Here is a 72,089-nt window from a genome sequence, read left to right as displayed (position 1 = left end):
TTATGGCATTACCTTATTTATGAGGGTGGAGTTCTCATGATTTAGTCCTTCCCAGAAGGCCTTACCTCTTATTATTACAGTGGGGATGAAGTTTCAACATGAATTTTGGAGGGAACATGCACTGCCCCCGATGAAAATCACAGAACCATAGACTTTCTGATTCAGAACAAATCTCAGTGTTCTTCTAGTCCAAGCTGATATGAAATATCGAACCAATAAGCTCTATTTCTCTTCCTTTTGCATTTTTAATGTGCCTCTAATAATTTGATCGTAGTTGACTTCTATATTAAATATGTTCACAGACTGATGAACATAAGTTACCTTCATTCATTTAATCAACAATCATTTTCTCAGTATTTATTATGTGCTAGGCATGGCTGTTAGCCAATAGGACACCAAGATAAATAAGATTTGGGGCCAATCTTCAATTAGGTGACTGTGTAATGGAGAAAGCAGGTGGCAAAATAGAAATATGGCAACATAATTTCTTAAAAGATGGGAGAGAAATGTTAGGTTCTCTGTGAGCACAAAGAAAGGGCACCTGGACAATTGGAAGTATCAAGAAATGCTTCCTGGAGGAGGAGCGCTTCCGATCTGGGTCTTGAAAGAGAAAAGGAAGAGGAGCAACTCACATGGAGAAGATGAATATAAAAACATTTCCTAAAAAGGGACTGAATCAGGAAAAAATAAGTGAGACAACAACATAGCATAATGTTTCCAGGAAATATCAAGTATTATCATTTTGCTGGGGAACATATTATTTTGTCAAGTTGTAGGAACAAAAAGGAGAAATCCAGAAGAATGTCTGGCCTTTATTTTGTTGTCTGGGTATGTAAGAATGACACCCGAGAGCTCTGAGCCTGAAATCAGGGCACGGATTCACATCCTGATCTTTCAGTTACACGCTGTGTGTCCCTGGGCAAGTCCCTTGACATTCACTGAATTCTATTTTCTCCAGCTGTAAATGAGGCGAAAAATACACAACTCCAGTGACCCTCTGGGGGTCTGGCCCACAGCATCTGGCCCACAGCAAGATGAATTGTGAAGTTTAAATGGGGTAACAGACACAGAAGTATTTTGGTCAGTACACAGTGCAGGGATGAGTATTTGAATCGTGTGTTAGGATGACAGGGACTGTCCTCGCTGAGATGTGCATATGCCAACTTCTAGTGACAATGACCGCAGCAGGGGAAATGCAGCTCCCTGAATGTGACCTAAATACACCATGCTGCTTAAACCCTGGCAACAAGAAAGACAATTCCCTCAGCATACAATATTCACAGCGAGATCGGGTAGGTTTTACTCACCTCACAGCCTTTGGTCTCCTCTTAATATCACAGCCGTTCAAAAACTATGTGGAAAAAAAGTTAACTCGGCCAGCGTGGTAAGCTGTCCTGGGCTGATTTGCCTGGTGGACTTGAATTGTTCAATCAATTAACTCCAGCTGAGAAGTTCTCGTTACAATGTCACCTTAAAGTTAAATAATATGGAGAGTCTTTGTCCTGAACGGTTGGTGTTTCTTGTTCCTTTTTAACCTTGATTCTGAGTTCTTGTAAGATTCTAACAACTATTTTGGTAAGATACTATGCCCTAATAACTCAGTCAGGCAATCAGGACTTGAATTATTATACCTACTGATTGCCAGACACTGGACCAGGAGCTTTATAGTCACTACTTTTTTTTTTTTTTTTTTTTTAGACGGAGTCTCGCTCTGTCGCCCAGGCTGGAGTGCAGTGGCCGGATCTCAGCTCACTGCAAGCTCCGCCTCCCGGCTTTACGCCATTCTCCTGCCTCAGCCTCCCAAGTAGCTGGGACTACAGGCGCCCGCCACCACGCCCGGCTAATTTTTTGTTATTTTTAGTAGAGACGGAGTTTCACTATGTTAGCCAGGATGGTCTCGATCTCCTGACCTTGTGATCCACCCGTCTCGGCCTCCCAAAGTGCTGGGATTGCAGGCTTGAGCCACCGTGCCCGGCCTATAGACACTACTTTTGAAAGAATCTTCATATAAAGATCTTAGGAAGTAGTTCTTACTGCCCACATTACAAGCTAAAACCAATGTGGCCCAGAGAGTTTGAGTAGTCTGCCCAGACACACCAGATCTCTAAAGGGGGGAATAAGGTTCAAAACCAGGTTAAGTAACTCATGTCCAGAGTTTTCTCCACTGTACCCAGAGTCTCCAAACTTCCAGGAGCACCAATAGATTTAATGAATTAATTGATGCAATCCCCTTGGATGTCATAAGAGATAACTTTTTACTTTTAAAGCTGTTCCTAGCTGGGTTACCGAAACTTCGCGCTGATAGGTAAGTGTCCCAAATGCATTGTCCCCAGTGCAAAAGGCTCCTCCCCTGGGGTGTGGCACACTCTCCTCTCAGCACTGCCAGGCTCCTGGGGTGGAGGACAGGCTGTATGCCCAGTCCGCTTCACTGCTGGAGCGGACCCTGGAGAAGCTGATAGGGAGGAGAGGGAAGGGGAGGAGGCATCCTTCCCAGGTTACCCCAGCTTGATCTTTTTGTTTTGGTTTTGCTGCTAGTTCTGAATCTTCAGCAACAGGCAGTGTTGAAGAGTGCATCTCTCTCCAGGGCTCTGACTGCCTCGCTGTCATTGTTTAGGTTTGGAGTCAGCCTCCATGTGTTCTAGAACATTGGATTATAAACTCATTTTGCCAGATCCAGACTAGGACACATTTTACATTTACATTTTAACCTACTGTCCACAAATGCAAACCAGTTATTTCTCTCTCTTTCTCTCTCTCACACACGCACACACACACACAATCTTCCACTGTACTCTAGTATTTTCTCTTTCACTCTCCTTTCTTCTATTGTATTTTATTTTATTTCATTGCTAAGGAAGTCTGGTCACAATTCAGAAAATTGATTTCATCACCCCCTGGATTAGGACCTGAAGTCTGGAAAACACTGCTCCAGAATAACTCAGAAACTCGTGAGTCTCTATGCATAGTTTACATGAATCTCTGTCCCCCTGAGGACACAGAGCCTGTGGAGGTTACTAGGGGCCTGCTTCTTGGTTCCCTTACACCCTGGCCAACTCAGTGTGATTTGCACACTAGGACCTGCTCGACTGTACATGTCATTACCCCCATTCGACTAAGAATCTTTGAGAACCTAGCCTGGACGTCATTGTGTTTATTATATTCCACATGTATAATATATAAATAATATATATTGTATATTCTATATATATAACTCACATATACCTCATATGTATGTCATCTTCATGTTTATTATATATAGTCTCATCATATATACTATATGTATCATATAGTATATATATCATATGTAGTATAGTATCATATATAGTATATATTATCATATATATGACAATATATGCATGTCATCTTCATGTATATTATATATAATCTCATCATATATAGTATATATATCATATACTATATATCATATGTAGCATAGTATCATATATAGTATATATTATCATATATGACAATATATACATGTATATATTTGTAAATATATAAAATGTGAATATAAAATATATATACAAGTATATATTGTGTTATATATGACATATACTATATATGTATGTATACTATATATGTACATGTATATATGTACATATGCAATATATAGTATATATTATCATATATGACAATATACAGTATATTGTGTATATATTTTTCATCGGTAATATGAAAGCATACATACATATTTATATACTATATATAATATACCCTACATATCACATATATTACATGTAATCATATAGCATATATGGTCATCATATGTATATATTTGTATAATATGTACAGTGCATCATCTACATGAGTACAACAGGAATATAGTACCCCTTCTCACTACTTTGTTTGTTTGTTTATACTTCTCCTTATCACAAACTCACACACTCCTTGACTTTCTTGCTTTATTTTTGTTTGTAGAAATAATCAGCATCTAATATTATGTATATTTGATTTACATTTTGCTTATTGGTTGTCTTTTTCCATAGAATGCAAGTTGTGAGAAACTTGAGGAAGTCGGAGGTTTTGCGTCTTCTATTCAGTACTCCACAGTGCCTGGCATATACTAGTCACTTAGTTACTGGCTAGGTGAACGAATGAAGCAAAAAGTCAGTGTTTTTCCAGAATGGCGACTACTGACTCTTAGGCATTCACTACGCACTGGGAACTTGAGATTCAACCCAAGAATCTCCAGATGACTCCATGGGGCTTGAGATTTCAGAGCATTCCTGCTGGAAGAATCACACCTGAGAACACGGTGAAGGTGCCCCTGTGGGTCTCAGCCAGCTCTGCTTTCTGGGGACAATGAAATTCATTAGGCACTAGTAGTGGTCATCTACGGCACATTCTTGACCCATGCTCTTTAGATAAATCAAGGCTAGAACAACATCATTGCTAATCATATGAATACCCTTCAACCAATATTCTCGTAATATTTGCCCAGTTGTTTTTAGATAAGTGCTATTTGAAAGAAGAACACAACAGTATTCATGAAAGTATTAGAATGAAACAGTGTAAGCATTCTTAACCTGCTTTTAAATGTAACTGGTCTAGAACAGAGGCCATAACTTTCTTATGATAAATTCTTCCTTCCTCTTTCCATTGCTCCCTCTTTTTATTTATCATCTCTTTTTTATGCATTATTGATCCATCACATATGTTGTGCATCTGAAGGAGAGCACAGTATAATGAGAGGGAAAAGCGAGCGCCTAGTGCAGTGTGCTGAGTGTTACAATGGAGGTAAATAAAAGGTTAAAAACTGAGCCTGCTGCTTAGAAAATGAAAGGCTCTGTGTAAATAGCAAATCATTTTAATTTAATGTCCAGTTTGGCTGGGCTTTGGAACCCTAGAGACAGCCTGGAAAACAGAAGGAGGGATGATTTCATAAGGTTTATCGCGTAAGGTAATGCGCATATCCAATGCAGCATTTAAGGTTGTAATCATTTCGAGAATAAAAACAAACATCTGCCTTCTTCTTCTTTAAGCAAAAGTATCCAGGTGTGGGATATGGCAGGTGATTCTGTAACTTTATTCTATTGACCAAATGCTTTGATCAATAGGTGGAAGATTGAAAAAAAATCAATAGACAAAAAGAGAATTTAAAACTCTGTTTATATAATCAATGGATTAGGGAAATTGATTTGAAAGATACAAGCAAAAGAAAAGGACTTAGACGTAAAGCAGGAAAAACTATTTCATATCTTTAAGGAAGAAAGATAAATGTGAATTGGGATGTTTGGTTTACAATAAATATAAATAAAACAATAAATATAAATAAATAAATATGGAAAAGGCAAAATTACAAGTAGAGCTCAGGTTTTTAAAAAGAAATGCTCTCAATAGATATGCAGGATATATGGTAAAAGCATGAATAGTTTAACTGCCATTTCTTATTTGCTGGTGGCTGACAGTCAACATCTGGCAGTGAAAAAGTCTCTGAGCTTCACTTTAGAAGATTATTTCAATCATGGTTCTTCAAAGCAACAGGAAACAACTCCCACTGATCCAAGCAGAAAGGGAATCTATTGACAGGGCTTTGGATTGATAGCTTGCATCCATTACTCAGCCAAGATAGCAACCTCATTTTTGCCTGGTTCCTCCAGTGTTTGGCCTCACTGCAAATTCGTTAGTCATATTATTGCTGTTTCTTGTGGAAACATTGCACTCCCGGGACCGAAATCTTGACACCAACAGAACCTAGAGCAACAGGGTGTGGCATCCACTTTTTTTGAATGTATCATTGAGTGTAATAATAAAGGTCCCGTTTCCATTTCCTAGAACCATGTGTGGGAGAAAGAGAATATTGTTTGTTTAGGAGAGACCCTCTCCAACCTCACAAGGTTTTCAACTTCAGTCATTCATTCAAACCCATGGAGTATGTCGTACTATAGTGAATAATACCATGAGCATTAACCCAGTGCTTTATATCTTTCACCATAGAGGAAATTATTTGGTTGAAGAAATGCTGTGTGATCTACTGGGATGGTGTTAAATCCTCCAGAAACCAGGAAAAGCAGCCATTACTACTTGCCATTTGAGCCAATAGAACTTTTAAAATATATATATGTGTATTGAAATCAGAAGGGAGAATTTATAGAAGAAGAGTAGGATAGCACAAAAAATAGTAGAAAATATTATAAGAATCTAAACATAGCCTACCTTTTTGTTTCAAGTGAATGTCAGCACACAAACACTGTAATAAAGAAAGGATAACTGTCACATGTCCTTTAGTCAAAGTGGGATGGTTCAGGTTCTTGCCACAAAATCAAGATTGAGGACATCTTTGCTGCTAATGAGCAACTCAGTGATGATAGTTTATTTCCATTTGAAAGCCTGTAGCATTAGATTTCATTCATAAAATCAATATCCCGATTATATAGCATTAAGTCTAAAGCTGTGCTACTAGCTATATATAGCTATTTACATTGAGATGACTTAAAACTCAATACAATTCAAAATTCAGTTGCTCAGTCACACTGGCCGCATTTGATGTCCTCAACAGCCTTATGTGGATACTTTATGGACAGTGCAGATAGAGAACATTCATCTCAGGGCAGAAGCACGGTGAAATTTCCCTCTTTTTAAGGCTAAATAATGTTCCATTGCACATATATACCACATTTTTCAAATCTGTTTGTCTTTCAATGGACATCTAGGCTGTTTTCTTATCTTGGCTATTGTGAATAAATATATGATGCCTAAATTATCCCTGGGGACATTATGTGAGCGATATGGTTTGTCTCTGGGTACTCACCCAAATCTTAAGTTGAATTGTACTCCTCATTGTTGGAGGAAGGACCTGGTGGGAGGTGATTGATCATGGGGGTGGATTTCCCTGTTGCTGTTCTCCTGATAATGAGTGAGTTCTCAAGAAGATCTAGTTGTTTGAAACTATGTAGCACTTTCCCCTTTACTCTCTCTCTCCTGCCAGCCATGTTAAGTGTCCCTGCTTCCCCTTCACCTCCCACTATGATTGTGAGTTTCCTAAGGCCTCTCCAGAAACAGAAGCCTGTCCCGCCTGCGGAACCATGAGCCACTTAAACTTCTTTCTTTATAAATTACCCAGTCTCAAGTATGTTTTGTTGCTTTTGTTGTTTTGTGTTGTTGTTTTTTGAAGCAAGGTCTCACTTTGTCACCCAGGCTAGAGTGCAGTTGCACAATCTTGGCTCACTGCTGCCTCAACCTCCTGGGGTTAGGTGATTCTCCTGCCTCAGCTTCCCAAGTGGCTGGGATTACAGGCACATACCACCATGCTAGGCTAATTGTTTTTCTTTGTATTTTTAATAAAGAAGGGATTTTTCTATGTTTCCCAGGCTGGACTTGAACTCTTGAGCTTGAGCAATCCACCTGCCTCAGCCTCCCAGAGTGCCAGGATTATAGGTGTGAGCCACTGCACCCAGCCTAAGGTTATGTCTTTACAGCCCCTGGCAACCACATTTCACTCTTTAATTCTATGAGTTTGACTATTTTAGAGGCCTCATATAGGTGAGATCATGCGGTATTTGTCTTTACGTGCCAGCTCATCTTTACTGTCCAGTATAATAAAGGTAATGTTTCTCTCTGGGACCAAGGATGGGTGTGCTTGTAACCCATTATAAAATATACGATTTCCCGAAGCTTGAGGCTCTGAAGCTAAGGCACAGATGCACTGCTAGGACAGTGCGCCCCTGGAATCCCCTGCAGCAAGGGGAACCAACACAGGCAGGAAGCCTACACTGCTTTCTATGCTTTGAGGAACAGTTTTTAAATCTCAGACATAGGAGTGTTATGTCTTCCACCAACAACCGTGAAGCTGTGCTGAGCCAACTCGGTAGCTTGCAAGTGTGGTAAAACCTTAGACTCTGTAACTTTGGACAACCACTTGTGGCAAAAAGGAACAATGCTGAATTACTGGCTAAGTTCAATGGAAGTTATCAGGAGACTACAAAAATGGAATCTCCAGTGTTATTTTCTTTCTTCTTGAAAGGTGGTATAGTTGTTTGGGAAATGGAGTAACAACAACATGTGAAAGATGACAATTTTTTTCATTGTATAATTCTTCTAGGCGATCACATTATTCTTCTGATTTCTTATCACTTGAGTTTTTTATTTTTGGGGGACATGGTGGGAAATAATTGATGAGTGATGAAATAACCATAGGATGGTAAAACACCAAAATGTTTCATAATGTAAAAAAAAAAAAAACCCTAAGATATAATACTGTATTTTAGGTTGATAAAAGGATTCAATGGACCCATATGGTAATTGCAAAGTAGAATGTGTGTATGTGTGTGTGTGTGTGTGTTTTTTTTCGTATCTGAAAAATGAGTAAAGTTTCTCTTTGTTCTTTTTAGGATCTTAGGCAAAAGTAAGACGTGAAGTAACAATTCTTACAAATGGCTATAACTGACTGAGAAAATTTCAGTGAACTTTGACAATGTACCAAATATTCAGGTATTTATGGATAGTGATTTTAAAAAGGCAAGTATGTGCTTATCCACATGAAGCATCTATTTAAGTTAAGACAAATCACTGCTCTTTCAGTAAGAAGGAGTTCAATGTTTGCTCATGGCTCACCTTTGCTCATGGCAAATTAGGCACCCCAAAGAGCAGTATTCAAGTCAGCTTTAGGGAAGGGATGTTCATGTTGCTCCACTCGTGACTACCTTCCATCAATGTATAGTCACCTTTTCCTTCAGCTGATTGGGCTATCACTGGGCAGCCGGAGAACTAGTTGCTTGATATTTACAAGGGAGATCATATTGTTCCCAAGTATACTGAAAGCCTCATCTACAATGGGAGATTTTGGTGACCATTTAAATAATACAAACTCTGTTCCCCCATGCAAGGGTAGGGCAGCCCTACAAAGAACGCCACTAGGGTAATTTTCAAAGATGTTGGTGCTACCAAACCAATGGCTTTCTCAAAACCTTGGCAGAGGAAATAGCGGGGGGCAGTCAGGTGGCAGGTGGGTAGGTTGCCTTTGATACATCTTTGCCAACAATCCTGCAACCCTATGTCTTTGGCTTGTCCTTCTTCATTTTCCTAAGAAATTTCTGGCTTCTCAGCTTTATTTTAATAGGGTGCAGTTATGTTGAAGTTTTGCAAAGCAACTAATCAAACAATTCAAACTACCTCTATTTGTCCTAGATAGTGCATTGAAACTGGAATTCTGATTATCGAAGCCATGTGATAAACACAGTCTGGTAGAAGATTATTTTCTTCTCCTTGGGCTAAGCTAGGGGAGAGCAAACTTTCTGTAAAGAGCTAGACACTAAACATTTTAGCTTTTCCAGGCCATGTGATCTCTGCTACAGTCACTCAGCTCTGCCACTGTAGTATGAGAGTAGCCGTAGACAATATATAAACAAATGGGCATGACTGTGTTCCAGTAAAACTTTGCTTACATAAATAGGCAGCTGGTCAGTTTTGGTCCATGGACAATATTTACTGGCCTATAGCCTAAGCTGCTAAGATAATATTCTGGCAAGTTTTCTTAGATTATTGCCAAAAGAAATTAGCAAGGAATTGCAATTATGTTAACTCTGAAGATTCTCTGCTACAGTTTGTACTTGTAGCCATCCTGTCCCGCAACATGTTCCAGTCTGACTGTTGCTAGAGATTTGTAGACCGTAAGTACTGGTGATGTTGGGATGTGAGACAAAGTGGCTTCCCCTTGTAAATGACCTTCCTTGGGTGAGGTTTCCCCAGAGTCTTTAATCTATGCAGGGATAGTCCCATTACATGAGTAGAATATGCTTTGGCTGGCCAAGAAAGTATTAGGAAAGGGGAAAGCTTGAAGCCATGCTGAATTTTTTATATTCTTTGTATGGCCGCATTCCAATCTTTGGCATCCATATTTTCCTAGTAGATGCCCCAACTTTCATGTAAGAGACCTGACATTAATATAAATTTAATGTATGGTGAACTAACCCTGTGCAGGATTAGAGCTATTTAGTTCTTAGTACACATATTCCTGCAGCAACATGGGACCAGCGATTCCTTCAATATGGTTACTAAAAGTCCCTGGTGCTCAGTCTGTGTCTTGACCTAAGGATTTACAAGTTTGAACGTTTCATTTTCTTTTCATAAGTGAGACTAACCAGCACCATTAAAAGAAGCCAGGCGGCCTTAGAGGACTTGAACTCCTCCTGTTCCCTAATATGTCTGTGGCAGTGACTGCTATTTCTCCTGAATCCTTGGCTGTAATGTCCCTTTCATTCTAGATGACTGCAATCAATAATTCCATTAGGTCCTTTTTAATGTGCTGCCAAAGTTTTCTCTTAATAACATTTGAACATTTATTACCTAACCAAAACAACCCAAAATATCAATTCCTGATTTCTATTATTTCTCTACATCTGTTATCAGTAAACATGCCTGGTATTAATTTCTGTATCTGGCAAAGTACTTGGTGACATCCAAGAGAAAATTGACAATGCGTGGTTTAACCAGACAGGAAATGTATTCAGTGTGTCCTCGGTGGTACATAGAAAGGCAAAGGAAGTCAGGGGAGCAAGGTTCAGGAAACGGACAGGAACGGAGGCCTCTAGGAGGGAGCTGAGACCATGGCTAAAAACTGCTGCTCCCATTCAGTGAGTACGCTATGGCACTGCAGTCAACCACAGACACAGGCGTGCTCTGTTGCCACCAACTTCTTCCAAACTGATTTTTTTAAAATAACAGGTCTATTGAGATATAATTGACCTAGCATAAACTTCACCCCTTTCAATTGTACAGTTCAGTCTGTAACATATCCACAGAGCTGAGCAGCCACTATGGCAATTAATTTTAGAATGTCTGTAACTCCCCAAGAATAAATCCAGTACCCAATAGCAGTCACTCCTCCTTCCTCCTGAATTCCCTCAGCCCAAGGCTACTACTAACCTACTTCCTGTCTCTATAGATTTGCCTATTTTGGACATTTTCTATAAATGGAATCACACCATAGGTGGGGCTTTTTGTGACTGACTTCATTCACTTAGCACAACGATTTCAAGATTCCTCCACGTTGTACTATGTATTGGTATTTTATCCTTTTTATATTGTGAAATAATATTCTATTGTACAAATATATCATATTTAATTTTACCATTTATCAGTTGATGGACATTTAGGTTATTTTCACTCCTGGACTATTATGAGGAATGTTGCTATAAGCATTTGTGTATATGTTTTTGTGTAGTTATATTTTTTTTAATTTCTAGGATGGATTTTGAAATGACTGTAATTCATTGCTGCATTATCACTATTAAAATTGTGTTTCTGCGTACTCGAATAGTTTATGCCAATGACTTTCCCATGGTAGTTGCACAGAAGGCTGAGAAAGCAACAATTTGGTATATCAATATCAGCATATCCAGTAGTGGAAAGGCCTGGCCTCCTACCAAAATTCAGAGTGGGGAATTGTACAAATACATAAAACAGATTCAGATGCTGAGCAGAAAGAAATGACCAGGCCTATTATAACCATCTAGGCTTGAATTTTATCTCTGCACTTAGCCATGTAACCTTTTAGAAATGCAGTTTCCTTACCTCTAAAACAGGGAGAATAACCGTTGCCTTTCTCACAGAGTTCTTAGAAATCTCAAGTGGTTTTTAAAGCTCCAATTTTCATTTGTAAACTCAGGCCATGACGCAACTCGTGTGTGCTCAGTGGATTCATTGCTGGCATTTTGAGCCGGTCATTCTTTGTGCATGTTGGGATTTAGCATAGCTGGCCCTACCTCCTCCCCCAGTTGACCCATTACTGTCATTATAATGGAAGAAAGAAAAGCCCTTGGGGATGATAGTACCCCTGCCCTCATTGCAAGCCTTGAAACATCCCCTTACTGTTTCCTAGATTTCATGTTTTTGTTCATTTGTTTGCTCTTCTTTTGTGACTGATTGATTGATTGACTTATCAAGTGATCTAGAACAGTTCCTCAACAGTAGTGCTGTTGCGATTGTGTACTGGGTAGTTCTTAGTTACAGGGGGCCATCCTGTGTATTGAAGATGTTTAGAAGCATCCCTGACCTTACCCCAGTAGATTGCCAGTAGGACTTCTTCCCAGTCCTGGCAATCAAAAAGGTTTCCAGATATTGCTAAATGTCCCCAGGAGGGGCAAAAATTATACCCCAGTTGAGAGCCTGTAATCTAGTAGACAAAATATGAATTTTAATTAATCATTATATATCTTCAAATAATATTAGAGCCATAAAATAGTATATTTCCATTTTCCCTTTTTGTGCTACTATTGTCATAGATTTTACTTCTACATATATTGTGAATACTTGAATACAATTGCTTTTGATTGTTTTCAATTTTAACAGTGAATTATCTTCTAAATGAATTAAAAATCAAAGGAGAAGCATCTTTTATATTTATCTGCCTAGTTTCCATTTCCAGTACTCTTCATTCCTCAGTTTAAACCCAAATTTTCACCTGCTATTTTATTTTCAGCCTTATGAAAGGTTTTTGTTTTTGTGTGTGTGTGTGTGTTTTTCGTAGTGCAGATATTCTGGTGTACAGTATCTCAGATTTGTTTTGCCTGGAAAGATTTTCAAAGGCTATGTTCACTAGATATAAAGTTCTAGGTTTACAGGATTATTTTTTTCTTCCAGTATCTTAAAGATGTCAACCCATCATCTTCTGGCTTGTATTATTCCTAATAAGAAGTCCGTGCTGATTCTTACTTTTGCATTCCTGTATTTAATAGGTCTCCTTTTTCCCCCTCTTACTGCTTTTAAGACATTATTATTTTTTTTTATCAGCTTGGTTATGATGTGCATTCATGTGGTTTTTCTTCGTTTATAATACTTGGATTCCTTGAGCATCTTGACTCTATGAGTTTATAGTTTTCATTAAATGTGAAAAATTTACAGCTCTTACATTAAAAAGAAATTCTGTCCTTTTTCCCACCCTTCCCATTCTGGGATTCAAAATACACATATGTTACTGCTTGAGGTTACTATACAGAACATTAGTGTTTTGTTAGTTTGCTTTTTAGCTTTTTTTCTCCTCCTGTATAATTAAATTCACTGATCTTTTATTTTGCGTTCCCAATGTGCTGTTAATTCTATTAGATAAGGTGTTTATTTAAAATATATTTTAGCTCCAGAAATGGCACTGTTTTTAAATTTGATCCTCATGTTCATACTTCTCTCTAAATTCTCATGTATATTTTTAACCCTTTCCCCATTTAGGAAAAAAACAGTGTAGCTCACTGCCAGCACTCGTTTAATTTTACATAAACACACTCTTTGAGGCTAAAGCAAATCTGACTGATTTTCAATGTGAAAATAAAATATAAAAACTGTTCTTGGAGTTATTTCTAAACAGTACTAACATCAGAATTGTCTGAATCATCAGAATTGTCTATTTCAGAAAAATCAGATTCATCAAATGAATTTTTGGCCCACAAATGGCCCATGTTCGAGAATGATGTTAGCATCATGCATAGGAATGCTGCATTTTCTGGGATTTGACATTTTCAGCGATCAAGCATTACTATATTTTGTAAATGGAAATACTACTACTAAAAACAGAATTCCATAAATAGAATGATGTCTTTTGTTTTCAAAGTTGATATACTAGAGTGATACCGGAATAAGAATCAAAGTGAGATATTTTGTGGCAAATTTATCTTGGGGTAAACTTGCCACATGCGCCACTGGCAGGTAGGTATTCTTGGGGCAAATGTGAAAAGGTTTAATAGCTACTTTAAAGTCCTCTCTGATAATTGCATCATCTCTGCTATTTTTAAATGTTCCTATTTACTGAAATTTTTCCTGGGAAATGATCATATTTACCAGCTTCTCTTCATGCTCAGTATTTTTGTATGGATTCTGGACATTGTCAATACTATGTTATGAATGTCTGGATTTTGTTCTCTTCCTTTGAAGAGCGTTGAATTCTGCTTTGATTGGCAGTTAAGTCTATGAAAATCATCTCGATCATTTCAAGTTTTGTATTTGTGCTTTGTAAGATCGCATCTAGACTAGCCTGGACTCTAGGTCAAACTTAGTCCTAATGTTAAACAATGATTCTGGCTAGATGTGGTGGCTCAGAGGTCACCTGGGCAGCCAAACCTTAAAAAGTCTCAGATGATTCTGACGTGGACCCCCAAATGATAACCTTCATAATAGGCAAAGATTTTAAGAGGAAAAATAAAACGTTACATAATTAGAAGTTTATACTTTGGGCCGGGTGCAGTGGTTCACACCTGTAATCCCAACATTTTGGGAGATCAACACAGGTGGATCACCTGAGGCCAAGAGTTCAAGACCAGCTTGGCCAACATAGTGAAACCCCATCTCTATGAAAAATACAAAAATATTAGCTGGGCTTGGTGGTGTACTGCTGCAGTACCAGCTCCTGTGGAGGCTGAGGCAGGAGAACCACTTGAGCCTGGGAGGTGGAGGTTGCAGTGAGCCGAGATTGTGCCACTGCACTGCAGCCTGGGCAACAGTGAGATTCTGTCTGAAAACAAACAAACAAACAAACAAGCAAACAAAAAAAACAAACAGTGATTTTGATGAGCTCACAGGTGGATGCCTTTCCATTCCATAAGTTGCACTTCTGGGGTCATATGGAGCTTGGCTGTATCTCAGCCTTGTGTAAACTCTGGAAATTGTTTACCTTATAAATCCCTAGTAGTTCTTTTCATGGCCTCATGGTTCACTCTGTTGCACACATAGCTAAGGCAGCTACAGACCCAAGGGATCCATATGAAGATTTTCTGAGCTCTGCCTTTACAGATGCTCCCTATCTCTCTACTCTTCTCCAAAATTTCTAGCTGTTGCAGCCACTCCAAATGCTGAGCTCTGACTTGTCAGTTCAGTTAGAATTATTATGGCACTCAAAAGACAAACACAGCCTTGTATAAAATTATATTCTTTCGTTCTCAATCTAATCCAAGGGTTGACAAGCTTTTCCTGTAAAAAGTAAGATGATAAATACCTAGTTCTTCCTTGGTTCTTCTTTCCTGAGCCATTGACCCGGAAGTGGCTCTAAACAAAAAGCTGGTATGAGGCTGCCTTACTTGATTCCCTTCTGTCAGGCACCATAGTTCTGAGCTGGTTGTTGTCCAATATTTAAAAATAATTTTATATATTTTGTCTGGTTGTCTAGTTGTTCTTACTGAGGTAACTAGACTGGATTCAGTTACTCCATCATGGATTCACAGGACTTTTATAAATAAAAAATGGGATTATAGATGTGAATGTAGTCTGCAAACTAAGATGGAAAGAACACATGAAGAAGATAATGACCTACTTCCTCAGCATCCTGCCCAAGCTCCCATATTTGCATTTAAGCACATATTAAAACAAACAAACAAATAAACAACAACAACAACAAAAACCAGAGGCTTCCATTTCCATCATTGTATCTGATAAATGACAAAGGACTACCTTAACCACATGTGTTCCTCCCTCTCCCTGACCTACTGCTATGACAAAGACATTCATCTGAGTAACACCTGAATGTTAAGATAATTTGTTTTCAGAATATGTAAGGTAAAGACCGATTATGCCACATGGAAAGAACTTACTTGGTTAAGCCCATGGTGTCCATTACTTGGATAATCATCACCAACATCACCTATTTGTTGCTTAGATAACAAATAGCAAAAATCTGTAAGGTAATGAGTGGGCATAGGAAGCTGGGAAAAGGGAAGACCTCAGCATTTAGGGTTTCCAATGGCAGCAGTCCTTTATGATGGGTGACCAAGCAGACTTTCATGACAAGTAACCCTCCAAGCTCATCTACATAATCAGGGCAGATTGAACTTTTGGGGCTGAAGCTGTCACCTTGTTACCACACTTGATCTTCTCCTTATCCAATCCTTAAAATGATACTTTGGCCTGTCTCTGTGTTTATCTTGTAACCCTTTTCTCTACTTCAACTACTGCCCCTCCAGTCTCCACCAAAGAATCAGTAAGACTCACGGGCTAAATGTTATCCATCTTCAATGGTCCATATTAAGGGCTCCCTAGACCCTCTAGGACAGTGGTTCCCAACCTTTTTGGCACCAGGGAATGGAATGATTTCCTAGAAGAGAGTTTTTTCATGAATGCAGGAGTTGGGAGTTGGTTCCAAGATGAAACTGTTCCATCCCAGATCATCAGGCATTAGATTCTCATAAGGAGCACACAACCTAGATCCCTTTTGCATGCGCAGTTCACAGTAGTGTTTCCACTCCTACAAGAACCTAATGCCAATGCTGATCCGTCAGGAGGTGGAGCTCAGGTGGTAATGCTCGGCCAACCATCACTCACCTCCTGCTGTGCAGCCCAGACCCTAACAGGCCACAGGCCAGTACTGGTCCCCAGCCTGGGGTTGGGACACCTGCTCTAAGGAACCCTTTTTGATTCTCCTATGTTAATTCACTTCCATTCTTTCGCAAATTTAACTTGACTGGGCACCTCCCCTGTACTAGGCACGGTGGTGTTCACTGGGGATTGGAAAATGAATGAAGGACTATCACCACCCTCTGAAGCCCTCCAGCACTTTTTCTTGTCCTATCTATAATTTTTCTACATGGCGCTTTCTGGCAAAAGTTTTAGATATTTTAAAGCCCTTACTGGGTGAGACCAGCCTTCATGCTAAAGGGTCCTATCTTCCTTCCTTTTAGATTCCACAATAGTTCTGGCCCTTCAGAAAAAGAAGCTCCTTGAACATCATTGTACAGAGTAGATCTACCCTATCAAAGGAGTCCTTCTATGAACCCATAGGCGCTTACTCTTTGTCTCTTCAGCCCTGGATTAGCACCTCCTGCTCACATTTTCTGCCTTGTCTAAACACAGGAGGCCTTTCACTTTCTCTGCTCATCCCCTAGTTCTTCTTTCAGTTTCCTCAGCGTGTGGCCTCCTCCTTTCCGGGGCCTTTCGTGTATGATCCAGTTTGGAAGAGTCCAAGTTGGTTATTTTTTTTTCACCACTTTATCCCAGATCTTGAAAAGTTGGTTGGCAGATCACAAGTGCTCAAAAATTATTTGTGGAATGTATGAACAAATTGCAAACAAGATGCAGGAGTATATGTTCCGATATGCCATTAAGTCTGTAAGTTAGTCTCCTTGGCAATCCGGGACGGCAGGTTGAAGAAGTAAGGGGTGGCCTTGGTTAGAGAGGATCCCTAACTCCGGGTCCATGGAGAAAATCTGGTAAACTTTTCTGTTGAAATATTTTTTTTTCCTTAAAAAAATCTGAATGGTCTGTATCACTGTTATTAAAAACATTTAAATCCTATTTTAAAATATGCTGCATCATTTCATTACAAGGAGAATATAGCCTCACTCTCCAAAAATATTCTCTAAAAATGTCAAGCTGTGTTCATATATTATTCATTCAATATAGAACCATCTTGATCTGCTTCTTCTCACACAGAGGCTCTATGTAAGGGGTAATCCCATGGCCTCAGGGACGGGTGGGGCCCTGAGGTTTCCAGGGCACAGTCACCAGTAATTCTTGGATGGTAAGTCTTTGGTCAGAATGCCTTTAAGTAATCTTACTGTGATGCCACTGGTTCCTCTGCCTTACGTCTGATCTTTTTGCTAATTTTCCTTGCATTATAAATACTGAATTTCTTTCTTTTCTTTCTTTTATTTTTATTTTTATTTTTATTTTTTTTTAGCCCTTTCACCTATTTACTTAACAATTTCTGCTAAAGAGAAGATCAAAACTCTTTATAGTAGCCAGACCAGGACCCAGAAGGTCTGAGTTCTCTTTCCTGGCCATTATCCCAGCTAGTGCTGTGTTCTTAGTAAAAATTCAGCCAGCTGGGACTTTTTTCCTTGCTCCTGGGAAGAGGGAGCCCCCTTCAGAATTAAGATTCTATAAATAGTCTTTTATGAGGGCTCTTACCAAGCCTGGTAGGTTATCGCCATCATTTAATTACCTAGCATTTGCTTCTTTAAACAAAATATCGACGAGTGTTCTTTTGAGTTATTCCTTTTTCTAGCCTCTGAGACCCTCCTGTTCAACTTCATATTGAAGAGTCAGCTTCTTGTACTTCAGTGGGAGTTGTGAGAAACTCTCTCTGAGGGTAGATCATGGAGCAGTAAAACCAGATCGCAATTACAGCATCTAATAATGCAAAGCTCATTTCAGGAAAAGCATCAAACAGGAAACTTGAAGCAAAGGGACGTGTAAATTAATATTTCTATCTGGCTATCTGCCTAGGCTTTCTGAACTAATCTGCTTTATTACATATTTACGATCAGAATTAAAACAGAGACATTTTTCTGTATTCTCTTCTATTCTCTTTCTTAGTCTAAGCTTCTCATTTTATTTATCTGTTTTTTAGGCTAGTGGTTAATTTCATTTTCTCCAAATTGTGGCATATACTTAAAATCGATCAAATATCTTTGTCTGGTTCACCCAACTTCTGATTTCAGCTTTCCAAAGACTTTCATGTTATAAGATTTTTATCTTACTATTTACATTTGATAGTTCTAAAATAACATGTTTATATAGATTTTCTCCCATATTTAAATATTACCCAGTGACCTATCACTATGGAACTTGAAAAAGCATTAGCAACTTCCTCCTCCACATTTCCACTCATGAAGTTCCCATCTCCTAACCCCCAGTGTAATTAAAATGTCTATGTTTACCTAAGTCAATATTCAGTGATTGCATTAACATGTCTACGTTGTTTATAGCTGAGTTACAACACAGGGACCACATTTTTATGATGTTTCCCAAATAAATAATTTTTCTTTCTTTTGCTTAGTTGTCTATGTAACAGTTGCTAATTCAGCTCCAAACTTATTTCTAGAACATAAATCCCTCAACCCCTTCAACCACATAAGGTATTCCATTATCGTTATCTTTTTGGTATCTCCTCCTCCTGACCCTCCTGGATCTGACAGCCCCCCAGGATGGCTGCTTGCTGATCTCCAAAAAGCCTGACATTTCACCTGTGACCTTTGCCTCCCTCCTCTTCTGGATCACCTATTTTCATCCTGTGCTGCCCACTTCGTTGGTTCACTTTCTTATTCTGCTAAAGTCTGTCCTCTAATAGCTCCTTAAGAAAGGATCCATGAATTCTATGTTGGAAATTCTTTCCCTCAAATTTTTAAGGTTTCCATCCATAGTCTTCTGACTTTCTGTGCTGTTTTAAAGGAAGTCCTGGGTTCTTCCAATTTATGGTGCTTTGCCTGCTTTAGAGAGGATGCCAAGTAGGTGGGCCTGGAGCTGACATTGATATTTCAACCAGGAAATCTGTGAGTCATTGGGTACTATTCAGGGTCTCAGAGCTACTCTTTCACCTCGGCAATGACCATCCAGGACTGAGTCTCAGGTGTAGATTGTAGATATCAGATCCCAGAATATAATGAGCCTGGGTAGCTTCCAGAATTTGATTTTTGTTGCTGTGGTTTTTGTCCAAATCTTTGAGACTTGTGTGTGTGTGATTTTTCCATTTATCTTCCTTTTTCTTCAAACAACTCACCCAATTGGGTCTCCATATCATCTCCTTGGACAGATAAGGAAAGTGTCCGGAGTTGGGTATTCCAGGACTCTGACACGGGAGAGAGGATTTGGACCATTAGGGACAGCGGACATCTCTTCTCCTTCACAGCTAGGGCACTTCCATGTGCCTTTCTTAGACGTGATGTGTTATAATACCTTAAGAATTATCTGTGGATGGGGTGCAGTTTAAAAGAAAGGAGATGGACTCAGAGAGATGGGACTGAGTCGCAGGCAAAAGTCTCTGACTTCTTCTAGGCCTAAATTTGAGATCTACAAGACCCTGTCCCATGACCTGGGAAATCCACAGGCTGGTACCTTTGAACTGTACTTAATTAATAAGAGATACTGTCCCAAAGGACTTAAGTGACTGTGAGATGAGAAAGACAAGAAATGGCATCTCAACTTTGCCTGTTGATGCTTCATGACATTAAGAAGCAGTAAATCCTGAACTGTTAAAGTACGACAACTCCAGACGTAATGCAAAGCAATTTATGGAATTTCAAGCCACAGGGATGTAACAACTCAAATAACAGAGGCAGAGTTTTTAAAGGTCTTTAAGTGATAAGAATTTCAAATAGATTTTTGGTTATGCTTTTTAAAGATTAATAACAGAAGTTCATGCTGCAAAGAAGAGTCTCTGCCGAAATGGCCAGGCAAAAATAGCTACACACCATGCTTTTTTCTTCCACCTGAACTTCAAAAGGATGGATGTGCAGATTAAGATGATTTAAGGTAACATGGGACTTGGTGATTGCCTATAGAGAATAAGGTAGTTTATAGCATTTTTGATCAAGAGTTCAGTGTGTTTCTTCTCTGTGTGATCTGATGATTGTAGAAAACAGGCTTATGGAATTGTTTGTTTAGAAAAGAGCCATGGTAAAATTAGACATTGTTATGGACTGAATGTTTGTGTGCCTCCACAATTCATAGGTTGAAACTCTGATCTTTCATATGATGGTATTTGGAGGCGGGGCCTTTGGAAAGTAGGTTTGGATGAGGTCATGAGGTTGAGGCTTCATGGTGGGATTTGTATCCTTACAGGAGGAAGAAGAGAGGGGAGCTTGCGTGTCTCTCTGATGTATGAAGACACAGAGAAAAGATCTGGATCCACAAGCCAGGAAGAGAGAGCCCGAGAGGAACTGAGTGAGCTGGCATCTTGATCTTGAACTTTCGAGCCTCGAGAACTGTGAGAAATGAATGTCTGCTGTTCAAACCACACAGTCCATGGTATATTGCAAAGGCAGCATGAGCAGACTGGGTTACACATACAATATTTGAGCTGGGAGTGGAGATAACTCCAATTTCTACTCTACAATGTAGTTTTTGGAAGAAATCTTTGACCCCCAACTCTTGTGTAGAACGATACAGACAAATGACGACAGAATCAAGGCTAGCCACCTTACTGGGCAAGTACACGGGACATGCGTCGAAAAATGATCCAGCTGCTAAAAAAATACCTATTATGAATTCAAGTTCATTATTTTTCTCTTTTCTTTACAGAACAAATCCTCTCCTGCCTTTTGCCTCCATTTCCCAATAAATTTCTGTTAGGGTCAGGCCTTGTTTGAGAATGTTATAGATTCCCTTAATCAAGTATGGCATTGCAGCCGGTTACGTAGAGGCAACTGTTTACATACCTCCTATACTTTGAAATCTTTGAAAGGTTCTAGGAACTGTAACTCATCTTTTCAGTGTTTAATATTTTACACCTTAGGAAATTGGCTCAGAGCCAAAGAGCAACTTAAAAATATTTAGGATGCATATAACAAGAAGTATTTATTCCAAGTACTTCAAACAGTGTGAACGCTTTTGTTCAATCATATGATGAAGTGACGGGCTGGGCCATAAGTAATCTTAAGTCATTGCCACATTTGCAGAGGAAACCAGGATTTGCATGAAGGTTTGAAGTGCATTGTCAATAAAATATTAATCCACAGAGATGGTCTCCTCTTCTAGAACAATAGAAAAAAGGTAGCACTAGCTTTGCAGTGAGGTGTACCTGAAATTTAATCCAGGGCCTACCACTCTTATCTGTGAATCTTATACAATGTAAATAATAAAAGTAGTAAAATTCCCTGAGTCCTAAGCACCATGTCTAAAAGTGGCAGTAGTGATATTGACCCCATCGAGTTCCTGTGAGATCACGTCTGTGTGGCTGGAGTCATGCCAGGCTAAGCTGCTCTCCTTGTTGGATCAAGTCAGGCCTGAAGTGATTTGCATGGGTCTAGGGGGCACAGCAAGAGCCACATCTGTGATTGACTGCAATAGGTATGAGCGTGTCTGGAGAGTTAAGGAGCTAACACAAGCGAGCTAAAGGAGGGAGTACGTGGCTCATGCTATCTGGGCTAGGTGATGCTGTGGAATCCGCAAACACTGCATCTTAATGCCAACAAGGTTCGTGTTTGCTCACAGAACAGTCTGATGTAGGCTGGTGGAGATTCTGTGTTGCTTTCTTCAAAGCAGTTGACTCAGGGACCCAGTGTCCTTCTTTCTTGTGACAGAATTTCCTTCAATATGTGCCTTCCATGGTTACCAGAATGAATGGCAAAGAAAGCATGGACAGTTCTGCCAGGACTAGAAATGATGTAGGTTATTTTCACATTCCACTAGCTAGAACCCATCATACAGCTCCAACCTCAACGTAAAGGAGACTTAGAAATGTCCTCACCATTTGTGCCTAGGGAGGTCTTGAGAAGGGAAGCACCAATTCAGTCCCTACCCCAATCTTTCCCTCTGGCCACAATTTCACTCTTGCTGCCACTCACAGAATACACACATCCCCTCCGCAAGGCAACAATCCAACTTTCCATCCAGTCACCAGCATGCTCAGTCCTTTCCATCAGGCCCAGATGGACTCTTCTTGTTTTGGCATAAGATAAACTGAAAACACAAATTGTATGCTCCCTGTCCTGACATACCCCATACACAATGGTGGAAGCAAGACAGGATCACCACAGTACAAAGGACCATCGAAAGGGGAGGGGTGGGAGACACATGGTTGCCATAGCTTTGGAGGACTCTGAGAGCCCACTGAGAAGATGTGAAGACCACCCACCTTAAGGAGGAAAATTACCTTTGATTAGGGCATCTTTTTATTTCCTGGGGGGAATTCCATTCTCTGCTATTCTCAAGGTCCTGGGTTCTGCCTTCTGGACAACTCTTTCTTCTCCTGGGTCCTCTGGGCCACACCTGAAATGATGTTGGGAGAATGCCTTCTTGGGGTTTCTAGAATTTCCAAATTCCACCTGCGACTGGTGAAAGACTGGGGGCCCAAGAATTTTTTTTAAAGTCTTGAATAATCAACATCTTTCTAAAATAGATGTATGGTTTCCTTGGTGATTAATAGTCTCAAAATTTAGCTGACTTCTTCCTCACTTATTTGTTAATCAGTTCATTTGTCAGTAACTATGCCTATTATTCTTCCAAGATATGGATTCCAATTCTGCTTATTCTCTTTTATTTTACTTTTTGCTGCTACCCTCAAGCCTTTCTCTTTAACCTAATAAATCTACTCTGAGAATAATTGCTATGATAGATTAAGATAGATTTGTAATCTTGTCTTTCCCCTGAGTCACAGTATTCAATTTAGAAGTTTTTCTGTGATTTTATTGCTTTTAACATTCCATCTCTCATGTTTTAGGACATAGAAGCTGTGAGCTTTTCCAACCTGCCGCTCTGGAATTTCTGGATTCTCTTGAGTCCCTTTCATGTATGTCTTGCAAATTGGTTAATTTCTTCTCTCTTTTTACTAATATTTTGGTTATGGATTTTTTTTCAACATGCAGCAAAGTTGAAAGAATTCTGTGGTGGAAACCCATATATTTAGCACCTAGATTCTACCATTAACAGTTACTATGTTTGATATACATGTACATCTCCATCTCACTCCTATACATGTCCTATCCATCACTTGATTTGTTCTTTCTTGAGCTCGCCTTCATCTTGTAATACCTTGTGCACACAGCCAGTAATAGCCAGCATGCACAAATGCTCTGATATTTCAACTGTGTAGCTTGGAGCTATTAGCCGAATCTGTGCATGACTTTGCCTTTCAAGTTACCACAGATGGTTACTTACCAACCAGTTTGCCATTGCTTGGTTCAAGTCTCCATCTTTCCAGTCTCTGATATCAATTTTCTGTTCCTCTGCTGCAAGAATGGTTATCCAAAGTTGTCCTCACGTTTGTGCTCCCTCCAGAGGCATTAGAAGACAATTCATTTCATGCATTTTTCTTAGCCTCTCAGGATGGGGTAACCTTGGCATGACTTGTGGATACATCACTTCCATCTCTGTCTCCATTATCACATGGTCATCATCACGTGTGTCTGCGTCTCTGTGTCTCTTTTCCTTTTCTTATGAGGACACCAGTAGTATTGAATTAGGGTCCATGCTAATGGCCTCCTCTTAACTGGATTACATCTTTCAAGACCCTATCTCCAAATGAAGTCAAATTCCCAGGTAAGGTGGTCAAGATTTCAATATATCTTTTGGGTGCGGGGAGCACAATTCAACCCACGAGAGTGACCATCTGCCTAGCCTTATCACAGGCTTCAGTAAAGAAGCTCTCTGGTCAGGCGCAGCAGATCACGCCTGTAATCCCAACACTTTGGGAGGCCAAGGCAGGTGGATCATCTGAAGTCAGGAGTTTGAGACCAGCCTGGTCAACATGTTGAAACCCTGTCTCTACGAAAAATATAAAAAAATTAGTCTGATGTGGTGGTGAGCGCCTGTAATCCCAGCTACTTGGGAGGCTGAGGCAGGAGAATCACTTGAACCCAGGAGGCGGAGGCTGAAGTGAGCTGAGATTGTGCCAATGAACTCCATCCTGGGCAACAAGAGCAAAACTCCATCTCAAAATTAATTAATTATTAAATTAAAAATAAAAATAAAAAAGAATCCCTCTTGCACCTAAAATGATCTGGCCCTTGAAGCCAGCTTGGGAGCAGGTCATGGGCTTTCGATGGGAACGGTGTTTCCATGTCCCACCCTGGTGTGGCAAGCTTATGTCTCAGGAGGGAAAATAAAATAGCTAAAATGTACAGAAGACTGAGTAGACTGTCCTCTCTACTAAATTGTCACCCAGATCTGTGATCTCAGAACAGAATGAGAATCTCTGCTAAAAAATATTGCTTATTTTATCTATAACTCAGAAGAATGATCACTACAGGGATGCTCGAGTATTCCTAACAGAATGGTGGAAAAGCTATAGGGGGTGAGAAAGGCAGATCCTTCTCAGATTTCTAAAAGCAGGATCTCCATTTCAGGAAGTGCAAATCTGGGCAAGGAAGTGCATCATTACCCTTTTATACTTTATCTGAAATACACAGTGACACTTTCATAGCTTCCCTTTTAAGCTTCCTATAATCCTGCATCCAGAGTGGAGCTGTCCATCTCTGCTGACAGGACCCCTCTTTGTGGAAGCTATCACTGTTGTACTGTGAATATCTATATTTGGTAATTACCTCATTTCACAAACATCTATGGTGGGATTGTGCTGGAGCTTGCGAGGGCCTTAACGCCTGTTTCAGACTCCCCCAGTGGACGGAAGGAAGGGCACAGGGCGCACGTCTCCTAGCACCCAGCATGGTGTCTGCACATCATTATGCCATGACTGTTTGCCAATCAAGTGAACAGAGGAATCCATGAACAAATAGATGGATGATTTTCAGGAAGTGGAATATTTATAATAGGATTCACCAGAAATAATTAGGTTGGGTGCCCTGTTGTGCCTTCAGCAAAACCAATAAAACCTATCTACATATTTTCCGAATTAAAGCATTTCTACCTTAATTGTATTTCTTTTTCTTTTGAACTGCCATAACGGAGACTCAATCAATGAAATGGTTATAGTGGCAATCTTTTCTAAAATAATAATAGGGATACATATTTGGCACAAATATAAAATTCCAAATTATACATTTTTAAATGTAGAAATTCTACAGATATATTCAAATATCATCAGGCAATCTTTGTGAAAAGCATTCTGGCAGCGTGTACTAAGATCTATTGAAAATTTTAAATACTTTGATCTAGCAATTTTACTGCTGGGAATCTATCCTAAAAATCCAAAGTACTGAGGCTGCTTTATGAATAAGTGTATTGCAGAATTATGTGTCACAGTGAAACTTTTGAAATAGTCTAAATGTCCTACAATAGGGTAATAGCTAAGTAAATTATAGGACATAATTATGCAGTCATTAAAATAATGTTTATAATGAGTTTGTAATAATAATATGGAAGAATTTATATTATAATAAGGAATAAAAGAACAGGAGGCAAAATTATAGTCTGATGACATCCACATTAAGTAACAATAAATCTATGCATAAAACTCTGAAAGGTAGTACACAAAAATGTCAATAGTTATTGTTTCTAATGTGTGGAACTTGCAGTGATTTAAACATTTCTTCTTCCTGCTTTCCTTTATTTTCCAAATTTATCACACTGAGTATTTTGTAATGGGAAATGTAATAAGCATTTGGAAATAAAGGCACAAATGAGGTGAAAAATTAAATTGCATTAAATGTTACATTTATTAAAAAGAGGATCATAAAATTAGCAATGCCTTGGAAAACTCGAAGTCTAAGTTCACTATGCAGAGAGGGCATAAATGGGAAGAATAAAAATGTTGAATGCCATGATTTCAGAATTTTCGAAGGCACTGATTGATTTATGGAGACCTGTGGATGACGCAGGATTTGAGCGGCGGGCATTTAATCAGTCTCGCTGCTGGAATTCACAGGCGACCGACGGGGCCAGACTCGACGTGGGTAGGTGCACAGTTCCTCTCAAAAGCGCTGTCCCTCGGTTCTTCATTCCCTTTCCCTCACTGCATCAAACCTGCCAGCTTCTATGAGCTCTGACAAGATAGATGTTGGCAGGGAGAGACGGAACAGACTGATAGCCATTGCATTCGAACCAGTCACTTATAAAGGAAGTGAGTGTAACAACATTAAGGTTGTAGCAGCCGTTCTAAATGTCAGTCTCCCTCCTCGTGTGGCTGGGAGAGCACAGTCTTGTTTTTATTCATGGCTGATTCTTTATGTGGCTAAAGGAGGCAGTACACCCTCATTGAGACCAAGTGCCTAACACCACTTATGTTTAAAAAGAAGTGCATGTAATCCCAGCATTTTGGGAGGCCGAGATGGGTGGATCACTTGAGGTCGGGAGTTTGAGACTAGCCTGGCCAACATGCTGAAACCCTGTCTCTACTAAAAATACAAAAATTAGCCAGGCATGGTGGGCACCTGTAATCCCAGCTACTCAGGAGGCTGAGGCAGGAGAATCACTTGAATCTGGGAGGTGGAGGTTGCAGTGAGCCGAGAAAGCGCCACTATACTCCAGCCTGGGCAACAGAGCAAGACCCTGTCTCGGGGGAAAGCAACAACAACAACCAAAAAAAAAAAAAAAAAAAATGTGCATTTTCTACCAGGTGTTTTGATAAAAAGGTAAAACTTTTTGTCTCTTTCTTGTATTAAAAATATATTATTTTACACTTTAAATCATATGTATTGAATGTCAAGTATCAAAAAAAAAAGCAACCAAAAACAACTGTAAGAAAAGAGGGGTGAAAACCCCAACAGCTGGATCATTTGTCATGCTTGCCTCCAAAAGAAGCTGATAAATTACCTTAATTTTTTAATACAAGGTAATGTGCTTTTTCTGAAACCACAGACTGACAGAATATTGAGTAGTACATGATTCTGAGACTTAAAACAGCAACAGCACACACAGTTTCACACGGTACTTGGGGCCTGGTATACTTAAACACACATCAGCACGTTTTAAGGAGAAAAAGGGAAGTATTGAGAGAGAAAGAAACCAGTATTTGTGTTAGTTTAAGAAAGAAAGCGACCGGGCGCGGTGGCTCATGCCTGTAATCCCAGCACTTTGGGAGGCCAAGGCAAGTGGATCACGAGGTCAAGAGATTGAGACCATCCTGGCCAACATGGTGAAACCCAGTCTCTACTAAAAATACAAAAATTAGCTAGGCGTGGTGGTGCACACCTGTAGTCCCAGCTACTCAGGAGGCTGAGGCAGGTGAATCGCTTGAACCCGGGAGGCGGAGATTGCAGTGAGCTGAGATCCTGCCACTGTACTCCAGCCTGGCGACAGAGTGAGACACTCTGTCTCAAAAAAAAAAAAAAAATTTAAAAAGTATGTGAAAATGTTAGCGTGAAAGAGTGACAGTACAGTTTAGGGAAAGAGAACATTCTGAAAATATTTGGGGTCATCTGAAGCAGAGGACACAGTTTTCTACATTTTTTTTTAAACTGTGGTTTCTAAAATAATTATTTAACTTTTCACAGGGTATGGGGCTAAGTCTTACTAGAACTAGAAACTGACAGATCATGATGTTTAGTATCTTGCAATGCTCGACCACAGTCAGGGCACTTTAGCTAACCCCTTCCATTCTTCTGCTAAACTTGGGTTTTCTACGTCAAGTAAGTTGTTCAGAAATGATGAACAACTCACTTAGTTCATTGAAATTTCCTCAGTAGTTACAGCAAACTCAAGAGACAGAAGGGAACAGAAAACACATAAATTCAACCCATGCTTTCTTTGTATCTGTAACTCCTCCTTCTAAGAACTTTGAAAATTCTTTGACTGTCAAACCTTTATCTCTCTTTATAATTAGGATGGTTTTCTGCTTTTAAAGATCATATCTATGTTTGCATTTTGACAGGTTGTAACTGTTGGGGAAAAATATTTCTGCACTGAGAGTTGTTCAATAAGAAAGATACAGACAATATTTGGGTGAAAATTTTGCAGAACGGACCCAGTTGAGGAAGACTTTACTATGAGTCAGCTGAGCTTCCTACAAACATGGGATCAAGGTCCAAACATGGAATCTTTTCTGAGTCTCCTGGTTTCTTTGAGATGCTTCTGCAAAAGGCGTTTGGGAAGCAGAGGCCTGGAACCAAGAATCAGAGCCTCACACATTTGAAAACTAAAGACTTTTCTCCCAAAGCTGGCTTCCTGCTGATTGATATCAAGGTCATTCATTATGCAAGATCATTAGTCACATCACATTATCTCTGCAATCAGGCTTTCGATGATCAGTTTTAAACTTAAAAAAAAAAAAAAAAAGCACATTTCTCGACAGGCACAAAAGAGATGGTAAATCTGCCTGGTCCATTATACTTCTGTAATGTTTCTCATTTTTGTGCACTCTTTTCCATTCCTAGGGACACTGCTCTGTTTTACGCCCTTGACATTTCTTTTCCTGACAATTGTAACTGTCTTTTAATAGCTCATTCTGCCTCTAGGCCCTCTGCCTTCTGGAGGAATCTCAAGTCCTGGTTGCCAGAGTCATCCACCTGGATCCTCCAAGTACTCCATGGAACCTACTGCTTAAACTCCTAACTTTCTTTTTTTTCATCTGGTGTTAGATTCTTTGTCTCTTTCTCAGTATTTCTTCTTTAAATTTCAGTCTCAAAGGGGCATGGAAGCAAAGTCTTGATGTCTGCATTCTCAAACCAGCTCAGCCACCAACACAGTGTGACCTGAGGTAAGACCCTTTCCTGCTCTCTGCTTTGACGCACAGAGAAAGGATGGAAACAACGATGTAAAAGTTCCTTGCAAAAACAAAAACCAATAAATCTGTCATTCCATGATTTATTTTTATTTATTTACTGTTTTTTGAGACTGAGTCTCACTCTGTCACCCAGGCTGGAGTGCAGTGCCCTGATCTCGGCTCACTGCAAGCTCCGCCTCCTGGGTTCAAGTGATTCTCCTGCCTCAGCCTCCCGAGTAGCTGGGACTACAGGCACCCGCCACCACGCCCAGCTAATTTTTTGTATTTTTAGTAGAGACCGGGTTTCACCGTGTTAGCCAGGATGGTCTCGATCTCCTGACCTCGTGATCCGCCCGCCTCGGCCTCCCAAAGTGCTGGGATTACAGGCGTGAGCCACGGCGCCCAGCCTATTCCATGAGTTTTAAGTGATGAAAGGAAATGTCCCTGCCTTTCTGAAAAGCCTAAGCATTTCTCCTATCAGAGCTTTTGGAAATGTACAGCTCTGCATGAGATTATTATTATTTTTTCCCCTCCTCGGTCAGACGTGTCTTGAGTGCAGGTGGAATGCATTTCCGGGGGAGGTCCATGGAGGCAGTTCACAGACCATGCCTGCTCACAGCTTTGAACTGTGCGGGCAACACCGGGAGAAAGAGTTTCTGACCATCCTTGCTCTCCTCTTCTGGGCTGTAGAGGCGATCTCCATAATGGGAAACAGAAGAGACGGTGCTCGTCCAGCCTGTGGGTTGCCTTGGAAACGGCTGGTGGGGAGCCGGCTTTCCCTTCATTAATGGGGCCGTCCATTTGCGGCTGATTTTCTCCTAGATCCCTCCTGCTATTTATGCCACTTAAAGAGACCCTAAAAAACCTTACCCTATTTGTAAAGAATAAAAGTGACATTTTTGTCAGGGCTTCAGTGTTTAAAATCCTAACAGATAATGTGTGGTTTTGATAGTAATTCCGATTCAGGGAAACCTCTCAGGGGCACATTTTTCTGGTCTCCATGGATTCATAGGTTTTGTAATTATCTATTTTCTCCCTCTTTCATTCTTGTATCTTTTCCTTTTCTTCTTCATGTTCCACTGTCAAAGATGTCCTGCCACTTAGTCTGTCTGATCTCAGTATGATGATCAGGTTACTAGGATCCCTTTTGTGAGTTTAGGAAGTCACAAATGTCCGGATTTGCAAATTTAAAGAGCAATCTTTGCCCAACATAATAAATAAAAAGAGAAAATGAAATATATAAGAAGATGTTTTATAAATGGTGAAGCATGATTGAGGTCTGGAAAATTGTTATAATAAAAACCACTCAGAGTTTCTGCAATCTGACACCCTTTATTTTTCCACAATAGAATACTGAACATTTAAAAAGTGGTTTCTTGCTGGGCACAGTGGCTCACAGCTGTAATCCTAGCACTTTGGGAGGCCGAGGTGGGCGGATCACCTTGAGGTCAGGGGTTCAAGACCAGCCTGGCCAACACAGTCTCTACTAAAAATACAAAAATTAGCTGGATATGGTGGCACATGCCTGTAGTCCCAGCTACTCAGGATGCTGAGGCAGGAGAATCACCTGAACCCAGGAGGTGGAGGTTGCAGTGAGCCAAGATTGTGCCATTGCACTCCAGCCTGGGCAACAGAGCGGGGGAAAAAAAAAAAAAGGTGGTTTCCACTTTAAAGAGCATATTCCTGAGCGTTGTTTCACTTGATTCTATTTGATCATTTACATTGGGTGTGGGGAGTGCCGATGACTTTTTTCCTTTTTTTTTAAATATGGGAGTGACTGGCCCACAGAGCCTATCTGTGCCTGCTGGAGACAACTGAGCATTGCCCAGAGAAGCTTCCCTTAGAGCTGGCGCAGGGACAGGATGCAACTCTTACGTGCCTCCCCTGGGGGACGGTGAGCATTTTACATGTTTCAAGAAGGAAGCCTACAGATGTCCCATGGCCTGAGAGGAGACTGTGGCAAACACAGCGTACTGGGCCTGAATCCTTGCTAAGCTGGACTTATCCTTGGAGGTGGTTTCTGAGCAGGGTCTATATTTCCCAGCAGCCCTTGCAGTTGTGTGTTACCAGAGGGATTGTTTAGGCTTCACAATGGATTCTAGGTGGAGCTGATGCGTATCTCTTTTCGAACCGGGTTGTAAGAAGCAGGAATCCACCACATACTCTCTTTCCTCTTCTGTTGTGTTTGGGCAGGAAACAGCAAGGCTCTAGACATGATGTGGCCACAGGATGGAAGGATGCTGCAATCCCCTCCACCCCAGCTCTCACACACAGCTGAGGAGGCTGTTTCTGAAATAAGGGTAACAGGGGCCTGGGGGAAGGGCTCTGGCTGCTTCTGAAAAAGTGCTCTTTTTCTACGGGGTCGGCTGCCTCGTTGCCACTGTCTCTGGTCACAGCTGCCAGCCGGAGTTTCTCCAGCAAGTGAGTCAGAGGTGGATTGAAGGAGGAGCCTGCTGCCACACCCGTCCTCTTGCAGATCTGTTTGTTTATTTACTTGTTTGTTTTTAGTCAGCATTCCCCCAATTCATCTTTATGTTTTTTGTTTTGTTTTGTTGTGTTTGTTTTTTATTTTTTTTCCTCCTAAACCAGCCAGTTCCTACTGTTCAGGACAGTCTTTCTGAAATGGCAAATCCTTCATGTGCTGCTCTGTTTCTACAGACCTTTCTTTGACAGGGAGGGGACACAGATGGCCCAATCTGCCAGTGAGGCTCTGAGGAAAGCCCAGGCTTGAGATGGGCTTTGGATGGTGGGTGCTGGTGAGAGGGGCAGCGTTCTGAACCGAGGACACGCCTTGTGGAACAGAGAGAGTCACAGAAAAGCAACAAAGGGCAGAGGGAGACGGGCACAAACAGGGAAGGAGGGGGCAGAGGGAGACGGGTACAAACAGGGAAGGAGGGGAGGAAGGAAGGAGGAGGGAGGGGAGGATGGAGAGAGGAGGGAAGAGGAAAAGGAAAGATGAGGGAGAGGAGGGGAGGAAGGAAGGAGGATGGAGAGGAGGGAGCTGAGGCAGGGGAACAGTGCTTAGCTGGGAGGAAAGGAGCCTGGGAGGAAGAGATTGGGGGAAGAAGAAGTGGTGAGGGCGAAATTTCTATTTCCCACCTCCATCTGCGCACACGCAGAGAAGTACAATAAGAGAGTGTCGCAGAGACAGCGCTTCGCTGTGCCGAGCACACCCTGAGTCTGCCGTGGCTTCATTCAGTGAGTGCAGAGGCTCGGTGGCTGGGGGACTCCAGGTCACTGGCCATGGTGGGCCTGCTAGGGCTGGATTTTTTCATTCTTCTACAACTGTCATTTGTGTGACCTTCCAGGAGAAACAGTTAAGTAGGGCTGAATTAGGGCCAAGAAACGATAATATTATGTGAAGCAGCTGAGAGACTCATCAGGTCTGGGTCCTCCGGAGGGAGAGGGGTTCCTGCCCTGCCCCTAGGCTGAGCTGAGGACAGGCCCCGTCAGCGGACCGTGAGACACCATGGGGCACACCTCTCCGGCAAGCATGAGGAGGAAGCTAAGGATGGCCAGGCAGATGTTACCTCGGGGTTTTTGAGCTAGAATAGTCCTTAGAGATCATCAAACCTGACACCAACTGCTGCTTTCTCCAGGAGATGCACCTGCCAAGGCTCTGGGAGCTGGAGTCATGTCAGAGTCTGTGCAAAGTCCGTAGTCATGGCAGGGTCTGGGCTCTACCGGGCTCCTTGGTCAATGCTATTTCTACCGCCCATAAGTTCTTCGGAGCACACAGCCTGCTACACGTGATTGAATTGCACAGAGGTAGTTGCAGGTCGAGGGTGGTCTATTGTAAAGGGAAATGGTGGAAAATGATGGGAACAAGGACCAGCTCCCTGCAGGTGAGGAGGGCTGCTTGAGGCATCAGAGGAAGAACAGAAGAAAGATCCCATGTGACAGGAGGAGAATGAGGACGAAGAGCTCTCTTGTAGAAGTGCTGGGCTGCGCTGACATCGTGAGAGAGAGGAGAACTAGGCCAAGGGTCCTCATTAATTCCTTAATATCCCTCAGTCCTGGAGGATTTCCTGAGGAAAAAATTAGAAAAGTGTGTGTAAATAATCCTAACTCATTGTTTTACAGTTTAGAAGTTGAATAACAATAAAACATAGTTTCCATTTTATTTTAGAATTGTAATTTGCTTTGTAGTCAGACCTCTGTTCACATCCAGCAGGGAGATTGAAGGATCACAGGCTTCGTCACCAGACGGATCCAGGCTTGAATCCAAGCCCCACCACGTCTTAGATTTGGAGAGAGCGTTTTTCTTATATGTGCTTTACTTTTGTCATTAATAAATGGGGAACTATTAATGCATATCACAAGCATGCTTAATGATTTGAACAAAAAAAAAAAACACATAGGAAACTGTGCCTTGTTAATTCTGGCACATATGATAAATTCCCTAACGTAACATCAGTTTTAGTTCAGGGAGTAATGGGTGCTTGCTTAACTTATGTCCAGCGCTTTGCTAAGCAATGGGAATATAAAGTCACACCAAAGAGATCCTTCACCTCAAGAAAATGATGGTTGAGTGAAGCAGTACGATCTATGTCTCTTTGACTTTCAATGCTCTGTTTGAGAACAGGAATCCTACCTTTTAATCTATTTATTTGCGGAGCCTAGCAGTGTGAGGTACAAAGTAAGTGCCTGGACATGTAGTTAATGATGTGGCTTGAAATGGTCACAAAGGGGCCACGAGGAAATGTTTTCCAACACAGTTAATGTAGACAAAAGTGCAGAGGAGAAGCCACCTGAAGCTCCTTTTTAGACATCGAGGAGTTCTCCAGGAAGAAAGTAGGCATCGCTGTGATGGAACCGGGTTGCGGGGGAGAGAATACCTTCTGACTCCTTCGTCCAGCCAGCTCTGCTTAGCACGGGTTTTCTCCAATATATTTCCCACGGAATTTAGAGGTCAGTGAAGGTGAAATATGGTTTATAAAAGTAGCATAGATCTGTGGAATAAACAGATAATTCCAAAGCAAGATGAATCAATAACACTGCTGGGTCCAAGACCTCATTAATAAGGGAACGACTTTTCTCCCAAAATACTAAGGGCTTGCAAAGAAGTTTTAAAATGTGGTGATACCAGCACCATTTTCTCTAGAAAAAATAATCAGTGAGGAGGAAAAACAATAATTCTTTGTTTCAGATGAAACAGAAACAATTTCTGATGTTTTATCAGAAATTGTTATCACCAATTGCTAAAAGATATGATTTAGGTACTATTTCAAAGGAATTATTTCTACAAAAATAATTTTAAAAACAAATATATTAATTCAACTAACAATTACTGATCACCTACTATATTTTCCTGTCTGTGATAGGTGTAGCATAAAAGACAAGATTTTAAAAAAACCTATTTTAGTCTCACAGTGCTCACAGTTTAGAGAAAGAAACAGGCTTACAATAACAATAAGCCACTTTTTAAAAAGTGGTTTAAAAAAGATACAGACTTCATGTGGCCCAGATGCCCTTCTGGGGGATCAGGAAGCTGACAGCAGAGCTTACATTGAACTCCAGACTTCTATCGAAATCCCATGATCTGTCCACTTAACTGTAGTTTCCAAACATCAGTTGTTCCTATGCCAGTTTCACCATTTTGCCAGGTGTTGCACCTCCAGTGTGGTGGTTCATTTAGTATCTATTATGCTGGATTTGTTCCCACATAAATATGTTTCAAGACTTTATTGTCACAGCTATGATAGGGCATGTTTGTGTTCCCTGAACTACCTCAGGTAACACTGGGGGTTGTGTGCCATCCGTTTGAGAGATACGCAGTCTACCATGCTATTATCATGTTTGTAGAGAGAGCCACAAATCTCTGGCTAGAGATGCTAAGACATCACCAAGAGGAGTTCCGTCCTTACTGCTTAGGAGTTGAGAGCACGTTGATTAGTTCAACCACAAGGAGAAAAAAATGATCTGATAGAGAAGCAGATATTGAGTTCTGTCTCGAAGAAGAAGTAATTTATTGGATAGTAAGAATGAGGCAGTGGAGTGTGCTGAGGCACAGTGGGGAGCAGGGGAAAACATTGGTAATTGTTACTTTCAGGTGGCCCAGAATGAGAGGTCAAATGAGGAAGGCTGAAGTTGCAGAAAAGAACGGATTGGAGGCAAGTCTAAAAGGGGCTTTGAATGCTGTGCTAAGAAGTTTCAGTTTCCAGCAAATATTCGGGTCTGGCCTTTTCGAAAAAAAAATTCATAGAACCATCTCTTTTAAAACAAGAAGTTAGATCATTTGTAAAGAAAGTGAGGGTCAGAGAAAGGAATTGATTTGCCCTTGGTAACCCAGGCAACTAGTAATAGATGATCTGGAAAGTAGGCTCTGCTTCTTAACTTGGTATTCTTAATGCTAACTTCAGCTGTTTCTGGCATTTGTTCTTTAGCAAACCATTGCTGATTGAAAGATTGGGTTGAATTGGAGATGGATTCATTAGAAAACATCAGGTGCACGTCCTGTGGACATATGGGAGGAACAACCACCTTTCTATTGGGAGCTGAGATACATTCCAGAGAAGATGGCACAGATACTGGGTTTTGCTGCAGAAGGTGCTGAACAGGAAGACATAAGTGAGTAGAGACGTGAGGCAGAGCCTCAGGAGGCACTGGTGTACTGACAGCCGGTGATTGCTGGAGGCCAGGGAGCATGTTTGAAGGTTGGATCTAGACCCTGGCTGTCCATAGCCATAGCTCATCAGGGCAAACAAATCTGCTTTTCAGATGTTGCTGTTAAAGCCAATGATGACAAAAATGTAGGCCAGTAGGTAAAGTGAGAAGAATTTACGAGGCTTCCTTAACCTCATTGTGGTCAGGTCAGCAGTGACTTCCATAGGGCAGTGGCCATTTTTTACCGCACTCCTCTTTTCCTCTGCATGGATACTAATGCAAGCCTGTGGTTTCCCACACACACTTGCCCGCAGAGCTTCCTAACCTTTGAAGCTGTTGCTTCCCTGCCTGAAATATTTCAGTGGCTTTCTGTTTCTTCCAGAAAAAAATGTACAGGCTGAGTAACGTGGTTTAAAAGCCCCCTTGTTACCCCTTCTCTGTCTCCTTTCCCAGCTCATCCTGCCAGGGGACTTTTGTCCTCCCTCCAACAGGGATTCCCCATTCTTTATGTCTACGTTCCTCACTTTTCACTTGAGCATCCACCTGCCTTGACTCCACAGGCAGGAGGTTCCATTAGACATGGATTGAAGAATAGACCTTGCCCCATGGCTGGTTATCAGAGCCAATATCCATGCTCAGTCTGCTCCAGCCTTTACTGGAGAAGAGAATCAGCTCTCAACAGCATTATGGATCTTGTATGGATACTTCCCATCTCTAGCAAAGAGAAGGAAGCTCGCATCTTCATAATACACCACATTTCACCATTGGAAGACTGGAACAATCAAAATGTCCTGGTATGAATTCAGCTTCCTGGAATTTCTACCCATTGCTTCTAGTATCTTATGTCCAGGTATTCTTTGTTCGTCCAAGAGACACTTTCTGTCTATGCTGTCTGCATAGACATTTTGTTAGGTTTCGGGGGAACAGAGCGAGCTCCAGTGTCCTCTCCTACGGAGCTGAAGAACTCAAGGGTGAGATAGATGTATAAACCCAAACCCAAAGTCTCTGCATGTGATGACTAAGCACAAGACACAGCTGACTCATGCACCGTCACAGAAATGAGGCCTGGTGCTCAGCAACCTGTGGGAGTTTTCCGGAAATAATATAAAAACAGGAGCCGTTTTAGAGGGAACCATGCATATGAAATCTTGAAGCAATTAACTCCCTGAATGTTCAGAGACCACTGAGAAGTTCTAAGTAACTGAAGCAGAAGAGCCTAAAGGCTGAAAGCTGGTAGAGGGGCAACCATGAGGATGGATGGACGGCAAAAGGTGGTACTGGACGCGCCACCTGGGCACAGAAGGCTGAGCGTGGTTGCCGTGCCATAGAGCAGTACTTTTAAAACCGTAGATGCCTGGACCCCATGCCAGAGCTTCCTAACGCTGGAGGGCTCAGAGGTCACCTGGGCAGCCAAAACCTTAAAAGGTCTCAGATGATTCTGGTGTGTACCCCCAAATGATAACCTTTATAATAGGGGAAGATTTTAAGAGGAAAACTAAGAAGTGACATAATTAGAATTTTATACTTTGGGCTGGCCGCAGTGGCTCACACCTGTAATCCCAGCACTTTGGGAGGCCGAGGCAGGCAGATCCCTTGAGATCAGGAGTTCAAGACCAGCCTGGCCAACATGGTGGAACCCCATCTCTACTAAAAATACAAAAATCAGTCCAGCTTGGTGGAAGGAGCCTGTAATCTCAGCTATTCCAGAGGCTGAGGCTCGAGAATCACTTAAACCGGAGCCAGAGGTTGCAGTGAGCCGAGATTGCACCATTGCACTCCAGCCCGGGCAGCAGAGTGAGACTCAGTTTCAAAAAAAAAAAAAAGAATTTTATGCTTCTCAGCTCCTCAACACCTAGTACCAGCTCCCCCACCCCCCACCCCACTGCAACACACACACACACGAGGTCCCTTAATGATAGCTGAATATTTTTTTTTGTGAGATTTTATTGTACTTTTTAGTTAAGGGATACTGTGTCAAGTATTTTAGTAGTTAATAAAGTGAAAAAAACATCAAAGCTTGTGAATGAGTCCAGGTAAGGAAGCCCACCTTGCTATCTTATCCTGGTGCAGTGAACCTGCTTCATGCCACAGATTCTTGAACCCCCTTGTGTTGTTTAACAAATTTTAGCTTTATTTTATAGTAGATAATACAGATTGCAGAAAAATTCTGAGAATAGGTGTGTGAACAGTGCTACAAGGACTGATTACTATAGTCAGATGCTCCATAAATCTGTCATTTGAAGACAATAAGAACATCTTGTAAATAGAATGAGAATCTGATGGAATAGGCATTTGCAAAGGAGGCAGATGTGGATAGGCGTGGGTTACAAGATGGCATCTCTCATAATGACCTACCTTGCAGCATAAGATTCACAAAACACTGGTGAACACTTGGAGGGCCCTCTGAGAGGCTGCTCAGTTTAAACTGCTACATGATCATTTAATAACAGGTTAACAACACTATAGAAATGCTTTGGGTTCTCAGAATGCCAATAAATTCTTTTGCCACTTCTTAAGGTGCTTGGTGTATAGCTCTTCCCTAGAAAGGGACTTGTGTGTTGGTAAAGGCTGCCCATGGAAAGTTCTCAGAAAAGCAGTTTTCTCTGAATTCACTGGGACATTCATAGCGCTTCTTAGAAATTTCTAGGGATTTGGATTATATTTCTTGAAATCTTTTGGTGAATATCTTTTTTCAGTGTGACTTTTGCAATATTCAGAATATACTAATTTTTTTCCCTCTTTATTCAGTGGGCCAGAAATAAGTGGGTCAGATGTGAAACAGAAAAGAAAAAGTGCATGTCTTTCTGGGCGTGCATGCGCGTGCACACACATGGTGGGGGTGGTACTTAGCATGGAACCGGCAATACTCTGGTCTTGCCATATGGCTTATTTGCAAATATAGATTGTAGAAACTTAACCACACTAAATTAGGCATCTGTGCTTGACAATATTGCCTGAAGTTAGGCTTTCAAAATGCAGATAATCATATTAATGCTTTTACAATGAGGCTTTTCCTTTGGGTCTGGGGCTTAGGGAGTGGCATTGTGAGCTCTGTTCTTTGGTTCCGGTCTGTGACCATGCCCCCCACTTGTTCAGAATTCTGGAGAACCTGGAGTCATGTTTTGTCATCTCTTCCACAAAGGTCAAACGGGAGCCCTTACTTTTCTGGACACCACTAGAGTGCCGACGGGATTGGATTTTATATGTAATTGTAACTGAAAACTTCTCTGCTGGGAAAGGGAAAGGATGACGGCTATTCCAAAAACATGCGCTGTCCCAGGGATGTTGTTCAAATGACATGTTGCTGGGAATCCGTCTTCACTCTAATTCGGGAGTGAGAATTACAGCATTGTCACAGTTTTACTCGAGACTGCAGATTCTTAATAAAGTGTGCTTTGGGGCAGAGGCTTTTATTTTCCTTTTATGTGTAACTAGTGCTGATGCGATGCCTCCAGGATGAAATTTAAACTGGTATTATAATCACAAATCACAACATAGGACGTCTGTTTGTTTGGTCAAAGTCAACACAGTGTCCTGCTCAGATCATCTGAAAGCATTAGTGCTGCTTTTCTGAGCTGAGGGTAGAACCCTTCGCTGCCCTTTAATCAAGTCCCCTGCCATGTGTGTATACTTGTGTTTGGATGATTGGGCTTATCTGTGTTTTCAGTAGTGTTTCCTTGGAGATAAGTAGGGCACACGCCTTAATAACAGGGTACTGCATATTCCAGGCATCTGAAGACACATGCCACACATACCAGGAAATAAATCACATGTCACTCTTCATTCTCAAAAAAAACCCACAGTTCCATCATCACCAAGGGCATAGCAGATACCTGACGGGACTTATTAGACATCCACAGGCAGAAAGCCTCCAGCAGGTGGGTCCAGAGTGGCAGCTGGCCCTCTGCATATGCTAATCGAAGATGGAAATGTAAGTGTCCAGCAACTGGCTTTGCTTTAAAAAGCCTTGGATCTGATGTGGGTGGTTGGTTAACTAGTGTAGCACATTTGAGACTTCACAATAATATGAGAGTGGCCAACACTCCCGAGTGTATATGGGGTTTAGTATGTACTGTGGTGATTTAGAGATAGAATGTGTTTACTCCAAATATTCTCTAGTGCTTCCTGAGCTTCCTGAGCTCATAACAAACCTTTAAAGGTATTTTTCTACACTTGTTCTTAGCTAAAAAGTGAGGAAGTGATCAAGATATTTTTCTAAATCCTCATTTTACAGAAGACACTGAGGCTCAGATAGGAAAAGTAACTGGCTCATGGCAGAAAGCCAGAAAGTAGTAGAGAGAGTGTTTAAATCCAGGGGTTTGTGATATTTAGCCCAGAACTATTTGTGCTATGCCATGCTACACAAACCTTTTCTCCAATCAGAAAGCTCAACTCAGCACCCTTTCCCAAAACTCATGGGCAAGAACTCAGCCCACATTTCCTCAGGGCAATCAGCCTTATGGGGGTGCCCAGAAAGCACCCCTCCACTCTGCCTAACACAGCGAGTGGTTCTGGTCCATGAACCTCACTGGTTTGGCCTGGCCGTGGAAGTCCTGAGAAGCCAAGATCAAGGACCAGATGGCTCTCACTTTATGCCCGAAACTTGCACAACTGCACAGTGAGGACACTGGCGTGGCCAGCTTTTAATGAACAACCTGCTCTTCAAAGGACATAACAGTCGTAAACGCTTTTTAGCTCTCAGCGACCATGTGCCTGGGGCTGTAGAAAATCTATACTGAATGAAATTAATTGAAAGAAAACAAAGTAACCTTTTATTAATTGCCTCTGGCACAGATAGTAGAGTGATAGGGGGAAGATACATTTGTCTTTGTCCATAAACTTCTCCCGTTTGTAATATCCTCCATCCATCTCACTCACCTCTCTTCACCCTTCAAGCTCAGCAACATTAACTCCTTTCTCCATGAACTCAGTCCACACTGATATCTCCTGCCTCTAAGAATCTGCTCTCATGTTAACATTTAATTTAGAATTTATTTCGTCTTTAGTAATTTATGTCCTATGTTCTTTTCTAGCTTTAGAAGTTTCACAAGGTTAGAATGTATATATTTGTATGTATGTATGTATGTATGTATGTATTTCACTTCTTTTGGTTTTGGCTTCTTACCACAGTATAAGCAATAGGATTGAGCTCGTAATGAAAATGCAGTACATATAGGCTAGTGGGTTACTGCCTCTATAGCTTTAATACCGAGTCATCCTCTGTCCCCACCACCATTTGTTTCAGGATTTTCTGATGATGATATCAGAGTAACAGATTTCTATGGAAAACAAATATTTATTTCAAACTTAATTAATACTTGAATTTAGACAGCAATTCCATTCCTGATGATAAAAACTAAAATGTATGCTTCTAGTATCCAACCACTCACAACTAAAAAGTTGTAATTATTTGCATAGGAAACTTCAGCTAAGTAGACCTGCTTTGAAATGACACCTGGCTGACCTGTCCCAAGGTAGCTTTTCCCAAGTTTATCCACCTAACCTCCCATCCCTCCATCCATCCTTCCATCCATCTATCCATCCATTTAATCCACCACCCCAAATCCATCCTACATTTAGTCATTCAGCAAATGTCTATGGAACAATTATTTTATGCCTGACTGTGTCCTAGATGCTGGGGATGCAGTGATAAAAATACTAGATATAAAGTGTATTCTAATAAACAAAAAACATAGTGGGGCTCAGAGAAAAAGTGAAAACAACAATTCATATAAATGAACCAGAAAAATGTCCAGTAGCAATAACTGCTCTGCGGATAATACGAATAGAATATACGTTCCTATTATGGGTAACTCCTTTAGATTGGCAGGTCAGGAAGGCCTCTCTGAGGAGGTAACATTTAAGCTGAGATAAGAAGGTTAAGAATCAAGTGTGCACTGATTAGGGACCGATCCTCCCAGGTAAAAGCAAAAAGCCAATGCAAATGTCTTGTGGAAGGAAGGAGCTTGGTGTTCTCCGTAACGAAAAGAAAGCCAGTGAGCCTGGAATGGCAGGTACGGGGAGGGAGGCTGCCGCTGACGAGCTCAGAGAGCCTGGGCAGGCCCCGGCAGGAAGGCTTTCGTGCACCAGGCTAAGGAATTTGGATTTTATTTTTTGTAGGGTGAGAGGAACTGGAAAGTTTGATGCTTTAAGCAAAGCTGTGTGTACGATGGCTATTTGTATGTGTCATGCCTAGGCTTAGGGATGCCCACATAGATAGCCAGTAAATATTATTTGTGAGTGTGTCCGTGAGGCTGTTTTCAGAAGATGGTAGCATTAGAATTGGTAGCCTGAGTGAAGAAGACCACACCGCAAAATACAGGTGAGTGTCCTCCAACCCATCAACAGCCTCTCCACACAGCACAGGTGGGTGTCCTCCAACCCATCAACAGCCTCTCTACACTACACAGGTGGGTGTCTTCCAACCATCAACAGCCTCCCCCACACTACACAGGTGGGTGTCCTCCAACCATCAACGGCCTCTCCACACTACACAGGTGGGTGTCCTCCAACCATCAACGGCCTCTCCACACTACACAGGTGGGTGTCCTCCAACCCATCAGCAGCCTCTCCACACTACACAGGTCGGTATCCTCCAACCATCAACGGCCTCTCCACACTACACAGGTGGGTGTCCTCCAACCATCAACAGCCTCTCCACACTACACAGGTCAGTGTCCTCCAACCCATCAGCAGCCTCTCCACACTACACAGGTCGGTGTCCTCCAACCATCAACGGCCTCTCCACACTACACAGGTGGGTGTCCTCCAACCATCAACGGCCTCTCCACACTACACAGGTGGGTGTCCTCCAACCATCAACAGCCTCTCCACACTACACAGGTGGGTGTCCTCCAACCATCAGTGGCCTCTCCACACTACACAGGTGGGTGTCTTCCAACCATCAATGGCCTCCCCACACTACACAGGTGGGTGTCCTCCAACCATGAATGGCTTCTCCACACTACACAGGTGGGTGTCATCCAACCATCAGCGGCCTCCCCACACTACACAGGTGGGTGTCCTCTAACCCATCAACAGCCTCTCTACACTACACAGGTGGGTGTCGTCCAACCATCAATGGCCTCTCCACACTACACAGGTGGGTGTCTTCCAACCATCAACCGCCTCTCCACACAGCACAGGTGGGTGTCCTCCAACTATGAATGGCCTCTCCACACTACACAGGTGGGTGTCCTCCAACCATGAATGGCCTCTCCACACTACACAGGTGGGTGTCCTCCAACCATCAACAGCCTCTCCACACTACACAGGTGGGTGTCGTCCAACCATCAACGGCCTCTCCACACTACACAGGTGGGTGTCCTCTAACCCATCAACGGCCTCTCCACACTACACAGGTGGGTGTCCTCTAACCCATCAACAGCCTCTCCACACTACACAGGTGGGTGTCCTCCAACCATCAACAGCCTCTCCACACTACACAGGTGGGTGTCCTCCAACCCATCAGCAGCCTCTCCACACTACACAGGTGGGTGTCCTCCAACCATCAATGGCCTCTCCACACTACACAGGTCGGTGTCCTCCAACCCATCAGCAGCCTCTCCACACTACACAGGTCGGTGTCCTCCAACCATCAACGGCCTCTCCACACTACACAGGTGGGTGTCCTCCAACCATCAACAGCCTCTCCACACTACACAGGTGGGTGTCCTCCAACCCATCAGCAGCCTCTCCACACTACACAGGTCGGTGTCCTCCAACCATCAACGGCCTCTCCACACTACACAGGTGGGTGTCCTCCAACCATCAACAGCCTCTCCACACTACACAGGTCGGTGTCCTCCAACCCATCAGCAGCCTCTCCACACTACACAGGTCGGTGTCCTCCAACCATCAACGGCCTCTCCACACTACACAGGTGGGTGTCCTCCAACCATCAACAGCCTCTCCACACTACACAGGTGGGTGTCCTCCAACCCATCAGCAGCCTCTCCACACTACACAGGTCGGTGTCCTCCAACCATCAACGGCCTCTCCACACTACACAGGTGGGTGTCCTCCAACCATCAGTGGCCTCTCCACACTACACAGGTGGGTGTCTTCCAACCATCAATGGCCTCCCCACACTACACAGGTGGGTGTCCTCCAACCATGAATGGCTTCTCCACACTACACAGGTGGGTGTCATCCAACCATCAGCGGCCTCCCCACACTACACAGGTGGGTGTCCTCTAACCCATCAACAGCCTCTCTACACTACACAGGTGGGTGTCCTCCAACCATCAACAGCCTCTCCACACTACACAGGTGGATGTCCTCTAACCCATCAACGGCCTCGCCACACTACACAGGTGGGTGTCCTCTAACCCATCAACGGCCTCTCCACACAGCACAGGTGGGTGTCCTCCAACCATCAACTGCCTCGCCACACTACACAGGTGGGTGTCCTCCAACCATCAACTGCCTGAACAGAATGAAATAGCAGAGGAAAGGAGAATCCCCTCTCCCATACATCTTCTCCGGCCCTCAAACCAGGTGCTCCTGGTTCTTGGACCTTTGGGCCTGATCTTGGGCTTACACCATTGGCTTTCCTGGTCCCCAGGCCTCTGGACTTGGCCTCACACCACCAGCTCTCTTGTGTCTTCAGCTTGCAGATGGCAGATCACAGGACTTCTCGGCCTCTATAATCACGTGAGCCCATTTCCATAACACATCTCCTCCTGTATCTCTATATATCCTGCTGGTTCTGTTTTTCTGGAAAACCTTGACGAATACAATACGGCTTATACATTCTGTGTTTTTAAAAAATCGCTCTGACAGTTGCCTGCCAACAGGTAGATGGATGAAAAAGAGGAAGCGAGGAAAGAAGTTAGGAAGGTGTGATGCTAGCTCAGGCTAGAAACGGTAGTGGCACAGTGACTGGAATAACAGGAGTTAATACATTAAAAAACTGGATACGTTTGTTGATTAAATAAACAGGAGCTGTTGGTGGATTACATGTGAGGGAGTAGTGAAGAGGGGAAAAAAATCCCTATTAAAACGCAGACCATGATGAACACTCCAAAGTACATTGACAACCAAGACTGATATCTGCCAAATTGTGGCGGAAATTTCAAATACTAACAGGCTGGTAGAAGTGAATGAAGAGATGTATCTGTTGGTCTGTGACTACTCAGGAAGTGTGCCACACTTAACTGTAGGAAAGGTCTTCAACCTGTTCATCTCCTACCTGTCAGCAAAACCAGCTCTGTGCTGCCTGAATACCCACCAGGGGGGAACCACTTTGGAAGCAGGATCTCTCTCTTCCCACATCATGTCTTAGCTCCCTTACATGGCCATATGGTAACAGGCTCCGAGGACACACATGAATAGAATGCAGCAGGTGACTGCCTGCAGGGAGATGTACGCCCTGGATGGTGGCTTCAGCAAGAAGAGCTAGGGGCAGGGCATCTTGTGACTAGAACTTCTTCACGGTCTCCGTTGGGTCCCAGCATGGTCAGCAGAGGCTCCTGTGTCCTTCATCCCGGCAGGTTGTGGAGCTGGCCCTCACCCTCTCCTGCTCTGTCTGACCTTTGCACACTGTCTCACATTTCTTCTCAATGAGTGCTCCAGGCACTGATGACCAAACCCGCAGAATCATCCAAAGATGAGATTTTATTGCCATTCAGATTGTGGGTCAAATCAGTGAGAGAGAAGATGTAGCCTTGTAGAATATAAGTTTACTAGGAAAAGCTTTGTTCTCTCTTTTTTTTTTTTTTTTTTTTTTGAGAAAATGAAGTCTTGCTCAGTCACCCAGGCTGGAGGGCAATGGTGCAATCATGGTTCACTGCAGCCTCAACCTCCCTGTGCTCATGTGATCTCCCAACCTCAGCCTCCAAAGTAGCTGGGACTGCAGGTGCGCACCTCCACGCCCGGTTAATTCTTGTATTCTTTGCAGAGATGGGGATTTCGCCATGTTGTCCAAGCTAATCTTGAACAGGGATTTCACCATGTTCCCCGCGATGACGCAGGTGGATCGCCTGGGTTTAAGTGATCCACCTGCCTTGGCCTCCCAGAGTTCTGAAATTACAAGCATGAGCCACCGTACCGGGCTGCTAGGGAAGATTTTACTAAACCCTCAGAACTGGGCCAGATGTTGTTTCTTAACTCACTCTGCAGCTAGCAAAGCTCCAAGAGAAGGACTGGAATATCATTCGTAGAGACTTTAGCTAGAGTCTAAATAATAGCTAATCTTTCAAAGGCAATAAAGAGAAGGAACCACATTTGGGATTTGATGAAAAAATAAAAATCCAGGAAAAGGCGACATTGCCTTAAATATCTAAAGAAAGAAAAATTGGGAAAAATTTGAGAAACCTGTTTAGCATTCCCAGTAGGACACAAGAAAATATATTTCCTATAAAGAGCAAAAAGACACATGGATAAAATAGACTGAGACAATATGGTCTATTTCACTCTCACCCATTTAGCCTGGCGGCAGCATTTAGCAAAGGGGTTCATGCCTTTGGCTACCACACATCGCAGGCTCTTGGCACTCCTGTCTCATTGCCCACCCCTGCTGTCTTCTTTAGTGACATCTCCTCACTCCCCTGATCTTGAGAAGTTGGAACACACAAGGACTCAATCTCTGGACCTCTTCTCTCTTCTATTATTCTCTTGGTGATTTCATTCATTCAATAAATTGTAAATATCACCTAATTACTAATCACTCTCAAATTAATTTCTCTAGTACTGATCCCATCATTGACCTTCATATCTGTCTGCCTGTATCTCCCTCTCCATACTAACAATATCCTCTTGAATGTTAATAGACACTGAAACTCTCACTATGCCCCAAATCTAGATCCTGAAAACTCCCTTCTTGCCACTGGCTGCTGGCTTCCCCATCTAGGCCGACGAGCAACTCCACTCTTTCAGTGACTCAAGCCAAAAATCTTGGAATCACTTTCAACTCCTTTCACCTCTTTTACTTTATATCTGGTCCTTCAGCAAATGCCGCTGAAAACACCTTCAAGATTATGTCAAAAACTTCTTTTCACCTCGACTATCCCTCCGTGGTCTAAGGTGCCATCATCTTTTACAAGGATTGTTGTAATAGACCTCTAATCCCTCTGAGATCTGCTCTTCCCACTTTACACTCTGTTCTTAACACAGAAGCCGATGTAATGTTTTAAAAATAAAAATAAAATTATATTCTTGCTTTAAATACATTTTCCCAAAGATTTCCTGACTTACAGAGTGGAAAGTGATGTAATTACAATTACCTACCAAGCGCACACAAACTACTGTGTCCCTCACCACCTCCGATGTTTTCTCCCTGACTCTCCTTCTCTAGCCACATTGCTTCCTGCTGTTCCTCAGACACGATCAGGGTCCAATCTCAAGGCCCTTTTATGTGAACCCTTTGCCTGGAATTCTTGGCGTGCTCATCACTTCTTTCTCAGTGACTACTTTCTCCCAGGCAATTGTCTCTTTCTGATGAGAACTGTTACATCTGATAATCTCACACACTACACACACAGACCTAGTTTGTTTTATAGTGTGTGTCTTTTTGCTCCATGTAGACAGGAATTTTTGTCTGTTCTATTGATTGCTCAAAGCCCAGTGCCTGGAAAAATACCTGGGATGTATGAATTAATAAATTTGTGAATATAAAGGTCATGTACAACATAAAAAAGAAACTGAATGAGCAAGGCAAAAGGAAAATACAAACAGTAAAACCAAAGTGTGAACAAGATGTGCTGAGCAAACACTGACACTATAAAAATAAAATCTAGAATTTTATCTAGAAATAAAACTTATAATTTATGATTTAATTCTATTTTTTTTTTTAATGCAGTCTTGCTTTAATCCCCAGGGTGGAGTTCACTGGCAGGATCTCGGCTCATTGCAACCTCTGCCTCCTGGGTTCAAGAGATTCGCATGCCTCAGCCTCCCCAGTAGCTGGGATTACAGGCATGCACCACCACGCCTGGCTAATTTTTGTATTTTTAGTAGAGATGGGGTTTTGACATGTTGACCAGGCTGGTCTCAAACTCCTGACCTCAGGTGATCCACTAGCCTCAGCTTACCAAAATGCTGGAATTACAGGCTTGAGCCACCAGACCTGGTCAGATTTAGTTCTAAATTTTAAAACTCTTCCAGAATGACTAGAAAATTCAAAGGGAAACAAATTTTTTAAAATGCTATAAAAGGAAAGAAAACATACTAAGCTGTTAAATTTTAAAATTATTATGTAATTCAAATTAAACTGTAAATATCAGTGCAGAGAAAATAATCAGACACTATTGGAGAAACGTTTCCATATAAGAATAAAATAAAGACATCTTAATGTGCAGATTAATTAAGTTTATTTCATATATATTTTTTTTATTATGCTTTAAGTTTTGGGATACACGTGCAGAACGTGCAGGTTTGTGACATAGGTATACACATGCCATGGTGGTTTGCTGCACCCATCAACCCGTCATCTACATTAGGTATTTCTCCTAATGCCATCCCTCCCCTTGTCCCCCAACCCCCAACAGGCCCCAGTGTGTGATGTTTGCCTCCCTGTGCCCATATGTTCTAATTGATCAACTCCCACTTATGAATGAGAAGAGAACATGCAGTGTTTGGTTTCCTGTCCCTGTGTTAGTTTGCTGAGAATAATGGCTTCCAGCTTCATTCATGTCCCTGCAAAGACATGAGCTCATTCTTTTTTTATGGCTGCATAGTATTCCATAGTGTATATGTGCCATATTTTTTTTTATCCAGTCTAACATTGATGGGCATTTGTGTTGGTTCCAAGTCTTTGCCATTGTGAATAGCACTTCAATAAACATATGTATGCATGTGTCTTCCTATACACCAATAACAGAGAACCATATCATGAATGAACTCCCATTCACAATTGCTTCAAAGAGAATAAAATACCTAGGAATTCAACTTACAAGGAATGTGAAGGACCTCTTCAAGGAGAACTACAAACCACTGCTCAATGAAATAAAAGAGGATACAAATGGAAGAACATTCCATGCTCATGGATAGGAAGGATCAGTATCGTGAAAATGGCCATACTGCCCAAGCTGATCTTAGTTATTTCTTGTCTTCTGCTAGCTTTTGAATTTGTTTACTCTTGTTTCTTTAGTTCTTTTAATTGTGATGTTAGGGTGTCGATTTCAGATCTTTCCTTCTTTCTCCTGTGGGCATTTAGTGCTATAAATTTCCTTCTAAACACTGCCTTAGCTGTGCCCCAGAGATTCTAGTAGGTTGTGTCTTTGTTCTCATTGGTTTCAAAGAACATCTGTATTTCTGCTTTAATTTTGTTATTTACCCAGTAGTCATTCAGGAGCAGGTTGTTCAGTTTCAATGTAGTTGTGCTCTTCTGAGTGAGTTTCTTAATCCTGAGTTCTAATTTGATTGCACTGAGGTCTGAGAGGCTGTTATTTCCATTCTTTTGCATTTGCTGAGGAGTGTTTTACTTCCAATTATGTGGTTGGTTTTAGAATAAGTGCTATGTGGTGCTGAGAAAAGTTTATATTCTGTTGATTTGGGGTGGAGAATTCTGTAGATGTCTATTAGGTCCGCTTGATCCAGAACTGAGTTCAAGTTCTGAATATCCTTGTTAATTTTCTGTTTTGTTGATCTGTCTAATATTGACAGTGGGGTGTTAAAGTCTCCCACTGTTATTGTGTGGGAGTCTAAGTCTCTTTCTAGATCTCTAAGAACTTGCTTTATGAATCTGGGTGCTCCTGTATTGGGTGCATATATATTTAGGATAGTTAGCTCTTCTTATTGCATTGATCCCTTTACCATTACGCAATGCCCTTGCCTTTTTTGGTCTTTGTTGGTTTAAAGTCTGTTTTATCAAATGAGGATTGCAACCCCTGCTTTTTGCTTTTCTTTTGATTTGCTTGGTAAATCTTCCTCCATCATTTTATTTTGAGCCTATGTGTGTTTTTGCATGTGAAATGGTTCTTCTGAATATAGTATGAATATAGCACTGTCCCTCATGGCTTCCCTTGGCTAGGGGAGTTCCCTGACACCTTGCACTTCCCAGGTGAGGCAACACCCCACCCTGCTTCTGCTTGCCCTCCTCAGGCTGCATCCACTGTCTAACCAGTCCCAATGAGACGAACTGTGTACCTCAGTTGGAAATACAGAAGTCATCCGCCTTCTGTGTTGATCTCGCTGGGAGCTGCACACCGGAGATGTTCTTATTCAGCCATTTTGCCCAGGATTCAGTTGCTTATTATATTTTTGAAAAGATCTATAAAATTAGCCACATCTACATGAGTCTGGTGTGTTTTAATTGCAGTGGTCATGTCCTCTTAGTTTCTCAAAAAGGTCAACTAATGTAAGTCCTTACCACTCTAACAATAAATGTCCAAGATAATACAGCACATCAGATAAAGGACCAAAGTAATTACAGCAAAAATTCTGAGCAAGATAATGGGGATTAGGACATACCCTCTGCAGACATTGATTTCTAGAGACAGTGCTGTAGAATGATTAAGAATGTGGTTTCTGAGATTTCGAACACCCATTATCAGCTAGGCAATGTTGAATTATATTTTTGGCTACTTTAATGTTTGTGTTCTTTGATTCCATCACCCTGGCTGTTTCTGGATCTTTTTTTCTTGATTGTTTTTTCTCCTGGATATGTCACATTTCTTGCTTCTTCACATTCCTAATTTTTTAGTGGGTGTTTGACACAGTGAATTTTACACTGTTGATTGCTGCATTTTGTTGTTTTCTTTAAGTAGTGTTGGGTTTTGTCCTTGTACACAGATGAATGAGTTCCCCAGCCCCAGAGATTTTTCTCCTATGCATGCACAGATCATCACTCAGCCAGAGACTTGGGGAACCTTGCTACAGATCTCCAGACTCCTCTTTCCAGATAGTTATCTCCTTTCCAGTGTCTCTGCTCCACACACATTTTAGCTGCATTGGTCTGGCCAAAATCTGAGGCTAAGGGAGGATTCTGAGCTTTGTATTGGTTTCCCACTTTGCATCATGGCCTGAAGGCTGACTCGTGGCAGTGAGCTGCTGCCATTGTAGGATCTGCCTTGTCTGTGCTCCTCTTCTCAGAGACCAGAGTCCTGCACAGTCTGTTATCCCATGTCTGTCAATCACTGTTTTAGATATTGATAGGGATAGGAGACAGACAATTTCCTGGGCGGACAGGAACAGGTCCCCATGAAACCCGACCTTGAAGTCAAAGACAGTTTAAAGCCTGAAAACTGAGCTGGTAGGTTCCAGATAGAGGCCATGACCAGAGTGAGAGCTTCCATCTCCGTCTTACCCTCTCTCTCTCTCAATTGATTCCTTCTGGATCATGCCTTTTAACCAACTGAATGGTACTTTTTCAGGAGCCTATGCATGGACAAATCAGTGTGCCCTCTCCCATTCTGAGTCCATTAAAAACCCCTGGACCAGCCTCACAGATGGCTACCCACTTTGGGGCCCCCACTCGCAACTGAAGGCAACTTGCCTTCAGGGTCCCTTCTTGCAGTTGAGAGTTTTCCTTCTGTCACTCAGTACAATTCTTCTCTGCCTTACTCACGCTCCAACATCTATGTACCTTCATCCTCTTGGTTGCGGGATGAGAACCCAGAACTAGCTGAGTTGCAGGCAGCAGGAATGAATAAGCTGTAACTTACCCTCTTTTTGCCAAGCTGTGAGTGGCAGAAATAAAAGAGCTTGTAACATAGTCCCACTTGTGGAGCTACGGGAGTGACGAGCTGCATCATTCCTTAGGAACTCAGACCTTGGACTCCCTGAGCAAAGGCTGCAGCATACCTTGGGGCTCTGCAGTTGCATCTTCGAGTTTCCAGGTGCCACCATGTTTCCCTTGTCTAAACACTGGCTCCCAACATGGAAGCTGCTTGCAGCACACCTAGTCCATTCACAGGCTGAGCACGGAGTCCCTGTTCAGGTGAGGGATCCTGAATGTAGGGCAAGCCGAGGGCAGCCTGCTGGACCAAGTGGGTGCAGTGAGCCCAGTGGGCCTGAGCTAAGCCCTGGAAAAAGGTCATGGCAGCCGCAGAGATTTCCAGCTGGTGAAATGGCAATGAAAGAATCCTGTAACAATATTTTGTCCAGTGTTCTAGTTGTCTAAGGAAAGTGGGTAAAGCTGGCCCCGTTACTCCATCGTGTTAGAAGCAAATTTCAAAAGAAGGCATTCTTACACCAACCCAAGGTGGTGTAAGAGTGACTTACAGAATGTATTACAGAGAAGTTCTTCTCCCACACATTTCAATTTAGGAAAACAAGAAAGCCAGGAATCTGCATTTAGAACAACATCCCAGGTGCTTCTGACATAGGAGATCCATGGACCCCCTTGTGAGAAACGAAATAGAAGATGATTAATTCCTCCCAGACTATTGTTTTTGTCCTGACTTGTGAATATTTTCACATTAAGAAAAAATGACAAGCCCAAAACAAAACAAACAGGAAAACCCATTCTCCAGTGAGGACCATGATATCAAACTCACAGCATTGTAGTAACATTTAAGGGGAGCCATTTATGTAAAGTGTGTGACTTATAGTGTTAAAGATTGAATTATGTTCCCCTTCAAAGAGATACATTAAAGTATTAGCCCCTACTACATCAGACTATGATCCTATTTGGAAACAGTGTCTTTACAGAGGTAATCAAGTTAAAATGAAATCACTAGAATGGACCCTAATGCAATATAACTGGTATCCTTATTAAAAAAGGAAACTTGGACACAAAGACAGACATGCACAGAGAGAAAGTCATATGAAGACACACAGGGAAGAGAAGGCCATGTAACTACAGTGATGCAAGTCAAAAGAAACCCAGATTACAGGGAGCCACTAGGAGCAGAAAGGGGCAAGGAAGGGTTCCTCCCTAGAGCTGTCAGAAAGAGCATGGGTTTGATGACATCTTGATTTTATGCTTCTAGCTTTGAGAACTGTGAGAAAGTAATTTTCTGTTGTTCCACGTCATCCAATTTGTGGTTTTTTTTTTTTTTTTTATGGTAACCCTAGGAAGCAAATACAGATAATGAATATGGAGCAGGTAGTCAAAAAGTTGTGAGTAGGTGAGGTGGGAAGGCATGCCAACTTCTCATCCATGATGGAGCTTGCATGGGAGCAGGAAAGTTATCAGGGAAAGAAAGAGATGGTCTTCCTGGGAATTAAAGATGATCAGAAAACTCTGTGATTGGTGCAGAAGACACAGAAGCCCACATCGGGGGAAGACAGAGGGAGCCAGGGTCACTGTCATGAAGATTCCTGTTCTCCATGCTCAGAAATTTGCACAGGTCACATTGTTTTGGTTGACTCAAGAAAATTAGCAGCAGTAGGCATTTATCAGACAAGCATTTGACTTCAGACATTTTCTGCTGCTACCTCCCTTATCTCTAATATTTTCTGAAGTGACCCAACTTGGCAATCTCAACACTGTGTACGAATCCACTTACTAAAGGGGTTAAGTTGTGCTGATTGGCAACCATGTCCAGGCAAATGTTGCCAGGCCCCTGGGAAGGCCAGCTAGCCTCTCTGTGTTCCTCCCAGGGGTGAAGTCTTCCTGTAAGGGCTCATCCGATGCCCAAGTCACCAACAGTCTTACACCGTAACACGCCTTTTATCTTCTCCCCTGCAAAGCTCAGGGTTAGCAAAGGGGACTCCCATTGGAAGATATGGTGTCCGACTCAACTCTTGTTCTTCTGTGAGAATTCTGCGGAATAAAAAGTCAGTGTTCTCCAAGCCAGCATGGATACCTGGTATCCACTACATCCCAGTAGGAGAAAGTCTGCTCTCTGAACATTGAGCGTTTCTGGTTCTGTGTGCTAATTTCCCCCAGAGGCAGGGAGTGTTAGCTCCCTCCACACCAAAGCTTCTGCGCCATATTTGGAGCCACAAGACTGGCCAAATCAAAGCCAGTAAATGGCATCCGTTTCTGCACTTTCTCCAACCAGCCTCTTGGCCTCCTTACATTGCTTATTCATGTGTGTGTCTCTCCACTACTATATTGTAAATTCCCCGGGAAGAAAGTGTCGTGTTTTATTAATCTTTGTCAAGTGCTTTGTGTTAACAAAGAGAAGATTAAGGAAAAAACAGCTATGGCACTTTCTAGATTGAGAACATTTGCATGTCCAGTCATGTGTACATATTTATGCGATGCTCCTCGTGTAATTGCTTTTTTGACTCAACAATTACCTTCAATAATTTTTCCCTTTATTCTACCTCAGGAGACATCAACTCAACTATAACAAAAGCCTGCTGATGGGTTCCTGCCTCTATTATCTCCCTGGGAGCCTGGACACCCAAGAAAAAAGGTCAACTTTTCTTTTAGTTTGTTGACTTATTGCACCAATGTTTCTTGAGTACCTGCTGTGTGCCAGGCATTGGGTTATGTCCTTAGGATATTAGAAGAGGTATCCAAGGAGCTCACAGTCTGATGATAAGACAAATAACTCTAAAAGAAAGTGCTGAGTTGCTTCATGGGAGATGGAAGGGGAGGGTGCCCTGGGAGCACAGTTGAGAGGACCTGCCTCTACCCTGTTGGGCACAGCAAGGAGTCTGTGAGCTCTGTTCCTCCTTAAGCCACTCTTCCCCTGGAAGGTTATGCAGCTGCAGGTCCTGACTCCTAGGGTCAATATAGGTCTCCTGACAACCTTTAGATCCAGGACACTGGAGGAAATCCCACTCTCTGGTGGAGAAATCTAACCGGGAGAACCTGTCGTTCTGTTGGTCTTGACCTCTTCCTTTTCTGCTAGCTTTGCTCCAGTGTCTATGACTGCAGATTGCCAGCTAGCTGTGGATCAGTGCAGCATAGCCTGCACTCAGAAGGACCTCGAGTCGGAGTCCTGGCGTTGCCTCCTAACACTACCTCTTACCACCTCTCTGACCTTGGGCAAATCACGTCTCAGTTTCATCATAAGTAAAACGGAAGTGATAATAGGACTTCCTAGGGTTGTCATGGGCCATAAGTGCATGAGTGTAAACAATGTTCTGCGAGCAGTATCTGCTTTTTAGAACACCCTATAGGCGTTCCATATCAGTATTAGAGAAAGTAGCATGGCAGTATGGAACAAGATTTACTTGTCATAAAGTGGGGCTGTCGATGCTGGCTCATCTCCCACCTGCCATATACTCTGAGGACAAACTGTCGTCCTTGCTGGATGGTGGAGAAGGATGAAGAAGTCTTAGTTCCTGTCTTCATTTCCCTGCCTTCCGATTCAAAGCATCACCAATATCCAATTTCAGAAAGCCCAAAATGCTCACACTGAGAGGTGATTGCCTTCGTTAAATGTTTACTGGTCACTCCCAGGGGTGATCTCTGCGTTGTATGTGACGGGCCGGGCTGCAGGGTCATCTGTGTTGTGAGACTCTTTGCCTCTGCTCTAGAGAACAGTGTGGGCTGCCTGGGTGTCCCTCTCTGGACTCCAGCAGGGCGGGGCTGGTGACCAGGCTCCACAAGTGCTCTGGGTGGCAGCTGCAGACTTGGCACTTCTGCCAAGGCAGCCTGTGTGGGCAGAACCAGAGCATGGAAATAGCTGGAATCCAGTGGGCATGTGTGCTTCCGGCTGCTGCCCTACTCATGCTCTCATCTAGCAGCCCGGTCTGCTGCGTGGGAGGGAGCGAGGAGGGAGTGGTGACTGGTGGCCATGAGAACCCTGCTTGCCCCGAGGAGTCTGTGCCAGAGAAGCGCAGGACGGCAAAGCTGAAGCGACTGCCAGGCCATGTTAGCCCCATTCCCCATCGTACAGACCAAGCTGCAGAGGTCCAGACAGTGGGACTAGCATCCCCAATGTCAGACAGCTGGTTGAGGTGATAGAGCTAGAATCAAATTTCACTGTGCACAGTGGAAACCGTCTGGTTTCTAGGTCTTTCTAGACCAATTGCAACATTTTTACTGATACTGGCATAATACCAGTTTTCCCAAATAGTCTGCTTATCATCTCACTCCTCCATGTTAGGCTTCGTGAAGACTTCCTTCTCCTTCATTCCCCATCTTTGACACCTCTAGACCAGTTGTGATGACTCTAGAACAGCTGACCACAGAAAAAGACTGGGGTAATCCTACAAGGTGAAGCTCACGAGGCCAGTGCCTGCTTCCATGGTGCCTACCGCCAGGCCTACTATTGCCTTTGAGATCTGACTCAGAACACAATGCCAAGACCTTTCCATTAGATACATATACCTGAATTTGGACACTCAGGTTTTTTTTAGTGCCTCACATAGAAAAGCACCAGAATTGTCACCAGACAGAGCAACCCCAGATTCAAGGACAAATTGTTTGCATCTGTTAAAAGTCTTACAACTTAAGTTACCATTGGCTCCAAATAAGGTCAGTTTGGATTCTAGAAAACAGAAATCAACATTACCTTCTCTCTTTTATGAAAACTACCTTCTTGCCTCTATCTCTGATGAGAACTGTGTGTTACTAAATTCTCGGCACAGTACAGCTTACTGATTCCGGGGATCTCTGTCCTCAAAGAGTCCTTAGGATCATCTAGTTAGAATTCCTTTCAATTTACAGATGCAGAAACTCAACCCAAAATTCTCATGTTTTTCCCTAGTTCTCGAGGCTGGTTATCTGATTTCACTCTCAGAACTATAATCTAGGTCTTTCTGCAACCCTGTGGAGACGTCTGGTGAGCGGCAGAGGTGCCATGCTCTGCAGAAAATGGGAGGGAAGGAGCCCTGTAGGACTGTCTTTGAAACCCCACTCCAGCTTCTTCTGAAATGCAAGGCTGAGCTGTAATCTAAGTCTTTCCAGATATTCACTGAAGTCAGACCTGGTGCCAACCACCTGTAAACAATGACGAGTCAAGTTTGTCCATTTGTGAGAGATGCGATGTGGCCTGGCCCTGTGCTTTCTTCCTGTGTGTGGGCTGCTCTGAGCAGGATGCATGAAGCAGCAGAGACGAGGAAGCGCCAAGGCTCGTGAAGGCCCCGGGACTACAGAAAGGACCCCTGACTTTACTGTGTCATGGCCTGTGTGGACACAGGTGGACCTAGGGCAGGGTTAGCCCTTCAAGGAGTCCCAGAGACCTCGTGATGACTTATCTTCTGCCCAAGTGGTGAGAAAGGAGGTGGAGACATCTGTGACTGCAGTATCTGCAAGACACAGTGGCAAAGGGAGCTTTCTACCCTGTCTGCTCTTCAAACTCGTGGGTTAGTAGGCTACCCGGAAGTATCTTATGATCATTTTGTGTGGCCCACGGTAAAATAAAGTAACTGAGGAGCAGCTATAAATAGGGTAGGACACTCTTCCGGAGATACTTCTCGTCGGGTGGTGGTCAGAGGCATCTGTGCCCACACCCAGGAATGCCCGACAGGTCCCAAGGCCATGAGACTACGCAGAGGAATAAAAGAGGGTGGGCCGGGACACAGCTGTGGCCGCAGGCCCTGACGCTTCCTTCGAGGAAGGGTGCAACCGCATTCTTGTATCGGTGTCCTCCCAGGCCTTCCGGGGATTGCCCTGGAAGCGGCCTGCTGGAAGTGGAAAGCTATGTGTCCTTTAATTGCTCCTGATCCCTGGAAAATCCCCAGGCGTGGTTGCCTCTGGGGATGTCTTACCCCGGAATAGGCAGGCGTTTGAAGGTCTCTTGGCTTTCAGAGAAAAGGGAAACGCGACACTGATGGCTGTTGAATCCGGAATCTCTCTCTTTCTTCTTCGCACATTCTCTCTTCTCCTGTCCCTTTCTCTGTCCATATTTCCTCTCATCTTTTTAGAGAGGCAGAGAAGTTTTTAAAATAGGATACTAGGAATCTTAGAGCTGTAAATTTCTTTGCTTTCTTGCATTTTAAAGATTTAAGAACTGAGGCCCAGAGAGGGAGAGTGGCTTGTCCAGATTAGGAAAAATGAAGCCCAGAGCTTCTAAACGTCTCAATTTGGGATAGAGCCTCCTTCCTCCTCACTGACGCTCACCTGTCCTGAGGCACCCGCGCCTTATCTGCAGAACAGTTGGACGGTCTATTTGCTTACCCATCTATCCACTCAGTTATATAGAGGATTTCAGATTTTCCATGGCATTGTGAAACAAACCAAAACCACACCGCTGCCTGGATTTGGGGACCTGAGCTGAAAGATCCTCTTTGCTTCTCTGCCTGTTATTCTCTGTTATTCTCTGTCCCTCGAGGCTATTTCCTCAGCTTTGCCATAGGGAGGGTAGACTGCAAGCTCTGGAGTTCGCTTGGACACACTAATGCTTTATCATCTCTCAAATCACTTTCATTCCATCTGAGTGTTGCAGAAATATATGCTTTGCGGGGAGCACAATGTTTAGGACACCCCAGTCCACCTGGCCTGCGAAGTTGGAAGCTCTCACCAACTTCACCAGACTTCAGAGTTGTGAGATCGGCTAGAATGTGAGCCGCCTGATATATTGCCACCACTGCCTCCACACTCTCACATTCCTGTGCATGGCCCCTCAACAGCTGCTCCAGTGAGAATCCAAGTATAGTTCCCCCTGTGGCCACATTCTATGCTGCTTTTCGGATCAGCTTTTGGGCACGGCCATTTCTGTGAAGGCCAACCAGCTAACCCTCATACAGGCAAGAATTCCCTCACACATCTCACACATTCAATTTCAATGACTCTGTTCAGAGTTTATGTTCTTTTTCTTTTTTCAGTCTTGCATTTACAAACTCGCAGAAATGCAATCTGCAATAGTGTTACCATGGTTGTGCTGAAATCGGCAAGGGCCTGGCTGGGGAGGGCTTGATACTTCCTACAACTGGGAAGTTACGGAAGATCCCGCTGCAGCGTGCTGGATGATTTAGGAAAGGCAAGTGATCTGGAAAGCTAGAGTTTGTTGTTTCTGTTCTAGACATTCAGTGTCAGGTCAAGTCTCGCGAAAGGTCTGCAGCTCTAGGACTCGAGGCTAGAGCCGGTGCTCTCCAAAAGTCCCATAGTGTAACTGAGGTTAGTCCAAAGCCCGTCATGTTTTTTCCAGGATAGCTCTGACCCTTCACTCCAACTCTGCCTTAGCCAGTCCCATGTCAACTTCACTCTGTTTCTGTCATAAAGAAAAGCATAATCTTTACTTTTAGACACATCTGAGAAGTCTCTCTCAGCCATTTGAAATAATGTCACCATGGCAAGAAAATTAAGTGGCCTTGCTTACCCTCAAGTTCCAAAACCTTAAAATACAGCCACTGCCTGACTATGTGCATATCGTGAGAATCAAATAGAGTAAGACAAGTAAAGTAGCTGGCATGCATGTGAAGTTCCTTTTCTACTCTCAGTTTCTGTCCCTACCATTCCCTGTTCTCCCTTCCCCAGCCGGCTGTAGTAGAAGAAAAACCTGAGGACACAAAAAGCTGGCTTCAGCCACCTAACGATCCCTGTGATTCTGAATGAGTTGCCTAACTTCCTCGTTGGAAAAGTTGAAATAATAACAATACGGCAATCATAACTTCCTTAGGATTACATGATTAAGATGACAGTGTAAATAATAATGATAGCTGCTATCTATGTTAAATATTTTATTTACATTTAGTATTTGTGAGTACTATATGCCAAGCAGTTAATGCATCTCACTCACACAAACATATCTGGTGGATAACTATAATAATCTCTATTTTCCTCATGAGTGACTTGAGGCACAGAGAGGTTAAATAACCTTCCAAGGTAAGAGAGAGATGCTTCCAAGAGTCCACACTGGGAGTCCATTTGTCCTGACTCACCTGCGGTGCTAGACACATCATCCTGCCCCAGTAAATGCCCTACCTGGGTGGAATGAACAAAGGTGAAGAAGGCGTCATCCGTATTCCTACTGTAGATAGGGCTTTTGTATTTTTGCCCCAGGCTCTGGCTCTTGGAGACCCATCATGCTGTTTGGTTTTTTGCCTTCAAGTGTTCAGGCAATCAGTGATGGAAGCTTCCTAGGACCACTTGCTTTTAATTCTGCTTGTTAGGATTTCTCAGGATCAAAGGCAAAATACATGCAGCTCTAAGTCTGTGACAGTGAGCGAACAGTGATCGATGCCTGAATGAAAAAATTTCAGGTTCAAGACCAATTCCGACCTCTCTCCTCCAGCTGTGTCCTCCTTAAGCACAGTGCCCCCTCCTGCTTCTGCCAAGACATGGTTGCTCTGGTGAGAACTCATGCGCTCTTCAGCTTGGAAGAGGCTAAGACAATTATTTTCAGAAATGAACCAAGTTAATGAGTGTAGATTCAACTTGCTATGATAGGAATTGGTTGACCCAGTAAATGCTATAAATCTTTTATAGGTGAATTACTTCCTTCTAAGCATATTTTTATAAATTCCTCCAAGTAATGAGTTGAATGGTATAGTGTTGCCTGGTTTGTATCTTCATTACCTGCAGTACTTGAAATTTATATTAAAACAGCACTCTATGCATAAAGTTATATAGAGATATTAATTAATGGAATTACTGTGAAAAAATATAAAGTGTTAATTGCTACAGTGCCCACATAAATGAGAACTCCCAGGTGACCTGAGGCTGCAAAGCATACATTTTGCACAGGAAATCATTGATGTCTTTTTTCTTTTCTTCACAAATGCACCTGTTTCTAGTCCAGCCCTCTGGCTTTGCCTAGAATTCCCTCTCCATGTGGATCGTGGAAGTGGCTAAAAATGCCTTCTCAGATACATCTCTGCAGAAACTTAATTTCTACTTTTGGCTGCCACAAGTCTTGCTTCTTTGTTATCATGGCCTACGATCATGTAATGGACAGAATGTTGGAAATAATTCTCCTGCTAATTTAATGTTCATCCAAAGCTGAGACATCGTCATGGCACCTTCCTTAGTTGATAAAACAGTCAAAAGATTGATCAAGTCTGTTTTACTGCAGTGAGCACGTTTTCCTCTTCTTCCTAGTGTCTTTGATCTTTAAATCTCAGTTCTTCATTTTCTGTAGCAGGGATTCCCAAATTCTATTCTCTCAGTTGGCACTGTTCCGTAAATGTAAATAAATTTAGATACATATGTGTGTTCCTTAGTGGGAAGGACTACTATTTATTTTTAGAGTGATCTTTCGTATGTTTTAATGCTTATATATCCCAAATGTGAGGTAATGATCAATTTTTGTTTTGTCTTGAATTTATGGATCTGTTAATATCCCAAATCTGAAAGGCACTTGCGTAAGAATGCTGTTTTTCGTTGATTCCAAAATACACTCTCCCTATCCCATCTTCTTATTTCTGAAGCTGAAACATAACTTACAGTCAGTGACAACTTAGTTTCAAGAAAATAGAGGTATATCTGTTATTATAATCTTATCACGCGTGGATAAGATGAATGTTTACAGAATACTTTTCCTTTGGTTTTCTCATCAGAGTCATACAATTGAGTGTGTGGATGAACATATTCTCTGAGCTGTATCAAGATATTTTGGGAGTGGTTGTTATAGATTGGATCTTGTTCCCTCAAAATCCATATGTGGTGTCCTTATAAGAAGAGAAAGACATCAGTCGTGCAGAGAGGAAAGGTCATATGAGGACACCACAGGAAGGCAGCCATTGGCAAGACAAAGAGAGAGACCTCACCAGAATCCAACCCTGCTGTCACACTCTTCTTATACTTATAGCCCCTAGAACCGTGAGAAGCAATTTTTTTCCTTAAGGCACCTAGTCTGTGATATTTTATTAAAGCAGCCCTAGATAACTAATTTTATTAAAGCAGCCCTAGATGACTACAGGAAGAGATCAATGTTGCCATGATGATATTGGGAATTATTTTGTGAATGAACTGCAGCTTGGCCAAACACATTGAAATGGACAAATTACAGATTATTATTTCTAATCTTTAATTGCAAAAGTCCTCCATATGCATTGTATTTGTCCATTCTCATCCTGCTAATAAAGACATACCCAGGACTGGGTAATTTATAAAGGAAAGAGTTTTAACTGACTCACAGTTCCACATGGCTTTGGAGGCCTCACAATCATGGTGGAAGGTGAAGGAGAAGCAAAGTCATGTCTTACGTGGCAGCAGGCAAAGACAGCACGTGCAGAACTGCTCTTTATAAAACCATCAGATCTCATGAGACTTGATCACAATCATGAGAACAGCATGAGAAAGACCCAACCTCATGATTCAATTACCTCTCACTGGGTCCTCCCATAACATGTGGGGATTCAAGGTGAGATGTTGGTGGGGATACAGCCAAACTATATTATCTATTAAAATTCAGCAATAAAATCTGAGTCTATTTATTAATTTTAAAAATAAACTCTCAGCAAAGAAAGAATAAAACTTCATCAAACTACAGAAAAGTATTTATAAAACCTATAGCTAATGTTACCCTTAATGGTAAAAGACTGGATGCTTTCTTCCTGAGACTGGGAGTAAAACATGGGTATCAGCTCTCACCACTTCTGTTCAATGTTGTGAGAGGTCATAGCTAGAGTGATAATGCAAGAAAAATAAATAAAGGGATAATAATTGGGAAGAAAGAAGTAAAACTGTTGCTTTTCACAAAGGGCAGGATTGTCTATGAAGAACACTCTAAGGAATATTGAAAAAAACTAGTAGGATGAATAAATGAATCTGTAAGATAATGATTAATATATAAAACATAAGCAGTGAAAAAATACTTTTATAAAATACCATCTGTAAGAGCTTCGCTAATACTTAGAAATAAATTTTATGACTTAGAAATAAATAAATTTTATGCAAGACCTCTGTAAAAACGACTAGAAAACGTTACAGAGAAGAGACAGAAAAGGTCTAAATACATAAAAAGATAGACAATGTTCATAAAATGAAATACGTAATGCTAAGATATCCATTTCTCCAAAATGATTCATAGATTCATTATGTTTCTAATAAAAATTTCAGCAGGCCTTTCAGAGTAATTGGTAAGCTGTTTTTAGAATTTATATGGAAATGCAAAGTATGTAGAATATCCAAAATATCTTGAAGAGTTGGGAAAGTTGGAAGACTTACACTAACTGATTTAAAGACTTACTTGGATCCTAGGCCTAAATGGAGAAACTAAAAGTCTAAAAATTCTAGCAGAAAACATTCTGCAATTTTAAAGTAGGCAAAGACTTCTTAGAACAAAAAAAACCATACAAATTAAAAATATATAAATTTATCTTATTCAAAGAAAAAGTCTTCTGATTTTCAAAAGACACAGTGGAAAATGTAAAAAGACAAGTCGTTGACTGGGAGAAGGTACTCTTAATCTGAATAATTGGAAAAGGATTAATATCAAGATTACATAAAGCATTTGTAGAAACCAATTTTGAGAAAAAAGTTCAACAAAAATGGGCATAAGACTTAAACAGACACTTCATAGAAGAAGATATACCAACGTCCAAGAAGCCTAAGAAATCCTATTTTATGTCATTTGTTTCTAGGAAAATGCAACTTAAAACCACAATGAGATACTAGAATATATTCGCTTGCATGGAAAAATTGAAAGGACATACCCATCAAATGTTGTCAGGCATATGGAGCAACTGGAACTCTGATATATTGAACTTGGGAATGTAAAATGGTAAGCCACATTTGAAAATAAGAATTGGCAGTGTTTTGTAAAGTTATGCATACACTTATTATATTAGTTTTTACAAATTACTATGTAACAAATTACTGCAAATCTAGCAGCTTAAAACCACTTACATTTATTACCTCACAGTTTCCCTGGATTAGGAGTCCAGGCAATGCTTAGCTGGGTACTTTGCTCACAGGCTTCAATCAAGGTGTGGACAAGGGTTGAGGACTCATCTAAGGCTCACGGTGCTCTTCTAAGATCATATGGTTGTTGTGAGAAACTCATTTCCTTGCAGCTTGCTTCTTCACGGCCAACAGGGGAATCTCTCACCTTTAGAGCCTCTTTTAAAAAGCTCAGTTGATTAGGTTAGGTTCACCCAGAAAAATCTCCCTAGTAATTAACTTGAAGTCAACAGATTGGGAATGCTAATTACAGCTGCAAATCTCCACGTTTGTTAACTAATCATAGAAATAACATTCATCATTGAGAAGTCCTACCCGTAATCAAAAGAAAACGGTTATACAGGGTGTGTAAACCAGGAGTTGGGGGATCTTGGGAACAGTCTTAAGGAATCTAACTGCTATACTTACAATATGACCCAATAATTCCACTACTAAATATTTATCCCAGGTAAATAAAAGTATACATTCACAAAAAGACTAGTACATAAATGTTCATACTAATTTTATGCATTATCATAAAAAAACTAAAATAACTTCATACACCAACAGGTGAATAGATAAACAGACTGTGACATAGTCACACAACTTGGCAATATAAAGAGGAACAAACAATTTGTGTTACACACCAATGAATCTCTAAAACATGAAGTTGATCCAAAGAATTCAGACCCCAAGGAGTGTATATGTTATGATTCCATTAATGTGAAGTTCTGCAATAGGCAAAATCCATCGATCCTTAATAGTAATATTAAGATAGAAATGGAATCATTGGTTCTAAAGGGCAGAGGAGGGTTGACTGCAAAGGGTCAAGAGGAAATTTTCTGGGGTGATGAAAATGTTTTATATCATGTTCAAAGCGACCATTATTGTAAATGTATGCATTTGTCAAAATTTACCAAACTGTATACTCAAATTGTGTATGCATTTTATTGTATGTGAATTATTTCCCAATAAAGTTGACTTTTAAAAATATAGCTCTTCCACCAAAGAACAAACAAAAAACAAATTTCAGAGGCCAGATTATCTTAGAATGGATTTAGAACCATTCCTCTACTCCCACATAGCAGTCTTATTTGGAAGGAAATCATGTTTACCTATAGATGTGGAAATACGCAGCCAGTGAGTCACCAGCATCTGGCCCTTGTGATTGGCTTCATTTGTCTTGTAGTTTCTGGATCTTCAAACATCTTCACAATTGGCTCACTTTCTGAGCGGCAAAGTGGTCCTTTTCTTCTAAGAACAGGGAATGACCTAAAAAGAAAAAAAAAAAAAGATAGTTTTAACGTTTATAGCAAAATTTGCCATGATGGCATGGCAAAAGATCCAGTTTCTCTTACAGAAGTTACTGTAAGGCTTTATACACAGACTTACACACCTGTGTACAAACATACATGCATATCAACTTATTTCTTTACATATATCTTCTTTACAAAGAACAGCTCATTCAGCAGAAAGACTAGATACTAATTCCAATAGTATATTATGTTAATAGTTAAAATTGAATGCTGCCATCTTGTCACAAAGTCTCGTTCACCAAACTGCTTTGATTCAACTGAACAGCAAATGAGCATGGAGAAGGGGTGCCGTACCATACATGAACAGTTGCAGGACCTAGGGAAGATAAAAGGCAAGAGTTTGATGAGGAAGGGCCTGCATTGGGCTCTCCAATTTTCTTTCCTATAAGAATCTGTGTAAGCCCAATAGAACATGTCACTCACTTCTTGGGAACTAGTAGAGATTCTGTAAGTAAATGAGTGAGAATGTCTATATCTTTCTATATCTGTGAAACTTTTCGGAGGAAAAAGTATCCCATATGTAAGTCGAGATTAAATATTCTTTTAATAATTCCATATTTATCTCAGTGTTTTAAAAATGTGTCTTATGAACAGTATGACAGAGGAAATGTTTTCAATTCACATCAAAGAGTTTGAGAAGACGTTGAGACTGTTATGAAAGGGAACTCAATAAGAGAACCAAACAAATGCCACCTGACTCATCCTTACAACACCCCAGTAGGATATTCCTCAAACTGAAAATTGTGTAGATGAGCAATCATGGCCAGAGAGTTTCTAATTCTCCTTATTTTAAGGCAAAGCCCACAGTGGTATAGCTAGCGGACACTGGAGCTAGAAATTAGACTTGCACCTGTTCTCCAGGCAGGACAGGAAGGCCGGTTGGTGATTTCAGTATGTCATACAATTAGGTAGCTGGATACACAGATGAGTTCAGAGGAGGTGCTGAACACAGCCAGTTGGGAGATGAGGTCGTATTAAGGAGGATGATTTCTGGGCTTTCTTGGGTACATTGACTCTGGAACTGAGATGTGTGAGAGGAGATATGTGAAGAGGGGACTGAAGGATCAGCGGATGCAAGAAAAAAAGGCAACAGCGAGAATGACCAGGGATGGTGAGTATAGCTGGAGGACCAGAGGCAAGAGTACAAGATGAGTTGGCCCCACTCAAGTCATTAACAGCCATAGTTAGTAATGTAACAGCATTAAAATCTGAATTGCATGTTTCAAGTCCGTGAAATTGCAATAGCTGCCTTTATAACTGGGAGTTTCCAACCTTATCCACATGCTCAGAGATCTTTAAAAGTATGTGAGCAATATACTAAGCTATGCACTTAGAATGCAAGTAATAAAGGCTCTCATTACCACCAGAATATTGTGAACGACCGTCAAAGGGACTCAGATGTGTGAAATGGGCAAGGTGCACAATTTAAAAATTCTCTAAAAAGTAACACATTCTCCTAAAAGGTATCTAAAATAAATCCCAAGATATCTTTATACAATGTTAAAAGAACTGTACCTTCTAAAGCAAACAAACAAAAATCTTTGCCTTTTTTTCATAATTTTATAATGCAAGGTGAACATTATGTTTTACCCATAATTTATTTTTGAACATTCGATTCTCAAAAACGATCAAAATGAGTCAGATCCAAGTGTCTGTATGTGTCTAAATTGCACAGCATTAAATTTAGTGTTTGGTGGGAGACAGCATGTAAATTTGAGGGAATGACATATACAAGAATGTGAAAGGTATTCTACTGTGTGGACTTAAATATAGTCACTTATTTTGTCCTAGTGGAAAAGGAGAACCTCGCTATGAATACCAAATAGCTTTGTATTACTTGAAAAGCCTTTCGATACAACTCAAGGTATTGACTTCACAAACATCAGAAAGGGAACTTTTTAAGTGCACACTCTTATTAAAGCTATTTAATACTAATGAACGTGAAATGCAGTAGTAATCACATTTATTTCTAGCCATTTGTTCTTTTTTAATTAACCAGAATGCAAACTTTAACAACTGTTTCTAAACAAACATGTGCCTTTGGGTAAGCTACAAATATTCATTCAAAACCTACAAACATTAATACAAAAGGTCTCTACAATGAAGTACTTCATTCAATTTTAATTATCAGCGTTAAATTTTATTCACAATATTGTCGGAGATTTAAAGCTGGATCTCTATATCTCTCTTTTCTGTTACAACGAGAAGGAGTATAGCAAAACATCCAGGAATGAAGCATCATTAACTAATGCCTTACTCAATAACAGTTTGTGATAACCCTAACACAAATTGTTCTACTTTAAAACTCAATTTCAGATAACTCTAATTTCTGTTTTCATTCAGAATTCAATCATGACAAGGATGGCATTACCTACAAGCAGATTTCGAAGTTTAGGGCTTGAGTTGTGGAGAATTCCTATAAACCTCCTTCTACATTATTTTTTAGTATTTCCCATGCTCAGAGTCTCTAACAGCCACCTGCTCCAAGAGACTTTCTCAAACCTCTCATTCCCTTTCAAATACCTGTGAACACTTTTATTGATATATTTGTTTAAGATTCATAGAATTGCCTTTTGCTGTGAGCTCTAATGGAAAGTGTGTATGAAGATCCTTGGAGCTACGATCTAACGGAGATCTGTTATGTTCACATATTTCCAACCCTCAGTCCAATACCTTTGCCACCTTTTACTACGAAGACTGAGAATTCAGTACGTTGAATTAAAGTCAGTACATTGAACACTCATGGTTGGAAACGCTAAGCCATCACAATTTTTCCTTAAAAACATGAATGTATCAATACTGTTGATGAAACAAATCAAAATTATTGACACTAGTTGTAACAGTTTGTTCTTTAGACTCTTCTGTATGGATTAAATTTATTCCAATAGGTGCTTATTATTTTCATAGTTCAATTAACTGGAATAGTGATATCTTACACGACAGGCCCTAAATCAACTCCTTGAGACATAAAGACTGAGTTTCATGTGTTGATCACTTGCTCCTTTTGCAACTTTTGTAGGCACCAATCAATCAGATGTCCCTACACATCTCTGATGACTTCTCCAAACTAAATATTTTAGGTTCTTCAATGATATTTCCAAGATGCTTAAATTAAGGATTGCATCTACTCTGTTTTTGTATCCTAGCAACTTGTGCGGTGTTGGGGGTGTATTCAGTCTGGGGCCCAGGTAATGTTAGCAGAATAACTGATTTTATATCACTCCACCAGAATGGTTATTTTTCTGTGGAAAGCGTGAGTTTGACTGTATTTCTTGAAGTGAAGCCCCTCAATTGTCTCCTGATCTGCACCCACAGGGATGCGCTTCTTTAAATGGAACTGAAGGTTATTTTGGTGTCTGTGCAGCCACATTGCACCATTGACTCCTGTAGAGTTATTTGTCAATAAAATATTGAGTTGTTTTCATAGGTTGTGCTCTGTCATTCTGTGCAACTTGTACAGTGTGATTTCATTAACTTGAGTCTACTGTTTCTTACTCTTTGCACTATCAATAATCAACGCTGACATGTATTTACTGCTTACTATGTGCTAGGAATAGCTCTAAGACTTCTCCATGCTTTATCTGCATTACTTCAATTACGTCTCTTAGTGACTCTGTCAGGTAGACCAGGGCTGGTTTGAAGCAAATAGTTTGAACCTAAGGAATTCAAGGGTTGCGTTTGATTTACTATATTTTATTACCTCTCACTTGTTAGAACTTAGAAAACTGACTTTCACAGAAGTCCTAGTTGCCTAATCAATAAAATGGGTACCTCTTTGCTCCCTGAAACTATAGAGAATACTCTAGAGAATCAGAAAGTACTATTGCAAAAACAAGAGATGGCTAGATTTCTGAAAAGTTTTATTATAGCAATGTGCATAGTACCTCGCTACTTAAAGACCAGCAGCTGCCCGACAACTCCGAGGACATGCGAAACCTCAGGTCTCTGTTCAGGTCTAGTGAATCAAAATCTGCATCTTCACGAGATCCTCCCTATGTGTACGCAGATCTGAGAGTCAGGAATATAGTGAAAGGGGGTTGCACTTACAGAGAGGGGCTGGTTTAAGCCCCGGCTCCAGCACATAGTACCTGTTTGAAGAAGTTACTTGACATTTCCAGCCACAGCCTCTTCATTTAAAAAAGCAGGCAAATGTCATCTACCTCAGAGTGGCAGCTTAAAATAAACTAGATTTAATATACATGCATGATCAGCCCAGCACCCAGCATGTCACTGATAATGTTCCCATATTGATTGAATCCAAATACGATACTTTGAAACAATGCTTTCCTTTCTCTAATTTTTAAAAAACGATACACCTTCATTGCAGAAAATTGGCAAAATACATTTTTAATGTGCAGTTTTATTTCAGTTTTTAGCTATATAAAACCTGACATGTCTGTGAGTATTGTGTCCAGTTAAGTGGCTGTTATAAAAAAGTACTTGCACTTTGGAAAAGCAGGTTCTATTTTCTTAAAATACATCTATGATAACAAGAACACGAGTACTCATAATATGTTATATATAAAAATCTTCATAAGGGGTAGATCTAGGTTGAAAGAACCCAGCCTTTTGAATTGGGCAGGCTCAAGTTTAGACCAAGAAGGCAACTTCAGTGGATGAATGCCTTAAGGCAAGATATTTAAGTCACACAAACTTCAGTTTCTTCATCTGTAAGGATGCTGTTAGGAAGGTTTAATTGAGATGGGGCGGGTAGCTAAGAGGTTGTCATAGAGGATACTTGATCTGTGGTGGCTATCATGTGATAGGTTATAAAGAAACTCTGCTTTTGACAGCCTCTTCCAAAAGAAACAAGAAATCGAGCTTAGTAGCTACAGGAATTCCAAGTAGCTTTCAGATACACAATTTAACCATGTCTGAAAGGACCTGAGAGTGTGGTGAGAAAAGCTCCTTGGGATGAAATTTAAAGGCTAACGTTGCAAAGGTGGGTGTTTTCTGTACAAGCAGTTTAAGCCACACTCTAAGATAAGGGATTATATAAGTTTTCTTTATTACCTGTAAAACGCTGATTTTTTTTTTAAGACTTGGAAAAGCAGGGCTGAAAAAGGTAGCCCAGGAGCGCTGAGGTTTGTCTTCCAATAGAACTCTGCAAGGACCATGGGTTGCAACACGTTTCCGATTTGTCTTCCTCTTTTTTTGTCAAGTTTTCTGGTCTTTCAGTCCAGGTAAAGTCATTGGAAGGGTAGTCAGTTCGTTATCAAAAGACAAAGAGGATGATGGCAGAGAGCAGGAGTCTCAGCATAGCTCGCAGAATCGGTTTTCAAATCTGCTTGTTGAAAATCCTGCTGATCACAGGTCATGTAAACCCGACAGGTAAATTTCACAGAGTGGGAGTTTGAACTGGGTTCCAGGGCATTGTTCTAAGGTAGGTAGCTACATAGAATAGCTGTGTATGGATCCTGCCCTGCAACTTCCTCTGAAAAAGGGAACTGGGTGTGGCGGAGGGAGCATTGACTGGGGCTGGGAGAGATGGCTCTGCTGAGTGGAACACGTTTTGGAGGATGCACTTCAATGCCTTCATGCCACACACTTGTCGCGAGTGAGGCCCCAGGCACTTTGACCTCCCTGACAGTACAAGTGGATTATGGTGCCTGGCCCCTCAGACACGCCCTGCACTCATCTTCGAAGAGGCTCTCCCTGCCGTGTGTGTTCTTGGGCTTTTCATGGAGAATGGAAAGGAAACCAGGAAGAAACAGTGAGACAGGGCAAAGGCTAGCACACTTTTTCTGAGAGTTTTGAAGAGAAATATGTGTAAGCGGCTCCCTTTCCAAATGCACCTGTTGATATGAGACATAATATTTAACGATGCCGCATGGTTGACCAACACAGTCCCATCTTTGTGACTGATATGCAGTCAGGTGCTCTGTCATGATGTTTTGCTCAATGATGGACCCCATATACGACAGTGATCCCATATGATTATAAGGAAGCTGAAACCTTCCCATCACCTAGTGACCCCGAAGCACCCAGCATTCCCCATGTGTGTGTGTTGTGCTGGTGTAAGCAAACCTACTCTGCTGCCAGGCATGTAAAAGCCCAAAGCCTGCAACTGTGCATAGTACATCAGACCTGATAAAGATACCAAATGACCGTGACACTGGCTTATTATTTACTGTGCTATACTTCTGTTATTATTTTAAAGTGTGCTCTTACTTATTAAAAATAATGTAACGTAAAATAGTCTCAGGTAGGTCGTTCAGGAGGTATCCAGAAGTAGGCATCGTTGTCAGAGGAGAAAACAGCTCCATGCCTGCTACTGCCCCTGAAAACCTTCCAGGGGGACAAAACGTGGAGGTGGGAGACAGTGGCATTGGTGATCCTGGCCCTGTGTAGGCCTAGTCTAATGTGTGTGTTGTGTCTTAATTTTTAATAAAAACAATTTAAAAGTAAAAATAATTAAAATGTTATAAAGGCTAAAATAAAGAAAATATTTTAATACAAGTGTACAATGTATAGTGTCTTAAGCTGTTATTACAAGAAAGTCAAAGCGTTTTTTAAAACTTCGAAGTTTATACAGTAAAAACGTTACAGCAAGCTAAAGTTGATTTATTATTTTAAAAAGTGTATTTTAAAATACATTTGGCCGAGCACAGTGGCTCACACTTGTAGTCCCAGCACTTTGGGAGACCAAGGTAGGGTGATGGCTTTAGCCTGGGAGTACGAGACCAGCCCAGACAACATGGAGAAGTCCCGTCTCTACAGAAAATACAAACATTAGCTGGGCGTGGTGGCGCATACCTGTGGCTCCAGCTACTCGGAGATTGAGGCAGGAGGATTGCTTGAGGCAGAGGTTGCAGGGAGCTGAGATCGTGCCACTGGACTCAGTCTGGGTGACAGAGTGAAACCCTGTCTCAAAAAAATATAAAATTAATAAAAAAAATATCAAACGGAAATAAATGTAACGCAGCCTAAGTGTAGCGTGTTTCTAAAGTGTTCAGTAGTGCACAGCAATGTCCCAGGCCTTCCCGTTCACTCACCACTCACGCTCGGATTCGCCCAGAACCACTTTCAGTCCTGCAAGCTCTATTCATGGTGAGTGCCCTACATGGGTGCACAATTTCCTATCTTTTATACTGTATTTTTACTGTGCCTTTATTATGCTTAGACAGACATTCTTACCATTGTGTTACAACTGCCTATAGTATTCCATACAGTAGCATCCTCTTCAGGTCTGCAGCCTAGGAGATACCATCCAGCCTCGGTGTGCAGTAGGCTGCACCATCTGGATGTGTGTAAGTACTTAACTCTATGATGTTTACACAATGATGGAATCGCTTAATACCACAAATTTCAGGACATATCCTTGTCTTTAGGGGAGACACCCATGTGTATTCATTGAGATGCTGTTTGGTACAGGTCACAATGTTGGGTAATGTCATGGGAAGGAATGCAAGCAGTAAAATGCATGATCTCTGCACCAGGTGAACTTAATACCTACCAGAGAACACACGGCCAAGGTGCACACAACTGCATGAAAATAAGGCAGCAAGTGATAGCCTGAGGCAGCATGGGATGAATAGTGCAAGGCTACCACTCCTCACACTGGAGGAGTAAGGATGTCTTGCAGAAAAGTAGTGAGTCATTTCCCAGCAGGTGGAAGGATTCCAGATAGCAGAGATGAGAGAAGAGGGAAGCAAAGTAGCAT

At 41.7% G+C, this 72,089-nt stretch overlaps 1 long non-coding RNA gene across 3 annotated transcripts; it reads left to right on the top strand.

Moving 5' to 3' along the window:
- The first annotated feature begins 42,785 nt into the window (after positions 1 to 42,785).
- LOC141408282 (uncharacterized) lies at positions 42,786 to 48,348 on the top strand. Of its 3 annotated transcripts, XR_012421804.1 has the most exons (3): positions 42,786 to 43,956; positions 44,121 to 44,209; positions 47,373 to 48,348. It is a non-coding gene; the product is annotated as an uncharacterized lncRNA (long non-coding RNA). The 3 variants fall into 3 exon arrangements; XR_012421803.1 differs by having other exon boundaries at positions 43,099 to 44,209; XR_012421805.1 differs by lacking the exons at positions 42,786 to 43,956; positions 44,121 to 44,209 and adding an exon at positions 45,217 to 45,413.
- The last annotated feature ends 23,741 nt before the right edge of the window (positions 48,349 to 72,089 follow it).

The sequence above is a fragment of the Macaca fascicularis genome, chromosome 13 (assembly GCF_037993035.2).
Source record: "Macaca fascicularis isolate 582-1 chromosome 13, T2T-MFA8v1.1".
NCBI classification, from domain to species: Eukaryota; Metazoa; Chordata; class Mammalia; order Primates; family Cercopithecidae; genus Macaca; species Macaca fascicularis.
The sequence above is the reverse complement of the archived record's forward strand: the minus strand, read 5'-3'. Positions and strand labels throughout refer to the sequence as shown.